The 56340-nt window shown below is 36.4% G+C and overlaps 1 protein-coding gene across 1 annotated transcript; it reads right to left on the minus strand.

Annotated features, from left to right (window-relative positions):
* Positions 1–924: 924 nt before the first annotated feature.
* On the minus strand, positions 925–56013 carry LOC147069983 (uncharacterized). Its single transcript, XM_085949340.1, has 19 exons — positions 55936–56013; positions 51330–51424; positions 50823–50898; positions 36726–36928; positions 34585–34800; positions 31956–32132; positions 30769–30902; positions 29044–29223; positions 27250–27409; positions 26127–26325; positions 24605–24807; positions 22470–22518; positions 19346–19545; positions 16406–16621; positions 15372–15530; positions 9043–9176; positions 5915–6094; positions 3840–3999; positions 925–1380 (listed from the first exon to the last, which is right to left on the minus strand). The coding sequence occupies exons 2-19, from the start codon at positions 51391–51393 to the stop codon at positions 1172–1174; spliced, it is 2919 nt and encodes a 972-aa protein (XP_085805466.1). The 5' UTR covers positions 51394–51424; positions 55936–56013; the 3' UTR covers positions 925–1171.
* Positions 56014–56340: the final 327 nt, after the last annotated feature.

Below are 56340 nucleotides of genomic sequence, written 5' to 3' on the forward strand. Positions count from 1 at the left end.
GCAACAAATTTCACTTACAAAAAAGTATACTCATCATGACCTATGGCAAATAAATGAATGAATGTAGTAATTACATCACACGATTTATTGTGCTATAGTCGCAATTCAACAATAATGTAAATTACAAAACAAATGTAAACATTGTAAAAATAGGGGTTACGACACGTCATAAACTTTTTTTTTAACACAAGTCAATGGTTATTGGATTGGATTCCTAATGTAATGTGGTTTTAGCAGATTTACACGAAGTACCTACTACTTTATTATACGATAAGTATGATAAGTATCGTAAAATTTAACGAGGTTGTCGCGCAACATGCTGCCAGTGTGGACCCGGCGTTATGTTACCAGGGACAAAATATTTTTCAATAGTTTCGGCTAACACGTTTCGCCTGATGAGATTTTTAACCAACTTTTAGAAGAACATTTTTTTATTAAAAAATCAAGTTAAAATTACAACACAAAACTTACCAGAATGTGGCAAAAAAACACAAAACTAATAATATAAATAATTGTGTTTAGAAACGTATTTATATCTTAAATAATACAAAATATTTTAAAAGGCAACTAATAGGAATAATATAGCGGAATTGCACGATTCAAATTATCAAACTTTTTTGTATTAATTTAACCACCCGAAAATAAATGGCGAGGTAATAATTTTTGTCACTCCGAATAAAATAATATAATAAATTAGTAGGTAAGTAAATTAACAATGCGTATTGAGATTTGAAATGTTTCATCCTTTAGAAATTATTAAACAAAATATACTTTATTTTTTAAGAGTTTTCAAATAATGTCAGCAAGGCACCTTTTTTTGGGTAAGAAAGTAATTTACGCTTGCAGCTGGTTGTTTCTTATTATTTATACAATGCATTTAAGCATGGACATATCGACACAAAATAAGAATATTGAAAGAAATTTAGGGATGTCATAAATTTTATTTTTCACCCTTGTGCGCCCGGCACAACGTAACTTCGTTAATATTTAATTTTGACAAAAACTTTTAAAGAAACATTCATGCATAAATATGTCAATGTAATGAAACGGAACGCAATTTTAAATAAATCCATGAGCTGGAACGGTGTTTTTCAGAATTTCACGAACCGCAGTGGCGCTGCGGTGCATTCTGGTCCATTCCGAGCGCTGAATTAGTAAAGTTAGATAGATCTCAAATGGGTGCATTTAGTACAGTCTCAATGAAATATTTATGTTGCAATGGTCTCGTGAACACCGAGAATGACTTAATTTCACAACGATTATTATCGTTCATTGGAAACAAACTGGCGACGCCTCTCAGATACCACACCTTGGTGCCGTTTTCTTCGTGACTCATAGCAAGGCCACTCCCGCGGTCACCGTTGCATAAAGTATCGCTTCCTGAAACACACAATGTTAAGACAAAATGGCTACTTTGCATTAAAATTGTCTCATCCTCAGTGACGTCCCGTGGGGGTAGGCAGGCTGAGCGTCGCTTGGGGGCGGCAGTTACCCGAAGGGCGGCAAATCGAGGAGAATCATTATTTATATATAGAAATAGCTACCTAAACTTAGTAATACTTAAAAGAAATATATTTCCATCAAAAAATTCAGCTTACTGTTTGTAAACAAAATGTATTAAATATTACTATAAATGTTTTAAAATGACTTTATTTTTTTGTCGGGGTCGCGATGTCTTGTTTACTTCCGTTGTCCTTGGACGTCACGTCCTTAGTGAACAGGAATGACACGTGTAGATTTGCAAATATTTGAATTGTAGGTAGATACATACTTACATTAATTTAAAATTTATCCAACCATGTTTGCTAGTTACTCATTTTGGAAGTTGTCTGGCGTATTTTTAAATCTACCTATCGGAAATCGTCGATTCGCAATATTGTCTATTGAAGCAGAAATGGCATTCAAATTAGATTAATTAGTGGTATTGTTAGTAATGTAACCATACAACACATTTCTTAGATATTTGAGTCACGAAAGGATGATAAAAAGTACTGTAAGTATAAACAAAATGTGGCGGTATTTTAGCACTGCCTAGGGGCGGCACTTTGTCTAGGGGCGTCACTGCTCATCCTCATCGTAACCTGCATGACTTAGGATGGTGACCACTCCGTAGTAGGTAGGTACTGCAGAAATCTAAGTCAGTTTTCTATAGCTTTCCCTATACTTTGCTAGTCTTGTTGTGGATTATATCAGATTATCAGTGAATTCCTTCACTTTGTCAGCACTCCATAGGTGTTCGATCACTGTCTCGTTTATTAATACTAAAACTATTATTTTTTTGAACGAATAACTAATGAAGTCCAAAGTATTGTAAAACACAATGCAAACACACGTATTATGACAATCTCTCGCTAATGTGAAACTTGTACAGTTTCGAGGCATTAGTTTTGTATTTCATCCAGGAGCATTCCAATAATTGTAAAAACTCTTTTGTTTCGACAAAATAAGCATATGGGTTTTAACTAAATTTCCATTGGTTTGACACTATATAATTATTGACATTTCACAAAGCAATTAGGGCCGTTCATTGGTTACTATTAATTGGTATTAGACGATATGCGGCCAATTGGTATAGAGTGATTTAGTGCACAGCCGTAGTGGTTTGGCGGGTACGGCGGCGTCTTGCGAAACTCAAACGTATAACCGTGTGTGAAATGTTCGTAGACAGTGTCTTTTTTGGGGCATAATAAATACGGTTATACGTTTGAGTTTCGCAAGACGCCGCCGCGCCGCGCCCGCCAAATCACTACGGCCGAGCACTTATAGCAAGTGAGATTTTATATGGCTAAAATGCAAAAAGCCCAAACTGAGAGTGGACTCTGTATGGTTGTTTGTGTGGTCGTACTCATTTGGTGTACTTCTGTGTACTCTTTTATTTTGATTTAATTTATTTTTTTAATTAATCTGCACATTTTGTTATTATTGTTACAGCTTTCTTTGCTCGCCCCATGTCATATGGTGAACGCCATGAAATGAATTTCAAAATAAATTACAATTGTTATCCGTGAATATTATTTTAATTTGTTGTCTACATCCAGCCAACATTCCAGTAAATGAATAAATTAATTATTATTAAGTATATTAAAAATACATTAAGTAGTATAGCTTACTATAACAATATGTATGTATCAAAGTGGCACAAATGCATACCATGTTGACTATTCTTTTCCAATAGCTAAATATCATAAAATATGCATTACTCACGACTAGAGTTGGGTATTTCCCGAGAAAATCTCAATATCGAGATTCGGGATTAGCAGAAAAGAATTCTCGAGATATCGGGAAATTTAAAAAAACCTGTAAACATCCGAAAATCAGTGTAAAAACAAAAAAATTCCAACAAAATATGTTTTTTTTTTATTTATGTAAGAAGACAAACAAAATAAAAGTAGGAAACAAAAATAATTCAAAACATTGATTATTATAATAGAATTTCAAAAAACACAGACTATCAATCGCGTACGCTTTTGAGACACAAAATTCTCTGATTTTGTGTTAAATGTCCCGATCAGTGTCTGAAAGTTTTGTGTTTTCTGTCCACTTTTTTCATGTAGAAAATCGTTTTTTTTTCAATTAAAATTTGATAATAAAGAAATCCCGAATCCCGAGAAAAGATTCTCGAGATCCGGGGTTTCCGAAATGTAAAAAATTTCAATTCTCGAGATTCGAAATGGAAAATCTCGAAAAATTCTCGAGAATTCCCGAAACCCAACTCTACTCTCGATAAACACAATTCGTTTGGACATTCGCGAAAATAAATTTACTCAAGACCATTAATTAGTTTTTTTCTTGTCATCTTACTTCTGAGAAAGCGAATACTGTGACTTAACCATACTAACCATCTAATGCACCCGCACAAACTTTGTCGGTCGATAGGTATTTTACCAAATATCTTTCAGCAATTTTTCTACATCTTGATAGTTCTATGATTGGCAGCGTCAACGCTTTCAGTTGGGTTGAAATTGGGCCAGCTGGGGTTTCGTACCCAAATCCTGCCACCTGCCGAAGAAAATCGATACCTATTAATATCACTCAATTGGACAATCTTGTAGATTTCTTTTTTACGTCTTGACAATTAATATTTCCCTCTTGACAATTTTGACCCTCGACATTTCTAGTACAGATGAGCGTTTCCATTTTTTTATTGAGTTTATACATATTTTACAGAACCCGTTTTCCACGTTAATTTTCTTTTAGACCGGAGATATTTATATTTTTTATCGTTTATGGAATCCTTAGCATGCACTTCGAGTACCACACCTTAAAGACACCAATCTTAAGTCTTTCTTTTTTGGGCCAAGTCTCAATATCACAAAGATACAAAGTTTATATCGTGGTAATTAATAATAATGTTATTTTAATACATTTATACTTAAAAATGTCACGATATATAATATACATATAGACACGATTATACAGTCAGTATTAGAATTCCATAATTATTAGGAAATTATCTAGATGGAAATATCATTTAGATAGCATTACTCTGCTTAGTAATTTTTGAAGGTAGTATAATATAACATATGTATTTACATAATTTTGAAAAAACACTTTCTGAGAAAATATATTATAATCAATAGAAAAAATCCTTCCTTGAAAAAAGTAGGCCACCCCGGCAGGGAATCGAACCCTGCATCTCCTGGGTTTACGCCCCGTCCGTTGTATTTACCTCTATGCTACAAGGCGACGTACTAATTGCGACAAATTTTAACTATTGGCCTTTTTAATACCTACTCATCAGCGTTCTTCTAAATCAAGCTACTTTGGCAATCGGTTTTTGTTTTTATTAAATCAAAGTAGATACCTATTACTTCAATTACTAACCGACGTCGTGGATTTCTCCAATATTTTTTTATGATGTAACTTATTTGAACTTGCTAATAATTTATAATTAACTATTTCTTTTATTCAACGAATAATTCACAAGATTTAAGAATGTACCATTTTGATTATTGAACACACATAATTTTGAAAAACACTTTCTGAGAAAATATATTATAACCAATAGAAAAATCCTTAGTAAGCCACGCTTTAGAAGAACGCTGATGAGTGGGTATTAAAAAGGCCAATAGTTAAAATTTGTCACAATTAGTATGTCGCCTTGTAGCATAGAGGTAAATGCAACGGACGGGGCGTAAACTCAAGGAGACGCAGGGTTCGATTCCCTGTCGGGGTGGCTTACTTTTTTCAAAAAAGGATTTTTTCTATTGGTTATAATAATATACATGTTCTCAGAAAGTGTTTATCAAAATTATGTTTGTTCAATAATCAGAATGGTACATTCTTAAATCTTGTGAATTGAGGCGTCTAATTCCAAAAAGCGATAATTCCACATTTGGTCAAAATCGAGAAAAAAATACGCACGTATTCTTTGTATAATTTTACACCAATATATATTGATCTATAAATTCCAAAACGCGACATAACCCTACGAAAAAAAAGTCTCGATTTATTACAAAAAGCGCCAAGTCCGTGTTTCATATTATTTAAAGCTTGGTTGATTTCGCACGTGTTTAAGTCAACCAATAAGGGAACGTTCAATATTTAAAAGGGCGTCTCCATGCTGTAGCATCTGGTAAACTTATGACAGTGCCACGGAAATATGTGCCTTATGCGGAATAAATTAAAAAGTGAGATACAAGTAGCGCTACGTCCAATTTTATTTTGCCTATATTTATTACATTTAAGAGTTTATTGGCTGAAACAAATTGCCATTTGGTTTTAATTTCGACATAGAATACAACGGAAAAAATAATCTCACGTTAAAACAAATAATTGAAGCTTGAAACATAAAAACGTTGTTTCCCGAAAATATTGAATTGTGGACTTGTCGCTTTTTGTAATTAAGCTCCTCAATTATTCGTTGAATAAAAGAAAGAGTAGTATAATATGTTTTTAAATATAAGCTACACACCCTTGCAGTAGTTCTATCGATGGAGTGCATTCTATCAATTTCTGAATCTTGAAGATCCAAACATATTGGCGACACGTATTCAGAGAATGCGATTGGCGTTTTTAAAACCAGAATCGCCAAGTTGGCCGAAAACTCTCCATCCAGCCCAGCAAAAGCGACTGGAACCTCAATTTTTTTAACCTGGAAGCATAAATTCAATCAAATTTTAATAAATTATCTTCTTAACTTTAACTCGCCCAATCAACACTTGACTGTGTCGAATTAGTTAGCCCTGCTGATATTATGTTTCTCATTAATAATATGTTTCATTGGGAAAATACTTATGCGACGAACTGTTATGTCCTTCTGATGAGTACTTTAAGGAAACAGGTGATTTGGGCTGGCAGGTATCCAGTACGGGTTGGTGGTATTTTAACCTTCCTTAAGTTTCTTACTGGAAATGGAACACTCTGTGAACTCCTTGATGTAATACTCACAGACCGTAAGTCTTTTGTGAAGATAATCTTGTCAGGTTAGTTACCTTAGTGGACAAAATTAGCTTTTGCAATATGATGGCGTAAATACGGGAAACAGATAAGATTTTCGTAGAGTAAATATTATTGTCTATTTCAACGTAACTATAGAGTACAGATTATAATAACAAATTGAGATGCTTACAGTATGAAAGATTTAAAATAATGGACAATAGGAACAGGACGTTCCGTGTTTTTATATAATTAATCTTAATGGGTTTCTTGAACCGGTTCAAGGTCCAATGGGTGCCTACGTGTGCGTTAGCGGTGTGCACATGGGTTTATAACAACAACAACAATGTTGATAATGGTTTATTCAAACTACCTTGAGTACAAAGTGTAGGGTAGGTATAAATGTTATATTGTTCATATAAAATAATATGTATGTATCTTGATTAAGTGCATTGATCTCCGGTTTCGGGATCCAAAGGTAACAGTTGTTTACAAGTTCTTATATCCGGTTAAAATGTTATCTTGAATTAAATTATTGACTTTAGATGAAATAGCTAGCATGTGAGTCTTTGAATGCAAGCATTCATGTTATATTAATAAAAAGCTTAAGATTTGTAAAGTTCAATAGGTAAGTGGTATTGCAAAGTTGATAGGTATAATATGTAGTACCTTTAAGGCATGCACAACAGAACAATATTTTAGTTCAACGAAACTGTGTACATTGGCAATCCAGTCTTGTACATCCATTCCCTTATAGTTTAACTTCACCTCAGTTATTACTTTTAGTAAAATTTATCAGTTTTGAGTAAATTTAACCTGGATTTAAGATTGAAGCCTAATATATACGATGTTCACATAGTAAAATTCCGCACGGCGATGAATTAGGTCGTTTGATAATATATTATAATGCCTACTGAAAGAGACCGACACTACTCATTTTGTGACACTACTGATTTTTAAATTCAAATTTATTTATTTTGACATTCATTTAAATTTAAAGACATTCATCACACGACACGAGGGGAAAGAGAAACATACAAAAATATGTTATTAATACTATCGACCGATGGTATTTGATGGAATTTGAATTTAACAGTATTAACAATTTTTACCGATACAAAAAGATTAATCAAAAAAGTAAATAAAATCAACATATAATTAACTAAGTAGACCCTATTTTACAACGTTTTTCTTAGGTCGTATTCTTATTTGTCCGGTGGTTGTTCGTCCGGTACAAATCTTGCAATCGATTTTAACTAACTTCCCGACTAGCTAGACATTTGAAACTTTTAGAATATACCAGAACACGATGCCAATGCATTTTTTAAATACTTTTAGCCATCTTTAAATATAATTGAATTCATTTTCAGTTAATTCTGTTTTGTATGAAAAGTTATTTCGGAAGAAATCCTTATGTAATCCAATCCACTATTATTGGTTGCTAGGGGTCTGGGGTCTTAGACACTAAATTATTAATATATACGTGCGTTACTATGGAAATCAATATGAAATGTCAAAATGACATTATTTCAGTATTATTTTCAACAGAAAATTTAAAAACGTTGTAAGTATATAAAAAGTTCTTTTTATGTTGTAATTATTTTTCATTTATAAAGCACTGTTTATCTAAACAACTTGTATCCACATCCAAAGCTATTTGGTTGGATACGATACATAGGTACTTTCTTATATACTTATTATTATTATGGAAGTACATAATATTGGTTTTTCAACAAACGGGAACTGGACCGATTTTTAAAAAATCTGGTCACAACAGTGGCGCACCCAGGGGGGGGGGGGGCAAGGGGCCTTGGCCCCCCCAAAAACATTGAAATTGAAAGCCAATAGATTAGACAAATAAAAACACGGCAAAAAAATGATTTGAAATTCTCCAGCACCCTTTTTAAAACAATTTCTTAAATTTTAATTTCTAACACAAAAATTTCGAAACACTAATGTCAGGTTTTTTTAGAAACCCAATCCCTAATGGAACTATCAAAAAATTCTTGGTGTCCACCCGAATTCCGGAGTGGTGTAGGTCATGGCTGGGGAGGGCTGGCAGGGCTCTAGCCTGGGGGCCCGGCGTGTCGGGTTGACGAGATAAGTGAGATAAACACACATCATAAATTAGCTTTAATAGTAAAAAAGTCGCCTGCGGCGCTATTATACTTCATAGCTATGAACATTTTCAATTACGACTTGTGCAATATATTTTTTGATTATTATGTGTCGATACTCGACAGCTCCATTATTAAAGTAGATGTATTGAAAATCGCCAATAATTCACTGTATAAGTACCCTTAATTTGAACTAAAACACAATTTGAAAAACGTTAATATAGTGTTTCACACTGCCTTTAATCCTGGCGGTAGGTAGGGGGCCCGCCAAATATCCTAGCGTGAGGGCCCGTTTCAGGATGTGGGGACCATGGTGTAAGTACACCGAGTCCAATAGACAAAAGACCGATAAACGATAAATTAGGCTGTGAAGAAGAAAAGAGCCTATGGGACTAATTTACATTCTCCTCCTTGGGCCCCCCCCCAATATTAAATCCTGGGTGCGCCACTGGGTCACAACACAACATAATGATAAATATCAGCCTATTTACAAAATAGAGATTCGACTGACACTAATGTAGCTACCTACTTTATCGTGACATTTTACCTCAATTTGTTGAATGTGTGTATCCTGCACCTCTTCTGTATGGTTAAGTTTACTGAACATTTTCCCCACTGCCACTAGCAGCTCGCTGGGTTCAGTTTTTGGTCTACCACCAATAGTGTAACAGCAGTCTGCAGCTATAAATTTTCATCATAATTAATGTAAGTTAATACCACCCATGGGCGGCTCTACCTTAAGGGTTTGTAGGGACCATCACCATATTCTTATATTGTAAAAAAAATACAACCGATATTCTTAATATTAGAGATAAGATATCTAATTCATTACACGATGAAATAACCTATTTAATTTATTTTCCCGTTTTTTATTGTAAATGTAAAATATTGTATTAACATAATGATTACGAGGTAATAAATAATTAATAATTAAATTACATACCATTGCGTGGTGTCACCTATGTATAAATGAATAAAACTACGGCTTCTGTTTTTCGCTGACCGGTATGACATAGTTGCGCTAGAAAAGGCGATACGGGATGCAAAGATTGATGCCCGTGGCAGCGGCACGATAATAATTATTTACTAAGCCTGTGCAGCTGCTGGCGTATGCCGATGATATCGACATCATTGCCATATAAGAATTGGCGCTGAAAAAGGCATTCACAGCACTAGAAGCCTCTGCCAAAAAATCGGCTTACAAATAAACGAGGCAAAAACTAACTACATGCCTGTCTATGTCACACCACGAGAAATCGCACCAAAGTTAGATATTGGTGCATACAAGTTTGATACGGTTGACAGTTTCATATACCTTGGATCTCTTGTAACTCGACATAATGATATTACAAAAGAAATCAACAAGAGAATCATGTCTGCGAATAAATGCTACTTTGGCCTGTTAAGACATTTTAAGTCCCGCATACTATCTCGCCGAACTAAAAGCACTCTTTACAAGACACTTGTAAAGCCAGTGCTCACCTACGCATCGGAAACCTGGACATTTACTCTGCGAAATGAACGAGCCCTGAACATCTTTGAAAGAAAAATTCTCCGCCGTATATATGGACCGATCAGGGACGGCACCAATTGGAGGAGAAGATATAATGCTGAGCTCTACGGGCTGTACGAAGATTGCAGCGCAGTTCAATTAATTAAGATTGGGAGACCGCGATGGCTAGGTCAGTGGCGCACCCAGGATTTAATATTGGGGTGGGGGCAAGGAGGGGAATATAAATTAGTCCCATAGGCTCTTTTCTTCTTCACAGCCTAATTTTTCGTTTATCGGTCTTTTGTCTATTGCACTCGGTGTACCTACACCATGGTCCCCACATCTTGCAACGGGCTCTCAGGCTAGGATATTTGGCGGCCCCCTACCTACCGCTAAGATTAAAGGCAGTATGAAACACTAAATTAACGTTTTCCAAATTGTGTTTTAGTTCAAATTAAGGGTACTTATACAGTGAATTATTGGCGATTTTTATTACATCTACTTTAATAATAGAGCTGTCAAGTATCGACATATAATCAAAAAATATATTGCACAATTATATAAGTAATTGAAAATGTTCATGGCCTTGAAGTATAATAGCGCCGCAGGCGACTTTTTTTACTATTGAAGCTAAATTATGATGTCTGTTTATCTCACTTATCTGGTCAACTCGACACACCGGGCCCCCCATAACCCGGGCCCCCCGGCTAGAGCTCTGTCAGCCCTCCCAAGCTATGACCTACACCACTCCGGAATTCGGGTGGACACGGAGAATTTTTTGACAGTTCCATTAGGGATTCGGTTTCTAAAAAAACCCGACATTTTCGAAATTTTTGTGTTAGAAATTAAAATCTAAGAAATTTTTCTATAAAGGTGCTGGTGAATTACAGTCTGATAATTTTTATTTTGGGGGGTGCCAGGGCCCCCTGCCCCCCCCCCCCCTCCTGGGTGCGCCACTGGGCTAGGTCATGTGCACCGTATGAATGACAATGAACTGGCAAATAGAGTGATGTCCAGCAATCCAATAGGTCGTAGAAGAAGAGACAGGCCAAATATTCGCTGGCTGGATGGACCTGCCAGTGACTGCCGTATTCTGGGGGTACCGAATTGGAAAGCGGCTACACTGGATAGGGTCCCATTTGAAAAGAAAAAAAATAGCGGGTGGTGCAATGTGTTCAAAATTATCGATTCTTAGGATCCTCCTTGGCTTAAATTATTTTATTTAGTAGTATTTTTGTATAGAATCACCCAAATTGGTTTCTTTACTATATCTATGCATATGACATTAGTTTTAGTATTATGGTTAATCCAAAAACAGTGCAGGTTGCATATATAGGTAGGTGAATAAATGAAATAACGATAACCACTAACCATACTAAGTACACATTTATTAAAATAAAGAAACAACACGTCAAGTGTTCAAACTGCTTTAGGTATCATGATCACAGTTTTTACAAACACTACTTACACACTTGCACAATGATATACATGTCAAAGCCGATTTCTAATAACTACATGATAATGTACGGCAGTTAGAATAACAGTTGCATGGCTTAACTAAATAATTTGGGAGAGGCTTCAGCACAAGTTTATTTATGGACAAGCTCATCTGATCCACTATTGAGCCTATTGATTTCCTTCAACTTGGCTATGAGTTACGAGAAAATAATTTGTATCCAAGACAAATGACGAATGAACCTCTGCCAAATTATTTAGTTAAACCATGCAAATGTAATTCTAACTGCCGTACATCATCATGTTATAATAAATCGGCTTTGACATGTATATCATTGTGCAAATGTGTAAGTAGTGTTTGTAAAAACTGTGATCATGATACCTAAAGCAGTTTGAACACTTGACGTGTTGTTTCTTTATTTTAATAAATGTGTACTTAGTATGGTTAGTGGTTATCGTTATTTCATTTATTCACCTACCTATATATGCAACCTGCACTGTTTCTGGATTAACCATAATACTAAAACTAATGTCATATGCATAGATATAGTAAAGAAACCAATCTGGGTGATTCTATACAAACATGCTACTAAATAAAATAATTTAAGCCAAGGAGGATCCTAAGAATCGATAATTTTGAACACATTGCACTACCGCTATTTATTTTTTTTCAAATGGGACGAACCGTTCTACGACCATGCCGATGGCATGGTACAATTATTGCATTATCAATCAATCCCTGATTCGGTCTTCGTTGTATTAAAGAACTCAGAACAATTTTTGGTGGGTTGTAAGAAAAAAAATTAAAACCTCAATAAAAAAAAAATTACCACTAATATCGCCTGGCAACATCGACATTATACAATATCTTTGTGACCCCTAGAACCTATTCTAATTGTCAGAATGCGTTCCGCATATTATGTATACGAAAAGTCTATGGGATCCTGCACTATAATATGTTTTATAACTTTTTTACTGGTTTTGCCTATATAACTTAATCTACACCAATGAATAGCATTGACTGCTGTTGTAGGCTCTATACTTGTATATAATAATTTAGATCTTAATTTTCATTTTCTTTATTATTAAAAGTTTTTCTATAAGAGACCCATCATATCTATTGTTGGTAGCACTTCACATAATTGTATTTAAATTATACGATATGATCGAATTTCCAATTTAGTTACATATGTACGTATCTATGTTCTTCTGTATTTCCCTTGTAGTGAAGTGTTTTTTTTTATTATTGTTAAGAATGACTTTGATAGTATTGATACTACACGGCCGTCTATTTACGATACAAAATCTCACGGTGGACTGTGATACGTCCAACTGCATAATTACGTATAAATTTCAGAGCACGCGTGTTTGATGCACCGTCCAAACCGTCCACATCTGCGAACAGTTTCGCTTTCCATATCTGCAGAATAGGCTCTCGGAGGCATGTAGATGGCTTTAGACCTACTACACTACATCACTTGAATGTAGGGATTCCAATCCCGGGATCCCGAGCTACTTTCGATACCTATGAATCCAGGGATTGATAAACATAATCCCGAGACTTTCGGGATTAATTTTTTATTAATTTTTATGGAAAAAAAAATAAAAAAGAAAATATAAAAGAAAAAACACTTTTAATAACTACATTAGAAATAAACTGAGTTTGAATGAAGTTTGATTTATATCTATGTGTAAGTTGCCGATTCATTTTATTTTTTCACATAAATTAATAAAAATGAGAAAGATTGGAAAAAACAATTCTTTGCAATTAATTTTTTAATAAACGTGTTAATTTGCATTTGAAAAGCAATTAGCAAAAACACAATTTTGAGCGGCCCGTAAGCATTGGGTTAACAAAGTAATTCCACCATGATCTCATACGTTTTACGGCAATTTCATATTTGGCTGACTTATTAGATTTATGAAGCGGAAAGGCCATGATTTGCTTTACTATTTTAAATCTCGCTAACTCATTCATTAAGTCTTTACTATCAGAAACATATCAAATCTCATATTAAATTCACATTAATATTTATATTACAATATTATTTACTCCATTAAACTTATGTATTTCCAAGATTGTACGTATACAATATTAACAATAAATGTCTTAAATAGTTTAAATTATACTAGATTTATTTTTGACCGATTTTATCAATGTTACTTGTAAATATAAAAAAACTTATATTAACAATGGAAGAAAATGCCAATCCCAGGACCAATCCCGGGATACCGGGATTGTCAATTTGTAATCCCAAAATCCCGGGATCAGAATTTTGGCTCGGGATTGGATTCCCTACTTGAATGCACAACCTTTTTTTAATTTTCTTTCTTATTAATAACCATGCCCTTGCTTTTTCGTACAAGGTGGTTGGGTGGGTTAGTTGCATTGATGTGGGGCTAATTAGGTTCCTCCATTTATATCTTTAATTTTCTTTATGGCCAGGATTAAATATTTTGTGTAGTGTTCTTGTGTTGTTCTATTGCTTAGTACTTCGTGAGGCTTTTGGAGGTCAATTTCAAAATTATGCTGTCTACACCGAGCCCTAAGAGTCCATCGCTCCCTTTATAGTATATAGTATAGGGCAGTCGTTGATGACATGCCACAAAGTTTGAGATGTGTTGCCGACACATGGACAACAGTCATCATCCATCAATTTAAATCTTTTTAGATAAGCTCGCACCGCTCCGTGGCCTGTTAGTATCTGTGTGAGTTCGTGTGATATTTTTATGTTCCTGGCAAGAGTGACGGCAGAGTTTATGTTTGGAATAAATTTCTGTGTTATTGATCCTGTGGCGGATGTTTTGTATCTGTGGTTTTATAGCTCTATTGTGTCTTCGTTTAGTTTTTCTTTTGCGTAACTTAGAGGGAAGTATGTGTAGGTTGAAGGTCTTTTATCTGTTGTGGCTTGTTTAGCGTATTAACAGCTTCCTCGTTTCCGGCTATCCCTGTGTGACTTCTTATCCAGAAGAATCTAGGGTTTGTTCCTATCATTCGAAGCTGTGTTGATAGTGTTAAAATGTCCCTGACCAGTGGGTGTGTGGATGATGGGTTTTGGAGAGCTACCAGACTGGATTGGCTATCTGAGAATATGTTAACATAGTTGAATCTGTGGAACTTTAATCTTTTCAGTGTCCACTCGAGAGATTCTCTGATAACCAAGATTTCTGCTCGGAAAACAGTGCAGTAGCTTTCGAGCCGAATGCATAATCAGCTACTTATAGAATATGTAATATTTTAAATATTCTATTTCTAATTGATAATAGTTAATATACCGATCCTATTTAAAATTTTTGTTACACCACTGAAAAAGCGATGAGAAATGGTAAAGAAAATATTTGATCTGTTAAAATTTGCATAGATATTGTTTTTCAATGTGTACTTGAACCCAGACAATAATTGATGTAATAGTTTCAGTAAGTGGCTAACATCAGTTTCTCGTAATATCAAAAATCTTTTAATACAACCTCCACCATGTGGAGGTCCTTATGATCTTCTTCATATCAACGATGGTATCAGTGGTCGAAATGGACCGGAGCGCACCGGAGCGCCGTTCCGGTTCATACAATCCCCAAAATTATCACTCCGTCTCATGGAAAAAAATATTTGACCGTCTGAGCTAGATAGGCCATATAAAAATCTAACATACTTATTTTTATAAAATACACATAAAATTGGATTACTATGTTAATATTTTCGTAAAAGTATCGAGCGCTCCTGTTCGTAGAATTTTTTATTTCGAGCGCTGCATGGTATACGAATTGGAACAACACTAGATAGAATACATAGGTACCTTTTTATATTATATTGCTTCAAAAATTGGAATATTTCCTCCAAGACTTCTCTTATTATAGTAGACATTAAAATAATATTATGTTGCTATTTCCTAAAAAAAATATTATATCGATGTAATAGATTTATTACTCACTGCTTATAATGTGGCGTCTACTGATGATATTTCCACCGCAGATGTATCTTATTCTCTCTTTTGTCCGCAGATATATTGCTACATGCCAGGGGAATTCCCCTTTCTTTGCATATTTATCCTTTGTCCAAATTGGAGAATGGACAATTGGCCTCCCGCAAACTGCAAACAAGTAAACAGGACAAAACGTTTACACTTAGAATTTTTTCCGTGTTCCATATTAGGTACATTAAATGTTTTTCTTATGTGTGGTAAAAAGCATTCCCAAACATGGATTTATCATGTTCTATTGAATACAGTGGCATATATTATTATCGTGGTCAAATACAGGTCGATAAATTTATTCAAGTATAAAAAGATAATAAATACATGTTTAAATTCACTTATTTCAACATTCGTTAATAATCTCCCATGGTACACCACCACACCACACCAGCCATCTCAGTTTCGGCTCCACTCCCTCACCTCCAAATGACATTTTCTTACTTTTAAATTACTATTATGTATTACATAACAAATTATTTTGTCTTAAGGGGTAGTTGCAGGATCGAAATTTTCACATATGAAAGTTAGCGATTGATTGTAAATTTAATTTATGCACAAAAATATTTTTTTTTAAACCACGTCACAGTACATAGCATTTTATGTAAAAATTACCCTTGGAACTTTTTTGAATATTTAAGGCCAACCTGCATCCACTTGATAGAATTTGTGATTACTGGCTAGAGTATGAAACTTTTCCAACGGTGTATCTTAGTCAGACAGCAAATGTTTTATTAGAGTATACAGAGCATAATACACATTTATGGAAAAAGGACAACCGATAGTACATATACCTAATTTGAAAAGCACCTTATAGGGAACGGTTATATCGTCGATCTAACACATTAATATGGTCCTATACTACATATCGCCTTGCATATTACAAAAAGTCTGGACCTAATTAATATATATTTAAATTTGTTTTATTGTCCTCTCTTAAAATTCTTTTAGCATACAACGATTTTAATTTACCAAACTTAATACGATTATCATACTTGCAATGCAATTGGGAATGGTTTGATCCCAAGATCCATCTTTGCAGATCAAAGTCGGCAATCGTTCTTCGGCGTAGTGTCCCGATTCACACTGCGCCGTGGCCAATGATCCCGAAGGAACAGGCACATCGCAGCTGATCGCAATATCATTTTGTTTTGAGAATGTGTTTGAACAATTGAACTTGACAGTTAGACTCTGAAGAGAGTCGCACATTTCTGAAACAAAGACGAATATATTCAACCGACAGGTCACCAAATTGTGAACCCCCTTCAACATCACGATTATTTTATCAGCTTTACTTTATCGACAAGTGCTTATGCTGAGAATAATATAGAGATTATTTTCCTCTCCATCCAACCATCAAATTGATACCTCCACGTTTATACGTGAATGGAGGACCCCTTAAGGGTAAAGTACGAGCGAAGTTATGGATGCCACATTCATGTTTCTTGTAGTCTGCCAAGCCTAAGTCCTTCTATCGCCACTCTATGAATAGGATAATTTGTATTAATTACCTATAAATGTTAAAATTACCAGATGAGGGAGATAAAGGTTGGTCCTGCGAGATCGGTATGATCGAGACTCGAAGGAAATAATTTTAGTTTTAAATTGTATTTGTATTAAGATACCTAATGTTGTTTTTTTCGGGCACAATCCCTCCGAGATCGCTGTAACTTTCGATTACCTGGCAAAAAGGTAACTTGGACGACCCTTTAGGAAAAACCCAGGTAAAGGCCTAAGCGTTCTGCCGCAGGCGAGAACAACAGAGAGGGATGAGCGTCCTGGGGTAGATCGAAGGGGACAGCGATAAGGTGGAAACGAGAACATAACGAATCTGGCGGGCAGTTGGCCGGAGTCTCCGAAACAAGATGGACTGTGTGTCTCGTTGAACCTTAGATTTTAATTGACAGCCTACGGCGCCCATCTTTAATAAATTTAGGGCTGTTCAAAATTTATAAATCGTGTTAAACTTCATAATTGTGTTAATGTGTATTGATATTGTGTGGTGTATGTTTTTTTTTTGTTGTGATCCTAACTGTTAAATATAAAACTCTGTGCTACGAACCACGTGTGTTTCATTGGGAAGATCCAACATAATCAATTGTCAATCCTGCATCTTTACCTAACCTAACCTAACCTTACACTGAACGTGCTCTACCGAAACACCGAAACCCAGCTTCATTTGACCGCCCTAAACCATTTCAACCGCTGAGAAAGTCGAAGGGTGGAAGTTGGTCGTGTGACTCACACGAACCGACCGACAGCAGCGCAATCAGGGCTTCATTGACGCCCGGTTGACCGGAGAGTTGAGCGCGGAGGTCGGATCGGGCTGTGCGGTCCCGACTCTCCTCCCTACCCAGACTTCCGGGGTGTCAGAATGATATAGTATGTATCGCTAGATTTCAAAATCAGCCAAGTCCATAACAGATGAAAAGGAGAAAAACAGCTTTTTGTTTTCTCAAATACACAGTCACAAAGGTGAAAGTTTATATTATTTCGAGTATAGAATATTTAAAATTAATAAATTCCACATTTTGATAATGCAGCAATGTTAGAAAGCAGTAGTTCTTCACCAATTCACAAAAAGGCAAAAACACCTAAAGGTGGACTTGGCTGATTTTGAAATGTAGGTACACAATTATTATTAATAACAACTTCTGCAACTACTCGTATTAAAGCCCCTCTCTCCTCCGTAGAAAAAATTCTATTGAACAAAACCCAAAATTGGAGAAGGACGCAAAAAGCCGTTCTCCATGATTATTAATTTCTTAAATATAGATAATATATAATATTAATTGATTCATATTTTCTCTCCTCCAATTTTGTAACTAAGACGATACTTCAGTGAAACGGCAAATAATTTTCACCTATAGGCGCGATGAAATCTTGGACTCGCTGGCATTCGGAGAGCGAACGTCGAGGTGTGAATACATCAATTTGTTTCGTAATGGCGACGGGGGTATTAATTCTTAAATCGTGTAAAGATGACAAAAAACGTTACCCATTTACTTGAAAAAGAAAACATGTCAATGAATATATTATTATTGTTACTAATAGAACATCGTTAAATTTCCCACCACCATCCGTCATATATGCACAGCCGTGGATATGCACGGCCGCTTTCCATGATGCTTTAAACGTGTCTGAAAGAAGTGATTTTAAGTGCTCATTCCGTCCCGAGACGTAGCCGAACGGGACTGATGCTGCAACCATGCACCGCAGTGCTTAAAGAAGAAAGTTAAGAAAGATTTCTTTTGTTTTTTGGACTGGCTCTGCTGTCCGCTGACGTTAAGCGCTTTGTGTACCCGCATACTGAGTGTCACGAATTGAAATAAACAGAACATTAAATGGAAGCGTGTTGGATTTATATGACAAATTATATTTCGTTTGGCATGCGTCATTTGCACCTGCGACCCACAATCCGCGCATCGCCTGGCCATGATCTTTTTAGATTAGACCATGCCTCAACTGAGGTATAGCATGCTTATTTGTTTCTAAAATAAATTGTTGTTTCAATTTTAAATGTATTCCGTTCGAGACCATCCTTCCATCAATCTACAACGATGCCTTCTGGAATAGACAATGCACAACAGCAATCTACACACTTGTCACTGCAGAGCTATCATGGTAAGAAGCATGACAAGTGGCGTCGAATCTCATTAAAAAAAAAAAAACGATAATTCTAAATTCTTGACTGCAGTTTATTTATTTAAGTACTTACTACGTTGATTCTTTGCAATAAACGGTTTATTAATATTTTCATGATTTTAAAACTTTGTTCCCAAAGATTTTGCTAGATTTCCTGAACGGAGAGGAGGAGGAGAGGAGCCCTTCTTCAATCCGCCCATTAAAAATACATTTCATGCAAATGTGCTACCGTACAGCTACTATAAAAGAGAATCAAGACTGGTAAAAGGTTGGGTTATTCATTCACTCACTCAAACAATTCCCTAGGTCCGAGCTCCATTTGTTGGTGTTACCGTCGCATATGTTGATGTCAGCAATAGTGCTATACCCGGACGAACATTCTAAAGATATTCGTGAAGATGGCTGCACAACATCCCCCGGTCTCATGTCGTCAAACCCAATCACAGTAAATCTACCGTTTAGCGGATGATTCGGTACCACACAGCCATCACTGAAATATTTTAATGATTATAATAATAGTAGGTTCATATTATAATATATAGGTACGTTGCAGTGGCGAAGGCTCCATAGTAGGCGATTATTTAAAGCCTACCTACTAAGAAAAATAGATCTTCAAGCAAATAATTTAAATTTAAAAAAAAAATACACTGAAAAATCCAAGATAATTTCAGTCATCTATCGTCAAAATTCAGAAGTACATAGCTTTATTTTATAAATTAGTAAGGTTTATAACCATAACTACTGCCGCATGTATTCAACTATGTTATGAAATATTCGGTGGGAATTTAAGATGTGGTTTGTATGCGTTTTTAGTCACGTGACGCCACTGACGCCAGTCTCTGTCTGGCTTTTTATTCCGAAATCATAGGCTGTTTAGTTAGCGCTTACATCCGCACATTTATTCAAAATAATTAATGAGAAGATGATTTAAAAAATAATTTCTATGGGATTCAATCACATATAGATATTGATTGTTCTTAAAAATATGAAATAATTTATCTCGCGATTTTTATTTATCAGTTATTTATACCTAAGTTTGTCTTCTAAATATATAAGTATTTTAAAATGTCTAGTTTTACGGGTTAAATTATAAATTGTTATGGAACATATTATACACAACAACGGATATTTTCAAAGATGATATATTTTGAGCGTATGTTACGTTTATAGGAAAATACATAATTCAATCTAATTGCTTATTTATAAACTAAGTATATCAAACTAATTGAGATTTTGAAATTTCATTGATTTAGTGTACATATTCATCAGTAGTATAATATTGGGTTATCTTCTTATTTCCCGTAAATATATCTGACAAGCTTGGTTACTCCACAGCCTACCTCTTTCCAAAAATCACCCTTCGCCACTGGCACGTTGTGTATCGTAGTAGTTTTTTGGGTTTCCACCGTGTGTCCTTCTTCCTTCTTTACTCGACGTTTCGGGCTCGTTGCAGAGGCCATTATCAAGAAATGATATGTTTTATGATGAAAATGTAGTGTAGGTATATGAATGTAAACATTGCTCTAAGAATGTCAAAAGGAATGATGGATACAGGACACAAATTTGGATTTGAAACCAAGATATTGGGTCGGAATAAAGGATATTTCGCACGATTGGTAAGGGAGGCCATTGAAATCCATAGAAACCCTGAAAATATTAATAGGGCTGATGGATTACTGTTAATGTTAATAAACTGTACTGTACTGTTAATACTGTACTGTTAATAAGCGTCATGGCATCCGGCACTATCAGCAAAATCCAATATTCGAGCCGGTATCTCTGGTCGTAACGATTGACAGATTACTCTGAGCAACGTTTGCTCTTAGCTAATCGGATTCCCTTTGACATTCTTAGAGCAATGTTTACATTCATATACCTACACAACATTTTCATCATAAAACATATCATCTCTTGATAATGTCCTCTGCAACGAGCCTGAAACGTCGAGATACAAAACAACCGTAAAAGCCTTATACATTATATAGTACGTACTTCACCACTTACTAAACGTCGCCTATGAACCTTATAATCTCCCACTCCTTTCGATTGTTTTACTTTACGCTACCACACACTGATTATGTATACTTACTGAATTCATTCCCTTTCTAATTGTTCATATATTGACAGGCTCAATACCTCCGATCAGACACTCACGAATTACAGTACATCAATGAACTTTTTATATTTCTATGAATTTAAATGTTCATTTGACTTAACTTAGTGATAACTTTTTTATGTGTATCAACTATTTTATCAAAAGGTGATGACATTTTAAGTCCTGCATACTATCTCGCCGAACTAAAAGCACTCTTTACAAGACACTTGTAAAGCCAGTGCTCACCTACGCATCGGAAACCTGGACGTTAACTCTGCGAAATGAACGAGCCCGGAACATCTTTGAAAGAAAAATTCTATATATGGACCGATCAGGGACGGCACCAATTGGAGGAGAAGATATAATGCTGAGCTCTACGGGCTGTACGAAGATTGCAGCGCAGTTCAATCAATTAAGATTGGTAGACTGCGATGGCTAGGTCATGTGTACCGTATGAATGACAATGAACCGGCAAAGAGTGTGATGTCCAGCAATCCAATAGTGCGTAGAAGAAGAGGCAGGCCAAAGATTCGCTGGTTGGATGGAGCTGCCAGTGACTGCCGTATTCTAGGGGTACCGAATTGGAAAGCGGTCACACTGGATAAATACAGGTGGAGGGAGTTGTTGAAGGAGGCCAGGACCCACACCGAGTTGTCGGTCCCCTGATGATGATGATGATGAAGAAAACTTTTTCTATTGAGATGAATCCTAAACATACGAAAGTGATGCGAAAAGGGACATCTAGTCTACTAATTTTCATACATAATGTGAAGAGATAGAGGACCAGTTTGTTAATGTTTCATGCAAAAACGGCACTTGTGGCAATCTGGACGTTACGATTTTGATAGCAAACTCGCAGAAGGCTCTAACTTAAAGAAGAAGAAAGTTTGCAGAAAAACATTTTTGCTTTTATTATTAATACTATCGACCGAAGGTACCTACTTGATGGAATTTGAATTTAAATTCTAATGGATTTAATATTTGTACTATTCCATTTGAGTCGTTTTTTGCGACCCGGCTTTCGCATTTCGGCATCTTCGGGCACTATGTACACTCACCAAAAGGCAAATACACACTCAAAATAAAATTTACAAACATACATCCATTAGAATCTTTGTCTTCATTTTATTGTAATATATTAATATTATTCTATGGAATTTTTACTACATATATTGTTTTTATTATTATCAGTTTATATAATATTAGGTACATCATTCCCATTCAAAACCTAAACTAAAAATAAATTGTTGTTTTGCTGCTTATAATACTTATTATATATTGTTGCTTATATTTTTACATAAATATAAACATAGACTCACGTTCTGGCTGGTTGTGTATTAGGAACAGTAGCTCTCGTCTCAGTAATCACTGAAAGAAAACGGAATGTTAAATAGTCTTCAACCGTAACGAGTCAAACCTCTCAGTGACATTATGTATTTCTCAAATATTCACCCGTAAGTCTTAAATACATTGTGTACATTAGTGGCTTATTAGGACAAATATTGTCCAATTATAGCACCAATCTAGGGATACCATCTTGGTTTGGCTCGCTAGCTGCCTTTAGCAGTTTTTTGATTCTTTTAAATTTTATTTTTATTTTTATGTTGGGACTCAAATCTTAAAGGCTATATATACGTCAGTTGAAGCATGATCTAAAAAGATCATGACTAGGCGATGCGCGGATTGCGGATCGCGGGTGCAAATGACGGAAGCCGAACGAAATATAATTTGTCAAAAAGTTCATCATACGTCCTTTTTATGTTATGTTTATTATTATATTCGTAATAATAATAATAATATATTCATTGACATGTTTTGTTTTTAAAGTACATGCGGAACGTTTTTTAGTGTCATCTTTACACGATTTAAGAATATTTTCATCCGACTCCTTCACAAAAGAAATTGACGTCCGAACAGGTCGACTATCCCTCTCCGAATGGAAACGCGCCGCAAAAATTCGTTCCACATAGTGTTGAAAATTATTTGCCGTTTCATTTATGTACGCTCTTAAGGCGATATTTCAGTGAAATGGCAAATAATTTTCAACTATTGGCGCGACGAAATTTTGGACTCGCTGGCAGTCTGAGAGCGATTGTCGAGGTGTGAATACGTCAATTTGTTTCGTGATAGCGAAGGGGTATTAATTCTTAAATCGTGTAAAGATGACTAAAAACGTTACCCATTTACTTTAAAAAGAAAAAATGTCAATGAATATATTATTATTGTTGCTAATAGAACAATAAACAGAACATTAAATAGACGCATGTCTGATTTATATGACTAATTGATCGTAGGTATGCAGAATGTAGCCAGTCCACGATAATGTCGAGCTGAGATAATGGCACTTTAACTTTATATCATATCTCATTTTTTTTTGTGTACTGGCTACTTTCTGCATAACTATGTCCAATTATATTTCGGTCGGGATGCGTCATTTGCACCCGCGACCCGCAATCCGCGCATCGCCTAGCCAGGGAATGGGACGATTTGGCACCGCGAACTGGCCTCCGGCGATTGGCCTCCGGTAATTGGCCGCCGGTACAATCGGACGCCGGCCCAATTGGATTTTTATATTTCCACAAAAAATGGGTTTTTGTGTCTCTTGCAAAAATTGCGCAATTATTGATGTTTGTATTTTTTTATTTTTCGGGATTTCGGCCATTCGGGATTTCGGCCTCTGGGATTTCGTCCGGCACCCAGTACCTAAGTAGTTTATCAATCAAACTACTGAAACATTTATACTTAGCAGATAACTTACTTAATATTTTGTTTGTAATTTCATACTATCTTAAAATACGCATTTATGCTTAATAATTTTATACATGTTTAAGCTTTATTATAATATTAAGTCGATAAAACGCTGAAATATAATGTTATTTTTATTCTAACATCAAACATTGTTTTTAATATTTGTTGTAAATATAAATAAGTACCCATGTATAGACAATAAATTAATTGATTATGCACATCTTTAAGTTTTAGCGAGGGAAGAATTATTTTCTTTTAATAAACATCATAAGGCATTATAATTATTCTCAATCTTCTATATTAAAAATGTGTCAAGCACGAAATGTATAAGGTACAACTACTGAGAAGATAGAAGCATATTAAACTGACTTGCTTATTTACTCCAACAAATCGTAACGTATGTCTATTCCTTTGCGCATTTAATTCAACTGTGCGGCGTTCAATCCTCCCGGAGGCCAATTGGGTCGGCGTCGAATTGGGTCGGCGTCCAATTGGGCCGGCGTCCGATTGTACCGGCGGCCAATTACCGGAGGCCAGTTCGCGGTGCCAAATCGTCCTAGACCCGCCTAGCCACGATCTTTTTAGACCATGCCTCAACTGAGGTATAGCCTTAACGCCATCAACTGGCAAAGTAAGATGAGTGGGTTACGCATTATTTCATGTAGTGTATGAAATTATAATATATATATATATATAAACCAATTACCATCGCATTTTGCAAATTCTTTAATCCAGTCGTCAATAAACTCATCGCATATATTATTCTCTGTATCCGTATGAGTAAAGCCTATGTCACACCTTAAACTAATCAGTGACTTGTGAGCGACGCTTTCTCCTGGAACTGCGTTCCGCAGTCCGATGATCATAAATTTTCCATTCGGAGGATTATTTGGCATCGTACAACCTAACCTAAAAATATAGCAATTGTTTAAAAATGTCTATCAAGATTAGTTAGTCACCTATCTTGCATTCATTTTAACACACGCTTGTTGAAATGTGCGAATTCGAGGCTAGGTTTTCCATAGGACTGAAAGTGTTAATAATTTAAAAAAATCCACAAAACTTTCTGGTTAGTGGATTAGTTTTTATAATCTTATTATATATTCCAAGAGGACGTCTAAAAGCAAAAAATTCAAAAATATGCTAACGTCTCTCAAGCCCAATAATAATTATAATAATTAAGTTAGTAGTTACTTTACAAGACGCTATGGCTTCTCATGAACACTAAACTTAGCAAGGTATCTTTTTCTAACCAGACATTAATAATACAGCTGCAAAATAAGTAAAACCATAAAGCGCGAGCCAAATTAAGGTGCATGTCGCCCACTATCACACTGTTATTTTGCAGGATATTTTGAACGTGCACTATCTCCGTAAATTCACTGAAAAATGACACTGATGAAGATGTATTACTAATTTGAATTATTATTAATTATCCATGCTAATTTCAATTAATGTTAACAGTTTCTACGTGTGCGCACGTTAAAATACTTGCGGCATGACATCCATAGATAATATTTTGAACAAAACCCAACCTACAGACCATAGATAATAGACAACACTTTTATCGAAAAAACATATTGCCAACCGCTAAAAACCAAAAAAATCGTGATTTTGACATCACATTCGAAAAGTGTAGGCATGTGGTATATGATAAAAACGTTCAAAACGTCATGCAGGAATCGATGCAGTGCAGTTCAACTTGAGGTGACCTCATTGTTGTTTTAGTGATTACGGCAGATTTTGCCAACTGACAATGTACGTTTAAAGGTTCAAAATGTGCTACCGGATAGGAGCATCAGTCTGATAACATTTTAACACCAATAACAACGACATTACACACTTTCGTCCCGTAGCGGCAGCCCGTGACAGTAGGCGACATGCACCATGACATGCACCTCAATTTGGGTCGCTCTTAAGAAGCAAATTAGCAACCGCGCTACATTTTTAAGCATGTCACTGAGGAATCTACTGAATGGCGTATTCCACCTCCACCATACAAAGCAGTCGCTGAGAGAGGTAGATTTCTTTATTACTAATGAATTCATAAAATGAGCAAAGTTTTCATTTTACGTCACAATTCTGCCAGTCGAATATTACTTACTTATTAGGTAAATATAAACATTGGACTGATGATAAGACAATAACTCTCCGTGATTTTATTTCAGCTCATGTCATTCAATGAACAAATTAAAAACATTAAATGTTTACTTGTAAAACATTCATACTTGTATATTACATCGTCGATAAACTCTTTGTGCAGAAACGGCCTCGTAAATGTTGAATATGTGTTCGTACTGCATTTATCACTATTTTCACTTGCAGGAGCAGTGCTCACAATGCCTCTCAAATACCACGTCGGGGTATTTCTTTCGAAACTGCGAACGACCAGACCACCTCCACTATCTCCTTTGCATACTCCGATTCCTGGTAAAAAGATAATTATTATTGCACAAAATATTTAACGGAGGTTCAAGATAATTAAATTTATTTGAGCTCACAAAGCAACTTTAAGGGGGAGAGGCATGCCAACAGAGTATAAAATAATTATAAAAAATATTAAAACGATGAATTAGCTAAAAATCTAAACGACGAAAAATTGAAAACTTAATAAACTAAATTTTAAAAATAAATATGACCATAAAATATAATGTAATAATAAGATGTGACCCTGCAACGAATTCAAATTTTATTACATTTTTTTTACATTTTTAAGTTTATCTTTAAAATTAAAAAAAAATTTAATCTTTTTTATGTTTTCAGATACATATTAATTAATACAGTTGAAATTGTAAATTATCAAAAAAAAATCTCAAATTGCAAGCTTCGATTTTTTCCGCTAGGTACTCTGCTGGCGTGCCTCTTCCCCTTTAACCAGACGAAATAAATTTGCAATAATTTTCGGATTTTTCTAAAATAAACAATAATTTCAGAAATAATATAAATAGCTCAGTGTTTATTAAAATAATATCATTATTATTATTTTGATAGCGTTTCAGCTTAATTCAAGCTTTCTCCACACTATCCTTGTCCTCCAATTTTCTCCAGTTGCAAAAGAGGCATCCTCCTCCCAGCGCACCTGTGGCTTCCTTCATCTTGGATCCCTAACGAGAGTAACGAGGACAATTTTGGTACCCGTGTCTCCGATATACGTCAGACATGGGCTACCCAGTTCAGCCAGTGGAGAGTCAAGTATTCTGGTACACGCCGTACGGGTCTCTTCTTCATACTTCACCAACCACGGATACTTCCATCGCCGAATCTTCTTCGTAAATGTGTCGATCACTTCAGCTGCTTTTACAATTAGGGAAGACAAAATGTACATCTTAAATAAATTATTTAAAAAAATACCAGTAGTGTATCCTGCACAAAGTTTATCCCAAACAATGTATTTTGAGAATTCCTGAGGGGACTCGGACTTACATCTATTTTTGGAAATGATGGGCATTATAGCAGTTTTCAGGACGTCAGCTACATTTCCATTGACCTGTGTAAGTCCAAACCCTGTAACCTGGAAAGTCACACAATATCCTATTTTTAACATAATCTTATATCTAGTTCAGCGATTTCCAAACTGGGAGGCGCGAAAAGCTTAACACAATTATTGTAGCCACAGGTTTGCAGTTTGCAAATGAATAGTTTATAAAACGGCCGCTAGTTATAAACTACATAAAAAAACAATCTTATAAAATGTTGTTTGCAAACCTCTCTGAAGATATGGAGACTAATTTTATAATAGTAAAAAAGTCACCTGCGGCGCTACTTTATTTCAGGGCTATTAAATGGTTTAAATATGTGATTGTGCGTTGCAATTTGGTGTGTTATCTATATGATTATTGATATACTTACTTAAATGATACCTTACTCCCGTGTATAATTTAGGAAATACTGATTTAGACCACCACACTGCCCTTAACCTCAGCGATAGGTAGGCGGGCCCGCCAAAGATTCTGGCCTGGGGGCCCGCTTCAGGATATGGGGCCCATGATAGAATCCATTTGTCAATGAACGATGATGAATTTGGATTGAAAAGGAAAAATTGGTAGAATTATCATGCGATAATTCATTGAAACAAAAACCTTAGTTCAATTTCGGTTGAATCTAAGTAAAGAATAATATAATACTTTGTCAAGAAAAGCAATGCAAGTTGTAAGTAAAGTACTGCTAACATTCGTAACATCATATTTATGCGAAACAGGATTGTCTGCATTAGCTGCAATGAAATCCAAATATCGATCCCGTTTAGTAGGAAAAGAGCACTTTGTACTAACTAGCACATTCATCGCATGAAAAACAAATTAATTAAATTATAACAACCTTGTTTATTTTTATATTTTTTTTTCATTTTTGTATTTGTACATTTTTAACTATTTAAAAAGATGTCTATTATTATTATTGAAATAAAGGGGGGGAGGCGTAGTAAGTAAACCACTGATCTAGTTCAACATCTGTATCGATTATTGACTTGAATACAGTAATTTGTATGAGAATTATTTCAATACTCCCATAAAATCGCTGGTCAAAAAATTAAGATTATCATTTATGACATAACAAATACCCAATATGATCATATTATTATTATATTGGTGACGCAATACCCAATGGGGAGGAAGCGTGGCATATTATTTAATATGTATTCGCCACTCTAGTAGAACTGCAAGTTCTACAGCCCTTCTCCAATTCTTGCGTTATACTAGCTTCGAATTAATCCTGTCTGACTAATCAATTCGAATTAGAGCCGAGCCACACCGTGCGACTCTGTTCTCGAGACCAGACCGATGCATGCAGTTATATGGACTATGCCACACCTGGTCGCCCAGTAGTCGCGCAAGCAATAAAGTCGGGCGATCAGTAAAATCTTAGAGAATAGAGTATGACAGTCGTGGCAGACGATCGGGCCAGACGCAATCTGCCAATGTAATTTGAGCTTAACTCACCCGATGTCAGATCTCAAAGAAAAAATACACCCAACCACCATATATGTATGTACTACGATAGGTTCTTCAGCTGTCTAAAAAAACTGAGAATACATCGTGACGAGATAGTGGAAAGAACTGACAACAGACGACGAGGATTGAAATAATTTCTTAGAGGTGAAGTTAAAATGCTTGGATGATCTTGGACCCGCATGGGGATAATACACACCGCTGCTTCGACTCCAGGAGACGACTGCTCTTCGTCAAACTCCTTGTCAACTAAATTGAGACACACAGGCATTATAAGATTGGAAAATGTGAGGGGACTCTTCAAAATTAATATCGCCAAATCATGGCTATAACTAGAGAGCTCCCCTGCATAATCGACAGGAATCTCAATTCGTTTTATCTGAAACAATAAAATATAATAAGGTATAATTACTATTTGTTCGACCATGTCCGATCCTAATAGGATCATAATATGGTCTTTCACAAAGTGGAGGTTTGTATTAACAGATTTTGTTTTTAAGAGAAATGGATGTTAGCCATTTGCTCAACTTATTAGGTCCATACTCTGACGTATACACAAATTGAAAAACAATATGTGTACTTGCCAGACCCAGGATTCGAACCTGGGACCCACGACTCTATAGGCCGACCGTTAAGCCTCGCGGCCATTGTGGGCTAAAATAATATAATTAACATTCTATAATGCGAGACAAGTTTGAACGCCCACGGTGGCCGCGCTACTACTACGCGGTGACTATCATGCCGTGGGTCCCAGGTTCGAATCCTGGGTCTGGCAAGTACACATATTGTTTTTCAATTTGTGTGTGAGTCAGGGTATGGACTTAATAGGTTGAGCAAGTGGCTGACATCCATTTCTCGTAAAAACAAAATCTGTTAATACAAACCTCTACTCTGTGGAGGCCCATATGATCCTATTAGGATCGGACATGGTTGAAAAAAAAAGGTTTGAAGCATGTTCTGAAGCAGAGGTTGCAATCGAGATTTCTCGTCTCAAGAATTCTCCAAAGTTAATGAGAAAGTATTAATACTATCAACCGAAGGTACTTGATGGAATTTGAATTTAAATTCTAATGGATTTAAGTTTAGTTTAAGTTTTACTCATATGGAATCTTATTTGTCCGGTAGTTGTTTGTCCGGCACAAATCTTGCAATCGATTTTTAACTAACTTCCCGACTAGCTAGACATTTGAAACTTTTAGAATATATCAGAACACGATGCCAATGCATTTGTTTAATACTTTTAGCCATTTTTAAGTAGAATTGAATTCATTTTCAGTTAATTCTGTTTTGTATGTAAAGTTATATCGATACCATTATTGGTTTCTAGGGGTCCTAGCAACTAAATTATTAAATAATATATACGTGCGTTACTATGGAAATCAATATGAAATGACATGTCATTATTCAGTATTTCTATCGAGTACAAATTTTTTTGATCGTTTCAGCTAGTCAAGTCAAGTTTATATGATTCAACAGAAAATTTAAAAACGTTGTATATAAAAAAAAATTTATCTTGTAATTATTTTTTATTATGATCGATAATAATTATTACAGGTAAATCGATAATTTATTGTGAAAAACCTCAGAAATACAGAGTTTAGAAAAAACTCTAAAATAAAACTTGCACGGAGTGGAATTGAATTCACATAATATCTCTCTATCCGGATAAGCGCTCTTACCTTACCCATCATGCTATCATTTCGTTTAAGACTCGTGCGATTTATTTATAATAACTATGTCTAATTGTGTGTATATTCAGTATTACTATTTAAACACAATACTAAAAACATCGTTGATTATCTATATATATGTAATAACAGAAAATACTCTCTCTTTAATGGTAACCCATCTCAAGTTTGCATTTCAAAAAGGATAAACATATTGTGTAGTTACAATTATATGTAAAATTTTAAAATATTGTTACCCCTGTTTTTTGTATGAAGGGATCCATGGCCTCCTCTAAATGAACAAAATCACTGTACACTTTTCCAACAGCTGCCGTAAATAAATCTGCATCAAATACTATTTTAGTATATGGGTTGTAAAAACAGTGAGCAGCTGAAATAGACCAAGAAAAAGAATTAAATTACCAACATATACATAACAATTATTTACATTATAACTGGAATGGATATGATCTGAAATGGAACATCAATCAATCGTTGGAGGTTCCAGCCTCAGACCATTAAATTCACATTTTTTTTAAGTTATGAGTATTATTCACAAGTCATTGATAATCATATTTAGTTTCAGTCGTCAATGGTAACAATTTCTGATTCATATAATGAATGCAGCTTTCCTTTTGCAGGGCTGTCATCCAATCCCGAGCCAAAATTCTGATCCCGGGATTTTGGGATTACAATTTGACAATCCCGGGATTAGCATTTTTTTCCATTGTTAATATAAAATTTTTATATTTACAAATAACATTGATAAAATCGGTCAAAAATAAATCTAGTATAATTTATACTATTTAAGACATTTATTATTAATATTGTATATCTACGTTCAATCTTGGAAATACATAAGTTTAATGGAGTAAATAATATTGTAATAAAAATAATAATGTGAATTTAATATGAGATTGCTGTTTCTGATAGTAAAGACTTAATGAATGGGTTAGCGAGATTTAAAATAGTAAAGCAAGTTTAGTCATGGTGTACTTATCGCCTTTCCGCTTCATAAATCTAATTAGTCAGCCAAATATGAAACTGCCGTAAAACATATGAGATCATGGTGAAATTACTTGTTAATAGTGCGAAACATTGTTTTTCCAATTTTTCTCATTTTTATTAATTTATGTGAAAAAATAAAATGAATCAGCAACTTACACAATACATGGGTATAAATCAAGCTTCATTCAAACTCAGTTTATTTATAATTTTGTTATTAAAAGTATTTTTTCTGTTATATTTTCCATTAAAATTGATAAAAAAAATCAATCCCGAAAGTTTCGGGATTATGTTTATCAATCCTGGGATTCATAGGTATCGAAAATAGCTCGGGATCCCAGGATTGGAATCTCTAATAACGACATAATAAGTTCTGCAACCCACAATTAGAATCATCTTAGAGAGGCTGTGATCTAACATTGACACTGATTCAACATACCACTTATGACGAGAGACCTGCTAATGATGCTTCCTCCACACCAGTATGCTGGGACGGGGTTCGCTACTGTTTGTCTATAGATAGAATATACTGCAACATGCCATGGGAATTCTCCTTTACCCGCATTTGTCCCATTTATGACATTAACTGTTCCTTGAGGCGTTGTTTTCCCGCAGTCTGTAAAATAAAACGTTATTTAACATACATAATTTTGAAAACACTTCTGAGAAAATATACTATAACCAATAGAAAAAATCTTTTTGAAAAAAGTAAGATACCCGCAGGAATTGAACCTACATCTCTCGGGTATCGCGCCCACGCACATAGACCACTATGCCAAAGAAGTGTTTTCAAAATTATGTATGTTCTATAATTAGAATGTTACATTCTTAAATCTTGTGAATTATTCGTTGAATAAAAAAATGGTTGATTAAAATTTTTATTTATTAAGGCTTCACTTCAGCTGAGGCACGGTCTAAAACGATCGTGACTAGGCGACGCGCAGACTGTGCAAACATATTTTGTAATAAAAATTCAATATACGTCCATTTAATGTTATGTTTATTGTTATTTAAGTAATAATAATAATATATTCATTGACATGTTTTGTTTTTCGAGTAAATACGTGACATTTTTAGTCATCTTTACACGATTTAAGAATTAATTCCTCCGACGCCATCACAAAATAAATTGACGTGCTAACAGGTCGACTATCGCTCTTCGACTGGGAACGCGGCCGAAATTACGTCCGCATGTTGCTGAAAATCAGTGACGTCCCGTGGGGGTAGACAGATTGACCGTCGCTTGGGGGCGGCAGTTACTCAAAGGGCGGCAGATCTAGGAGAATCATTAGGTATATATAGAAAGGTACCTTAACTTAGTAATAACCCGAAATATCATCTCATTATTAAATCAGCTCACTGGTTGGAAACAAAATATACCTATCTGTTAATTAGGTAAGTACCTACTATACAATTTTCAACAAGACTTTATTTTTTCAGGTTCGTGATGTCTAGTTTACTTCCGTTGTCCTTGGACGTCACGTTCTTCACAGTCACTCGCGAGTTATGGAAGTTGTCAGGTGTATTTTTAAATGTACCTATCTGAAACCGTAGACTCCCAATATTGTCTATTGAAGCAGAGATGGCACTTAAGTTAGATTTAGTAGTATAGATACCTATATCTTGTTATTAATGTATCCATACAACACAATTCTTAGATATTGGAGTCATGAAAGGATGATAAAAAGTACTGTATAAAAAAATGTGGCGGCATTTTCGCACTGCCTAGGAGCGGCATTTTGTCTAAGGACGTCACTGCTGAAAATTATTTGCCGTTTCACTGAAGTACGCTCTTAAGGGGGCACATGCTCAGCGTAGGTCAAAATGGAGCTTTTATTCTATTTTCAAAGCATGATCCTGGACATTCCTTAAACGTTGTAGACAATCTATGTATATAATTTTGAAGCCTTGTTATGCTTTATATTTATTTTAAACATTTGATGACTGCATAAAGTATTTTTATTACAAAAATAGTATTCTTTTAAACTTCTCGCTCTAATGGTTTAGAATATAGTCATATTTCAGTACATTTGTTTAGGGACGTCACTGATTCTATGAAGTTAGCCTCGAATACAAACCCAACGTTTTGTACTTATGATTTACCGGGACTTCTCTGATTTCTGGATTTAGCAGTTAAATTTTTGTATACAGTATTTTGCATCATCCGTGCACGTGTCGTTTCTGATCACCATGGACATCGAAGGGCAACGGAAGTAAACTAGACATCGCGAACTCGACAACAAAATTACAATCCTGTTAAACCTTTTATGTTAATTAATACATTTTGTTTCCAACCAGTGAGTTGAATTTTTTAATGGGAAATATTAGGTATTACTAATTTTAGGTAGCTATTTCCATATATTATACCAAATGATTCTCTTAGATTTGTCGCCCTTCGAGTAACTGCCGCCCCCAAGCAACACTCAATCTGCCTACCCCCACGGGACGTCACTGCATAGAATGGTTTGATCATTATCTAGTTGTTCTGCCAAAATGTTAGCAGGACCGTGGACTATTAGTTCAACTGTTATTGAACATAGCATGGAATAAAATCCATTGAAAAAAAACATGAAAAAAATGTCGCATCAATTTTTTATAGGTTTATATCCCAGGCCATTTCGTAAGAAATTTATTTATTTCAAAAAAAATCTCAGGCTATCTTCTTCTTATTGTGCCATCCCCTAGCGAATGTCGGCCACCATCAAGGCGATCTTATCTTTGTCGTCTGCTACCCGGAACAGTTCAGTGGAGCTGCACTCGTACCAATCACGGAGGTTCTTAAGCCACGAAATGCGGCGCCGTCCTCTACTACGCTTCCCATTGATCTTTCCTTGAATGACAAGTTGGGGAATGCTGTATTTCTGTCCTCTCATAATGTGGCCGACGTACTGTAGTTTCCTGGTTTTGATACTACGTAGAACTTACTCAGGCTATGACATTTATGTATTAAATATATTTTTCCTAATATTATTTAATAAATGTTCCGCCTCTTGAAATCCGTCGGTCGAGTGCCGTGCACCCCCAACATCCACGATTGATGCGACCCTGCTTATATAAATAGTTATTACCTGCCTTGCAGCTCGGCATAGTGTATCGCCAACGGCCGTCGATGCAGAATATGTTCCTGTTGCTGGTGATCGAGTGGTGACCACTTCTACACTTCGGAGTAGCAGTTGTTCCAGAAGGCAGCACTGCATCGCAACTCCCTCTGTTCGTCTGTCCATTTTTAGAGGGAATCGTACAAGTAAATTCAACCGTTAATGATTTTGGGGGCTTACATATTTCTGAAAGTAAAAGTTAACATTGAAAAATAATAAAATATATCATTTTTATGTATCTTTACAGCCGTATAAATGAATACCATTTTCATAATATTCGTTATTCTTTCAATTTTTGAAGAGAAAATAACACTCCGGCAGGTTTTCTACTAGATCAGAGATGGCGAACCTATGGCACGCGAATGTTTTATTTTGAAGAGATAAAAAAACTACATATTTACAAATAAATGTATAAGTAAGTACCAATGTATCTAATATTAAAAACATAATTACTATATGGCCATGCGGATTTTCTTCGGTTCTTAATATTATTTTTACCCATAATATGTATTTACCAATCGATGCGTGAACGGAAACGGCAAAATGTATGCAAAAATGACAGATCGTATTGTATAAAAAATAGGAAGCAAATAGTCTTCAAGAATAAGCATTACGTTTAATGTATAATAGCTACTTGTTATTTTGCGTCAAACATAATCGATAAAAATGGAAAACCGTTCACTGATAGAGGATATAATATGAAAGAAGCATGATTAAAATCGTACCACGATATCTTTAAAAAATTTGAAAACAAGGAAAAAAATATTCAAAGCATAATTAATTAAAGTTATTATATTTGAATGTCTGCCGATAATTAATTTCATAAAGTTTGTTGATTGTAACTATATTTTTCTTTTTAATTCACCGATCCTAAGGACTGACTGTGCAATCGTATATTTACGTTAAACCTAATGATTATTCTATAAAATAATTTGCTGCAATTTTTTATACCATGCGATTTGTCATTATGTATGCATGAATATCGTCGTTTCCATTTCTGCATCGATTGGTAACTAAACATAATATGAAAAACCGAAGAAAATACGCATGACTATGTCGTCATTATTTTTTAATATTATATATAAGTATCTAAGTGTTAAGTACTTATATATTTATTTGTAAAACTTTTTTTATAAAAAAACATTTTTTAAATGTATGAAATGGTAATATTTCTTTTCTCTTCAAAATGAAACATTCGCGTGTCATGCAAAATCATCTCGCGTGCCATAGGTTCGCCATCCCTGAGTTAGAATGTCATATTGTCATCATGTCATCATTAAGTGGTAGCAACATTTCAACAGTTGATCAATTCATAAGTTGAATTGAATGAATTTTAAGTCATGTCTACTTTTCGTCGATTCAACTGTAATTCGAGCCGACAATGCAACGGAACGCGGAAACAACACTTATTTGAATTATTTTAAAGTTCGTAATTGGCTGCCGTGTGTCACGTGATGCCTTTCTTTGCCTACTGAATTAAGTATGACGTCTTCATCAAAAATAGTTACAAGATAAAAAGAATTTTTTATATACACGTTTTTAAATTTTCTGTTGAATCATGTAAACTTGCTTGACTAGCTTAAACGATCAAAAAAAGTTGTACCTACTTGATGGAAATAATACTGAAATGTTATTTTGACATTAATATTGATTTCCATAGTAACGCACGTATATATTAATAATTTAGTTGCTAGGACCCCAGACCCCTAGCAACCAATAATGGTGTCGAAATAACTTTTCATACAAAACAGAATTAACTGAAAATTAATTAAATTCTACTTAAAGATGGCTAAAAGTATTAAAAAAATGCATTGGCATCGTGTTCTGATATATTCTAAAAGTTACAAATGTCTAGCTAGTCGGGAAGTTAGTTAAGAATCGATTGCAAGATTTGTACCGGATAAACAACCACCGGACAAATAAGAATACGAGCTAAGAAAAACGTTGTAAAAAAAATGGACTAGTCAATGGGAAGAATTCTTTTTCAACATTTAACAAAAAGTTGAATACCAAATATCGACACGTGGAAACGCGGGATTAGCTTTATCAATATGTAAGTACCTACCTACCGTTTTCGAATATTTTAAATATCTATTCACACAGTAACTTACTCTGACATGTTGCCAACTCTTCGAACCAATTCATTTTAATATCATCACAAAAATTTAATCCATTATTAGAGGTGACATAGCCCGCCGGGCAGTTTAGTTGGAGGACAGAGTTATAAGGCGCCAGCTGTCCACCGTTGACCGCAAGTGACCCACGTAAGATGTAAGTACCATTGGACATGCTCCGAGGCATAACACACCCACCCCTGGAAAATATTAAAATTGTTTACTATAATAATATGTACCGAAATTGCATTTATATAGTCAAGATTACGATATATCTTTCAACACATTTTTTTATAACACACAATACAATATATTATTTTTATTATGTATGTGCATACTATGTTGTTTTATAAAAATCTGCTCAATTTCATAAAAGAATATGATGAGCTCTTGCTAGAGAAAAATTGTTGAGCTATAATTTTGAAAGACCTCCTACACAGAGCTAATAGAAATAATCTTTGAAAAAAGTTGGAGGTAGATTATAATTCATATAATTGTTCAATGTCCGGGTTTGATTTTTTAAATTTATTCAAATCAAATCAAATTTATTTATTTATTTTATATATAATGAATATAACAAATTACAAATTCAAAGCGTTCACGACATGACATAAGATAAGTGTTAAAAATTATTAAAATAAAAATACAGAGAGATGTGACTTAATAATACAATAAGTAACAAAATAAGAAAATAAAGCAACAAAAATAAAAATAGATGGAAGCACACAGGGTGAACTATCGATAGACTCTATCTTAAAAACTTATAAAACAACGTCCACCTAAATTCACCCTCACGTAAGTGGAATATATCAATATCCGAAGCGATTTCATCAAACATGGTTATTGCCCTCCCAATTGGCATCACTAATGGCAGGTTAGTTCTGCACCTTGGAAGAACAAACAACGGATGCCCCCGATTCCTAAGGTAATTATCAGAGACACCTAAATGGCAGGTTAGTTCTGCACCTTGGAAGAACAAACAACGGATGCCCCCGATTCCTAAGGTAATTATCAGAGACACCTAAGCCAACACCACCAAGAATGGAAGAGTTCACATTTACGCCACGTATAAGTCTGAAAAAATGTAGCTAAATAAAGATCCTTTCTAAATTTTAAGTATTTTACATTATGTTTACAGTATGTAAGCATACCTAAGAGAAAGTCAGTCGGATAGAGCCACGGATAATATCCATACAGCCGAAAGTAAAGGAGTCTCAACAATTTCTTTTGGACTCTGTCCACCATAAGGCCGTACTTCAACTGATGCGGGGCCCAAACGATAGACCCACTCTCAAGTCTCTATCAATCGGTAATCAAATCTGTAATCAAATGTAACAATCTAATCTTCTAATCTAATACTATTATTATCCTACGACTTTTTCGGTTTTGGCGAGCGATTGTGTGCCTTATTTGTCCGATAGGTTTAAAAAAATATCCATCCCCTGTCCGTTCTTTTTTCAAAAACCGAAGCTCGAAATTTCCATTCGGATACGGCGATTTTTGATTGTTTCCCAATAGGTTTCATATTCGACACGGGACTTTATTTACCACGCACTCGATTGGGGAAAAAATACATGTTTGCCACAATGGATTACGATGTAAATATCATCTATATAAATAGATTTTAAAATTAAAATGCATTTTTGACAAACTATTCGTAATTGAATCGACTGATACACATACTTTATTTAATTTAATCATGTTCCCGAGAGATTTTAAATGCGAATTAATTCATAACATCGTCTCAAAAATTATATCCCCATCACCTAAAAATAAATGTAACGTCATCATAAAATGTATACTTGCGACTGCGTTTAGGAAAAAGGGCGTAACCCTCGATTTTTCGAAAAGTGCTTTTATTAGATATTAACAATGTATACAACTAAATACACGTTCTATAAAAAGAAAGTAAGCCGCAAATGCCGAATTATTATCTAAATTAAGATTTTAATTGAGATTAATTAATTTTTAATTTATGGAAAAAAGCATTTATCCTCAATTTTAATGATTTTTCTGTAATAACTTCTTTAATTATTATTAGATCAAAAATATATTACACCAAAACCATTATGCACCCAATGTCTGTGCCTATTTTAAAAAAAATATTAAATTAAAATCTCTCAAAAACCGTTTTTTGCCTCTCCTGTAAAATTTGTTCTTTGAGGGCTACGTCTTTTTTTCCTAAACACGGTCGATACATAGATAGCGTTCATTTTTTTTTTTTTTGGTATGGCTATTATACCACCTATTTTTTTTGAACCAATGAAAATTATCTAAATGTAATTAGCTAATATAACCCAAAAATATTTAAAAGCCATTCAACAATTAATTTGTGGTTTAATATACATATTTAAATCATTATCATCATCAGTCTGGATCAATTTACTCTTCCCGGTCCTATGTATTGTTATATTTATCAGAATTAGTGATATTATTTTTTTATTTATTTCACCAACCTGGATCAATCCACTGCTGGATGAAGATTATCCCAACCTTATTCTACTCCTCTTGGTCATATACATTGCTATATTTATTAAAATTGATGACATTATATCGTCGTTATCATCATCAACCTGGATCAATACACTGCTAGATGAAGGTTATCCTAACATGAATCTAATCCTCTTGGTCATATGAATTTCTATATTTTACCAAAATTTACGATATTATATGCCTACTCATTTATATCGTCATTATCGTCATCAACCTGGATTAATCCACTGTTGGATGAAGGTTATCCCAACCTGATTCTACTATTTTGTATTTCAATCCACTGCTGGATGAAGGCCTCTCTAAGCTGATACCACACCTTTGGATTTTATAAAATCCTATTCTTAGCAGAATTGGTCTATTTCTCTCAGATAATATATGGCAATGCATTGCGTTGCTTCATTATTCATCAACAACTTTGTTTCGATCCCGCACCAGAAACTATATTGTGTAAGGTTAAATTTAAATCCAAAATTTGGTTTTGCAAGCATTTATTTTTTATAGACAATGAAACAAAATGATGTTTAAATTTATTTTTTACACTGCTGACCTCCTTCTATTACCTAAATGGGACCCGCGGGAGATTAATATTCACGTTATATTGGATCACTATTTATGATAATCACAATATAATAATATATTGCTTTATATTCGAATGATTGATATGTATTATTTGTCATATTTAAATGCACGTGATTTAACGAAACATTTAGGTTTATACATACACATATATTTTATCAAAATGTCAGTGATAGCAATCACCGATTGCCAGCTAGGCCTAGCAGCCTGAAGTAGTCAGACGACATTCTGAAGGCCAGACTCCAGAATAGACTAGACCATGGTTTCCCAAACTATGGGTCGCGACCCACCAGTGGGTCGCGAGCTAATATTGAGTGGGCCCTCGCCACTGTATACATAAATTTAAAAAAAAATAGGAAGTGATAAATTTGATATTTCATTCATCTATTTATAATTCCTAAAAATTGAAATAAACTTAAGTAACGGAAAATATTGTGATAAAATAATAATAATTTTGAATTGCCAATGCACTATTTGAAGAAATGGGTAGCTGCCATACATCTCTTCTTCTGCATACAGAAGTTCGCTGGTTATCCAGGGGAAAAGTACTGACACGATTAGTGGAATTGCGTAATAAAGTTACAATTTACTTGGAAGGAAAAACTGAATATTATATTAAACATCCACAGGACGAAGAATTCATTCTCAAGCTCACTTATTTGGCGGATATTTTTTTGAAATTAAACGAACTTAATTTGTATTTGCCAGGATTAAACGGATCAGACATTTTTGCAGTTCACGATAAAATTCGAGCGTTCATGAAAAAGCTTATGTTGTGGAAAAGTTGTATTGAGAATGGCAAGCATGATTGTTTTGAAACACTTGAAATTTTTATTATTGAAAACCAAGTGCAGCCTAAGATGAACGTACTGTCTGAAATTTCCAGTCATTTATCACTGTTAATAAATAACTTTGACGACTATTTTGGGGAAGCGATGAAAAAGTTTGATTCGTTGCGTTGGATTTGTTACCCATTTCAAGACAACTTACCAACTAGTATGTCTCAAAAGCAAGTGAAAAACTCATTGATTTATCAGAAGATACGTCACTGAGAAATAGTTTCAATCGTAAACAGTTAACGAAATTCTGGTTCTCAGTTGCTGATAATTATCCTTGCCTGTTCGATGAAGCTATGAAAGACCTCCTCCTCTTTACTACCTCATATCTATGTGAGGTCGGATTTTCGGCTATGGTTAACATTAAAACTAAATGCCGAAATAAATTGGATATATCAAACTCACTGCAATTAAAAGTAACTAAAGTTGAAGTTGATGCTAAAACTGTAATGAAGAAAAATAAGAAAAAAATACATCCTTCCCATTGAAATAACTTTGTAAAAAAACCTTGCAGGTGTAGGTATTTAAGTAATATTTTTTTTTATTTAAGTTGTGTTTCTTATTTCAACAGTCTTTCATTCATATTCATTGGTAACACTTATAAAAAATATTTTTTTTATTTCAATTAGAACAAATAAGACAGCATTAAGTAGTTCCACGACTCGCCACTAGGGAATCTGAGCATTACCAATATTTATGCCCTCTTTTCTGTAAGACAGCTAAGAGGTGGGTCCCAAGATTGGAAATTTTTGTTAGATGGGTCGGAGCCCAGTCAACTTTGGGAACCACTGGACTAGACGTATGATCCCAAATTTATATTGGTAGTGACGACTGGCAAATCGTAAAACTGACAAATCACCGAAATGTCAAACTGTCTGAGGTGAATGAAAATCCATCCCGAAGGGAAAACTATTGTACGTACTTCATGTATGCATACTTCACAATTTTATTAAAATCCAATACCATATCATTAGGACGTCAAGCTGTCTGCAAGATTTAGCGAGACAGACTGGCGACAGCCAGCTGGCTCTGCTAGTCATTCTTAAATCTTGTGTAAATTCATTAGGGAATTTAACATGTGTAATGTAGTTAACTGTAAATTCTCGGTGGGTAAATTCTCGTATCATACTTAGTGACAAGAAATGATTTAATTAACAAACGACACGTACCTACCTATATGTTTTTAAAAGTTTACTATTATTTTATTTTGTGGTGTCAACACTATCAATTCTTTGTAAAAATGCATTGCATTAATCAAAGTAAATCACAATAATATGTACTACTAGTTCCACTTATTTTAATATTAGTCAGAACCGGTTTCGTCCGCTTCAAAGAGACATTGTGAACAGTTGAATCGAACGAAACCGGTCCTGACTAATATTAAAATAACTGGAAGTAGTACTAGGTGTTCGATTTTATAATTTGCCGTAATATGCTCTCTTATAACTTATCAATGTACTCGTACGCATGAATAACTTTTTAGAAATTTTCCACATTTTATATGCAATTTTTTTTTTATATTATCCGGTAGATACGCTAAGAGAATTTATGGAACGCACGCGTTTTTCTCGTAAACATCACTTTTGGAGATTGTTTGACACTTTCACCTTGACCTACCGATATCTCACATTGTGGCAGAGCGTATGCAGATATTTTGTTTGTTGAACATGATTCGGAACACCGCAGACATATTATTAAGGCGATACTTCAGTGAAACGGCAAATAGTTTTCAACTATAGGCGCGACGAAATTTTGGACTCGCTGGCACTCGGAGACCGAACGTCGAGGTGTGAATACGTCAATTTGTTTCGTGATGGCGACGGGGGTATTAATTCTTAAATCGTGTAAAGATGACAAAAAACGTTACCTATTTACTTTAAAAAGAAAACATGTCAATGAATATATTATTATTGTTACTAATAGAACATACGTTAAAGTGCCCACCACCACCCGTCGTATATGCACAGCCGTGGATATGCACGGCCGCTTTCTATGACGCTTTAAACGTGTCTGAAAGAAGTGATTTTAAGTGCTCATTCCATCCCGAGACGGAGCCGCACGGGACTGATGCTGCAACCATGCACCGTAGTGCTTAAAGTAGAAAGTTAAGAAAAAAAAATTTGGACTGGCTCTGCTGTCCGCTGACGTTAAGCGCTTAGTGTACCCGCATACTGAGTGTCACGAATTGAAAAATATGAGTCTACAGAAGAGTCGGAACTATCCCGCTCCCCATACGACGCTGCAAATTTCTCGAATGCCGCAAAGTTGGCCTCGGTTGCTATCAGATCACCATGCCCAATTGGACCCGTGTGAGGACGGACCCTGGCAAATAGCTCCGCTCGTTCGAGTTCCATAAGCGGGCAATCTCAGAGGATGTGTTCAACATCTTGGTGGTTATGCCCGCAGGTACAACCCGGCCCATCTGGGTCAGAGTCTGGCGGCGAAGTTGCCATGGCCGGTGAGGAACTGGCTAATCCAGTGCGAAGGTTGGAGTCTTCTAGTTTGGTGCCTGCAGAATACGTCTGGAAAAAAAACGGTAAGTGTGCCGCGCCTTGGGGGAGGCGGTCCACCTCGCCTGCCATGCCGCAAATGCGGTCTTGTACACAATGTCACTTACAGTCTTCCTCTAAGGAACGTCCTCGGATCTTTGCGGTGGTGTCAGTTGGACACCAGCGAGTGTTGTGCTGATCACCCTCAAGAGGAGGGTGATCGATCCTCTGACTTGGACGTGCAGATCGAGGGGTAGCACACCCGCGAGTACGGCAAGCGCGTCAGTAGAAGTTGTGCGGTAGGCTTTGGTAAGCGAGATCAGCGCAAGTCGCTGCCCGCTTAGTAGTGCGCGTCTCACGAAAGTTAAGGAGTTTACTCGGGAATGCCAAATGCTGGAGGCGTAACCGGCAATTCCCATGAAAATTGCGCCGTATGCAACCTTAAGGGCTCTAGGCTTAAGTCCCCAATTGCTGCCCGCCATTCGGGCCATTCTCTGATAGGTCGAATTGGCCTTAGAGACGGCCATCTTGGCGTGGTGAACAAAAGACAGCTTGTCATCAAGAATTACTCCCAGATACGTAACCTTTTCGGAGAAACGCACTGAGGTCTGGCCAAAACGAACCGCGGGTGGCCGTCGAGTTATGTTAACCCGAGAACTACCCCTGAGGAGGACAGCTTCCGTCTTGCTCGGGGCAAAGGTCAGCTTGTTCAGCAACCCCCAATTAAGGATTCTGCCCAAGGCGTCCGTGGCTGCACGCTCAAGTGCCGGTCGGCTCGTCGCCCCAACAAACAGGAGCAAGTCGTAGGCGTACGCAACGAGCGTGCAGCCCGGAGGCAGTGGCAGGGACAGAACGTCGTCAAACAGTATGTTCCACAAAAGGGGTCCCAGGACGGAGCCCTGGGTATACCCCATGGTGGTTCTCCTGTGAATCAGGCTGAGGCCGGAGTCTTAAGTTATCTCCCTATTGCTGAAGTAACTTTGAACCAAGGCAAAGAGGTCCCCGGGGATCTGTCTCAGCCGAAGCTTTGCCAGAACCAAGGGCCACCACGCAGTATCAAACGCGCCCGCGATGTCGAGAAAAATCCCGGCAACGAGGTCCTTGCCAGAGCTCTCCACAGAATCGATCACACACAGTTTTGGACAGTTTTCCGACAGGTGGAACTCAATCCTGCTGTTTATCAATCTTTCCAATATCTTCCCGAAAACGGGAAGGAGCGTAATCGGTCTATACGCTTTCGAGTCACAAGGAGGGTGACTGCCGGCTTTGGGGATTGCCGTGAGGTGGCCCTTCTTCCAGCAGTGAGGGAATATGCCACTACTCATGCATTCTTTGTAGAGTTGCGTGATCTCATGTGAGGCAAGAGACCACGCCCTTCTCGCTAGCGCGTTATCTATGCAGTCAAGCCCCGGGGCTTTGCCGGCCGGGAGGCTGGCAAACAGGATCCCTAGTTCGGAAATGGTAGTGGCTGCAGATCGCGGAGTGTTTAAGGGGAGCAGAGCATAGACGCGAAGCTGCTGAAATCGGTCGTTATCAATGTCGAGCATGCGGGATAAGAGCATCCAACAGGACTGTGGCGGACTCTTCAGAGCTATTGGTGAACGATCCATCGGGGCGCCGTACCGCCGACATGAATTTTCCGGACCGTGAGCTCAGCTTCATCACGCGGAAGGGGGGGGCCTACGGATTATTGCCACCCATTTCAGTGACGAACTCCCTCCAGTGCATATGCTTAGCCTTACTGATTGCCTTTTTGAACTTGTGTCTAGTGGTCCTGTATGTGACCGCAAGCGGATGGTCTGCCTCCAGCGATCTTCACGCTGCTTGTAAGGCCCTTCTAGCCCTCCTCATCGCGTCTCTCAGTCTTGTCAGTCTCGGCTTCCACCAGGGTGCGAGGTCTTAGAAGTGTCTAACTTAGAAGCACTCTTTTAAGCGGACAGCGCAGCGCGCTGCTTTCCATAACCAAGGCCTACCGAACAACTTCTACGGCCGCGCTCCCGGTCCTGGCCGGCATTCTCCCACTAAATCTACAGATACAGGTCAGCGGCGCGTCAACGATGCTCTTCAAAGGCGAGGAAGCCGTTGTTGGTGACTTTCACCTAGCCCCGCCTCCTCGGCTTGTTGCTGAAAAAGTAACCTCGTTGAAGCGGACAATACGTCTCATGACGCTTGACGCGGCGTGGAAGACCTAGCAGCGACGGTGGGATGAATCAACCAAGGGCCGGCACACATATACGTTTTTTCCAAATATTAAATGGCGATTGGAGATAACCAAATATCTGACTTCTGACCATCACACCAGTCAATTTGTGACTGGACACGGTGGGTTCGCTGGCAAGCTCTTTGAGCTTGGACTTGTAAGCTGGCCGACATGTCCATGCGGAGGGGAGATTCAGGATGCCAACCACATCCTCTGGGAATGTCTTAGAATGTGCTCCGAACGGGAGGAGATGCTCAGGTCTGTCCAACCAGCTGTTGGGTCCATCGGGCCGTCTAACTTGGTTGCTACTAAGGCCAATTATCTTGCATTTTAAAAATTTGCGGCGTCTTACTGCGGGAGTGAAGATCTCTTCACATAATTTTTGCTGTCCGTATGATTTGCTTCATTATTTTGTTTTATATACACTACAATCATTTTTATTTTCATAATTTCCCTGTGCTCTTCTCTCCCCGGCACTTTGCATTAGAAAGTAACTTTAAACTTAGTCAGATCTCACTCCGAGCTTAGCAACCTTAGTCCTGGGTAGGTCCTAGGGCATTCCCGGCCTAAAACTTAACTAGATGCTTCACATCGCCAATGTAGGGCCCCGTGATATGCCCGATTAAGACCGGGTGTGGTGCGTGGCGGGTTTTGGTTTGGAGGGATTAACTTCAATGGTCTTAGAGTGCCCTCCGCTTTTTCAATCATGAGATTCGTGAGGTCCCCAGCCGCAGCGTACATGTCCTTTGGCGGAGGGCGCGAGGCCATCCTATCCAGACCCTCAGCAAACTCGCGGTCAAAACGTACCCAGCCGGTTCCCTTGGTCCTGAAACGCCTCGGCAGTGACTCGCTCACAAGTGGAGCGAGAGACGCGTGGCCCCTCTCGGTCCTGTAGGCGAACGTGATCAGACGGTGGTCGCTTACTGACGCGTCCATATGGACAGTCCAGTTCACGACGCGTCCGGCAGAACCAGTGGATATCAAAGTGACATCAATGTGAGATTCCCATTGTTGGTGGAGAATGTGGCTGGACCATTAGAGTTATTCAGCACCGTCAGGTCGTGAGTTGCCACGAGTTCCTCGAGGGGCGCCGGATTGTCCCGGCCAGACCGCGGCCCCCGGGGGGCCCACAGCCATGATTGAACGTTGACGTCCGCTCCCACTATAATCTGTTTGCCACGGCATGCAACCAAAATTTTACCGAGCTGCTCGACGCATTTCAGGATGTTTACGCTGAATTTAAAGTAGAAAGAGACCACCACAATGGAGTTCCCCGATCGGTCGGAGACCTTCGCTACGGCAAAGAGTTCGCTAGACAGGTGGGCAAGGTGTAGCACCATTAGGGTAGGATTCGCAACGAAGATGTAGGCCATAGACTCCAGGCCGTGGTGCATCACCCGACCCCCACTGAAACCCAGGTTGGGGCCGTAGGAGTAAGGCTCCTGCACCAGGACCAAATCGATGTCCATTTCCCGAACCGTCTTGATCAGCTCCGCCGTTGTAGCCCTCCCTTTGCCCGCATTTAACTGACCATTGAAGTTAAATTCCCTCCACCAAACCCGCCCCGCACCACACTCGGTCTTAATCGAGAGTATCACGGGACCCGTCAATTGGTGATGTGAAGCATCTAAAAATTGGCCTGGGAGTGTCCTGGGAGAAGGTGCCCAAGACTTAGGTTGCTACGCTCAGAGTGAGCTCTGACTGAGTTTACTGAGTTTACTCTAATTCAAAGTGCCAGGGAGAGAAAAAGCACATAGAAATTACTTAAAAGAAAATGAAGCTACTTATTTATTATATCAAAGAACGAAGCTAATCATACAGGCAGCAAAATTTATGTGAAGAGATCTTCACGCCCGTAGTAAGACGCCGCAAATTTTTTGAATGCAAGATAGTTGGCCTTAGTAGCAACCAGGTCGGACGGGCCGATGGGTCCAACAACTGGTTGGACCGACCTGAGCATCTCCTCCCGTTCGGAGCACATACTCAGACACTCCCACAGGATGTGATTGGCATCCTGTATTTCCCCTCCGCATGGACATGTCGGACGGCTTGCAAGTCCAAGCTCAAAGAGCCTGCCAGCGAAACCACCATGGCCAGTCACAAATTGACTGGTGTAATGGTCTGGAGTCAAATACTTGGTTATCTCCATTCGCCACTGTATGTCTGGAAAAAACGCGTATGTGAGCCGGCCCTTAGTAGATTCGTCCCACTTTCGCTGCCAGGTCTTAATGGCCGCGTCAAGCGACATGAGTCTAATTTTGCGCTTCAATAGTGCTAATCCCTCGCCGGCTTGTCGAGGGGGGGGGACGAGATGAAAATCACCAACGTCAGCCTCCTCACCTTTGAGGAGCAGCATTGAAGCGCCGCTGACCTGAATGTGCAGGTCAAGTGGGAGAATACCGGCCAGGACCGGGAGCGCGTCAGTTGAGGTTGTACGGTAGGCCTTGGTAATGGACAGGAGCACGCTGCGCTGTCCTCTTAAAAGAGAGGCTCTAAGTTTGACACTCTTGGGAATGCGCGGGCACCAAGCGCTGGCGCCGTAAGCCGCGATTCCCATAAAAATGGCGCCGTAGGCGATCTTGAGCGCCCTTACTCTTAAGCCCCATCCTTCACCAGCCATGCGGCCGACCCTCTGGAAGGCCACCCCAGCCTTGTGGACTTGGGTTTCGGCATGGTGTTGGAAATTTAGCATGGTGTCCATCTTGACGCCTAGATAGGTGACGATCTTCGACACTTTCACTCTCGTGTCACTGAATCGGACTGTGGGTGGTCTCGAGCAGTTCAGTCGTCTCGGTCCTTTGAGGACAATGGCTTCTGTCTTGGAAGGTGCGAATGATAGTCTATTTAGTTTACCCCAAGCCTCAATTGATGCTAAGGCTTCGCCAACAGTGCTCTCAATCTTCGCCCTGCTGTCGGCCTCGACCAACAGCAGCGCATCGTCTGCGTAGGCAATGACAGTACAGTCGGTTGGAAGCGGAATTCTAAGGAGATCGTCGAAGAGTACGTTCCAGAGAAGGGGCCCGAGGACTGAGCCCTGGGGACATCCCATGCTGGTGTTTCTCTCTATTGTTGTTGATCCAACTCGAAACTCGATCGATCTATTCGTGAAGTAACTTTGAATCGACAATTCTTTGCCATGTGGCCGTATAAGTGACACCTTGTGCACTGGACGACGCCACAAAAGTCTTTGGTTAGGAAGGATTCCCATCCCATATATATATGCGCCCGTCATTGATGAGCGCTTCCCTCACCTTTGCCGGGACCGATAGAACATTAAATGGACGCATGTTGGATTTATATGACAAATTATATTTCGTTCGGCATGCGTCATTTGCACCCGCGACCCGCAATCCGCGCATCGCCTAGCCACGATCTTTTTAGACCGTGCCTCAACTTAGGTATAGCCTTAAGTAGTATTACTATTGGAAATACTATTTTGAAAAGTTTCATGCGGTGAAGGTATATTTTTAAATTTTGATTTTAAATATCGATAAGTGTGATTGGTAGTAATTCAAACAGTTGTACGCAAGTTTATATTTTTTTTGCATGCGCTCCATTTTTCTATACTTATATCAAATCACCCTAATGTAGAGTATTCTTTAGAAAACAACATTTGCTATAGTATAAGAAGATACGAACTCAGCCGAGAAATTGTCTCCGAACTCGCAACACACTCTTAAGAAAATCATTCTGCCAGGAAGTTGCGCCTATTGGATCGTCAATTCTAAACAAGTAAAAAAGAAACCACATTATTATAAATTAAAATAATATATTTTTCATGACTTTGTGTCATATATCCTAAGCAATTGATATAATCTGAAATTTAATCTATTTTAACTCAAAATCTTCTTCAAATTCTTCACTTTCTACCTATTAGAGCACCTCTTATGCTCAGATTTGAAGACCTCTTCTCATATCGTATGACTTATATTATAATAAATTGCAACGTCGTAATTATCGTAGCATGGCGTAGCGTGGCTTAGCGTGGCGTAGCGTGGCGTAGCGTGGCGTAGCGTGGCGTAGCGTGGCGTAGCGTGGCGTAGCGTGGCGTAGCGTGGCGTAGCGTGGCGTAGCGTAACGTAGCGTGGTGTAGCGTGGCGTAGCGTGGCGTAGCGTGGCGTAGCGTGGCGTATCGTGGCGTATCGTGGCGTAGCAGGTTTTGGTATAAATTCGATTCCCAAACTGATGCTTTCTAAGCAGACGAAATTAGTCTATGAAATTGTATGGATTAAGGGGGATCCTACATGCCAACAGAGAACCTAGCGGAAAAATACGAAGCTTGCAATTTGAGATATTATTTTGATAATTTACAATCTCAACTGTATTAATTAATAAATATGTACCTATCTGAAAACATTAAAAAGAATTTTTGAAGTTATACTTCTTTTGGCACGTTTGGGAAAACAGATCAGAGTGTATTTTTGGCGTGTGACAAAGTTGCGCGCGCCGATGTAACGCATTTGGCGTGGGACGGAAGTTGCGCGCGCCGATGCAACACAATTTATTGCTATGATTATTTAGTCAAATCAGCTATTAAACGAATTAGTAAATATTACTTACTTATGTATTTATATTTATTTATATATAAATGGTTAATACATAATTGAACAGCCATGTGCTTATAGAATATAGAACAATAGATCATACGGCGATTGCCCAAACCTGTGATAATTTATTATTCGCATAAGTAGGTTACGTAAATAAAACTATGAATTAGTCAAAAATCTAAAACGTAATAAATTGAAAACTTAATAAACTAAATTGTAATAATATATATAACCATAAAAATAATGTAATAATAATATTTTTACAATAGTTTATCTTTGACTTAAAAATATCTTTTTAATGTTTTCAGATACGTATTTATTAATTAATACAGATGAAATTGTAAATTATCAAAAAAAATCTCAAATTGTAAGCTTCGTAATTTTCCACTATGTTCTCTGTTCGCATATAGGATCCCCTTTAACTGCTATTGAAATATTTATATTTTTTTTTTTTTTAGAATTATTAATAACCATGTCCTTGCTTTTTCGTACAAGGTGGTTGTTAGTAATTTTTGAACAATCACAAATACCCAGGCTTTGAGAAAAACATATAAATGTTTTTGTCATGACCGGAATCGAACCCAGGAACTCTCGGGTGGAAGGCGAGCGCCTTACCAACTTCACCACGAGAGCCGCCTATTTATATTAATTCAATTATACATTACATTACATTACAATTATATTCAAATTTTACTTTATATTAATTAGATCATAAATTAAAAACCGTGGACATCACTGGTTGAGATATGGACACTTGATATTATACAATTTAAGTATATAGTATAATTTCACAGTACATACCTAACCGTGGACACCACTGGTTCAGATATGCACACCTGATATTATACAACTTAAGTATATAGAATATTTTCACAGTGCATACATATACAGGTAATAATAATATATACATATATTGGTATAGCAGAGACGTACTAATAAATTTCAAATCTTACACGTATTTTGTAGCTTGTATTCGACCTTCGGCTAAGTCTTCAGATTTACTTGTTGGGTATGCCTGCATTATCAATCCTGCGAAAGTGTATTAAAAATAGTAAATTAAGTACATTTATTATTTACACAAATGTCACATTATATAATTTCTAGAAAAAAAACAAATAATTCAGTACTGAATATTCACACAAATTATTGCTTTACGGTCAAGCTTTTAAACTCATTAAAAACCATAATTGATAATAATATGTACACAAAGTTGAAATACATCTTTAAATTTTCAGTATTTATTTTTTCTATAATATAAAACTAATAATTATAATAAGTATATAATATGTTACGCCGAATGTGCGAAATTGACTATTACATGAAATGGGCAAAATTTTGCCTAAATCATGAAAAATGCAAGCCCGTTACCTTATTCATGAATTAGGCAAAATATCTGCCAAGTGCATTAATTCGGCAGTAATTTTTCTGCCTAATTCAAAAAAAGAAAAAAATATATTTACCGACAAAAATAGCAGTCGACATCAGCTGTTGCAGTGCCGTAGCTCTACGCGGTGACGTCATCATTGCAAATTTCAACAAACGTTTGATTTCTCAACTGAAACAAACAGTTTTGATGATCTGTGATGACGCCAAGAAGTATTTCAGAAAATGATATTTTTGAGTAGGCACCACAAATATATTAGGTATTTATTTAATAATAATAAAAGAGTATCACGGCATTACAACTGTCGGCCAATTCGCCATAATATAATACAATACATAATTATAAACAATATGAAATTATAAATAGTAACGAAATGAATAAAAAAAACATACGACTTAAAGGGGGGCTGAAGAGCTGATATTCAATTATAATTTAGTATAAAAAGGACCTCGGCGTCGTAAGCACGTTAATTTAAATCGATCTTTTCGCAAAAATCACTAATCATCGGAGATTTTGTTTCAAGACACATTATTATTATTATTGATATTGTCGGCCGCCAAACATTATTATTTTATAAACACGTGCACCTTGTACGCCGATCAGAAAACAGGGCTGTCAAAATAATATATGAATTAATATTTTTAAAATGTTTTTAATCAAACCTGTGCAAGTACATACTGATAACTTGGGTGAATTTCGTAGTAAACATACTATTGATATATATATATATATATATATATATATATATATATATATATACGGGTATATTATTATTATAACCCAATTCAAATTCAACATAGGTTGATACTCAAATACTATTATAGTATGTTTATGATTTTGAGAAAATAATACGATGGTATATAATCCATATCAATTATTTGAACACATTACATTCGCATGTATATATATAGTGTAAAGATCAGATAACTGTTTACTTTGCAAGATAAAATCAAAATGTGTATATACTTATCTAAATGGTGAATGACATTCATGAGTGAGCACGGCTGAAAGCTTGGAAATGTGTTTTTTTCTATTTCAAAATCTTTTAATTGTGTATTATTTTATTACAGATTCAAGGCCAACTTCATATAACTAATAAAAAATACTGTTTGTTTCTACGAATAAAAAAAGACAGGAAGAAAGATGTGTACAAATCACGGCAATCAGAAAGGCCGCCAAATATGGCCGACAATGCGTGATACACAAACATAAAATATACAAAATTACAAACACATTCGAAGTTTGCCGCACACATACAGACCACGTGATATTTGTTTACGCAAAATCGTCGCTTTTCAAAATGGCGAATTTGATTGCCAGATTTTACTGCGATGAATCAGTATGTTCCTTCTTGTCTTTTTTTATTCGTAGGTTTGTTTACTATGTACACCGAGAAATTTCCATTTATAAAATCGGAAACGATTTTTACAGAAGAGTTTTGGAATATAATGCAACCAAAACTGGAAAAAATTCTATCATGGGTGTTGACTTCCTGAATTAGTTAACCCCAGGTCCATGCCACTATGTGAACCACAGTGAATATTAAGCCATTTCCACACTGGCAACAAGTTGCTGGCAACCTCATTAAATTTTACGATACTTACCATAATTGCTTATATAATTACGATAATTATCGTAAAATCTAACAAGGTTGCCAGCAACTTGTTGCCAGTGTAGACCCGGCATTAGATGCACAAAACTTAAATAATATATGTTATAAATAAAAATTTAAAATTATAAATATGTATGATTTATGTCTTCGACAGCTCTGATGAAATAAATATGAAATAGGTATGAGTCGATCAAGTCGTGGAGCAAGTTTATTGACACAAAAAACTTTGACGCGACCTTTTTATATTAACTAGTAAACCAGATATTATGGACCACATGTAAAAAAATCATATTACACAACAAAAAAATCACATTACATACAAGGCCAATTCTGTAGAACATCCCCTTAAGGCTATACTTCAGTTGAGGCATGGTCTAAAAAGATCGTGGCTAGGCGATGAGCGGATTGTGCAAATGACGCGTGCCGATTGAAATATAATTTATCATGAAAATACAACATGCGTCCATTTAATGTTATGTTTATTCTTTTATTACTAATAATAATAGTATATTCATTGGCATGTTTTCTTTTGTAAGTACATACGTAAAGTTTTTTAGTCATTTTTACACGATTTAAGAATATTTTCATCCGACGCCATGACAAAACGAATCGATGTGCGGATACCTCGACCGTCCGTCTCCGATTGGCAACTAGTGTCTTTTTTTTAGAAATTTCGTTGCACCTACTGTTGAAAATGATTTGCCGTTTCACTGAAGTACACTCTTAATTACTAATAACAACCTACTTAGTACATATAAAACATGAAAGAAGAAGTGAAAAAAGTTTTCATGTAAATTATAAAGTAAAATAATAAAAACAATAATTATAACTTTGACATGATAACTAATCGCTCGCCAAAACGGAAAAGGCTGTAGGACAATTAATAATAATATGAGTAGATATAAAGAAAAGCAGCAAAATAGTTTGTCGAAGAAAAGCATTCTAGACACTAGAGGTGGGAAAACTGGTCGATTTTGAAGACCAAGTATACTTACTACCAGTATAAAAAAATACTTAGTATCAAAACTTGTTCCAAAATACTTACTAGTATTTGGAATACTATATAGCAGTGCTCCGCAACCTTTTCTCACCCACGGCACACTAAAGGTCTTCCTAGAATTACGCGGCACACCACACGTAAAACAATTTATACACCAAAACATGGACCCCACATACTCTAAAATAGCGTTTTTTAAATGGTCTTAGAGGTAAAATGAATGGTACTGATTGTATGTTTAGCGATTTTTTGTATTTATTAATATATCCACTTGAATTATGGTTAGTTATCGGGTTACGAATAATTATTTGTCGAGTATTGACATAATAATATTAAATAATTGTATCCTACAATCGTATGTTTGAAAATATCAATATCAGCGCAGTAATATAGCGTCGCAGGCGACTTTTTTACTGTTAGAGCAAATTTGTAATTTCTCTTTATCTCACTTATCTGGTTGACCTGCCACGCCGCCCCCCCTAAGCCTGGGTCCCCAGGCTAGAGCGGTGTCAGCTTGTGGGGGACATGCAGCAAAATTTCATTTTTTTATTTGATAAAAAATTAAATATACAAACAACATAATATACGATGAAGAACTAAATGTACATCTTTCCATGTATTTGTATTATCAATATAATAACTAATTAATGTGATAACTGAGCTTGTTTCAATGAACGTAAAAGTTTTAAATATTTTGACTTGATATTTGAAAGAGCAACACGAAGTTCTCGGTCAAAACCCTTCAAGCAAGACTGCTTATTATTTTTCATTATAACTTTGAGTTGAAACACTTTCTTCACCTAGATATGTCGTATAAAATGGGAGCTGAACTGCGATAGCCTTGCCGGAAATCCGAGGATATTCTTTATTAAGCGAATTCCAGAAAATAGCCAATGGAACATCGACGAAGTTCATTTTTAGCGACCCTTCTCGTTTCTAAATTCAACCAAGTCCTCTCGAATTTATAGGGAAAGCGATTTCATAGAATTTTCGGCATTGGTTGCAAAAGGGTTTCGAATTCAGTCGTATTGATTGTATGAAAGTAATGATGAAATTTCTTTTGCAGCAAAGTTAAATGTTTTTGAGACGGATGCAATATTAATTGTTGGTTTTCAATGGTGGTCTGGTAGGTCCTTTGGTACATTTGTAAAAATCCTTGTCTTAACTCCTTCTAATTTATCAGAACACGTCAATATATTTTCATTCCTACCTTGCATTGTTTTATTAAGTATATGCAGGTGCTGACTGCTGAGATATATTACCAGCCACGTACGCAAATTTGGCTATTTGTATAGAAGTATTGTATAATATACAAAAGTATTTGTATTTTTTTTTTTGAAGCAATGCTCCGCGGCACACCAGGCATCGTCTCACGGCACACCGGTTGCGGAGCACTGCTATAATAAAGAGCGTTTGGCGTGCGTAGTCTCATACTAAACTGGAACTAAAACTTAACTCCATATTTTATATACTCTGTATTTGATCAGCTTCAATAGAATCACTAAAAATACACTGAGCTGGTCTTTTCGAAATTTCCCATTTATTATAAAATGTAAACACATTTAAAATTTATGAGATGTTTTTTATGTTATGTTATAATATTCTGTTAACAAAAAATGAATAACAATGATTTTTTTTTATTGTAAAGTGCGTCACTCACTACATTTCCAAGGTAACAATATGCTGCTACAGAAAATTTATGACCTATTATTCATACATAAGATGATGTCATTCGCATGCATAGACTAATAAATTAAAATATAATTGTATTCGAGTGCACATTTAATGTCAATAGCATTGAAAGTTTACCAACTAGCCAGCGACTCGCGATGATATTGGAACAATTGTATTGGGCCACACGTACTGAGTATGGGTAGTTTCATCCGATACTTGAGTACACAAACTGGTGACAGTATTTCCAACTCATCTCTACTAGACACTGAATGCGAACTACGGATCTTACCATGTACATAGGCACAAAATAATCTGCACTGTCACTGTATAAAATAATTTCAAAATATTTCAAATCGGATCCAATGTATTATTCTGATATTAGAAAAGTTATGTACTTACAAAATAAATAATGACTGTGCTTGTATATAAACTGCAATATCTAATAATATAATTACTGTTCTCACACTGCCACCACACAAAGTTTTTGACTCGGCGTTAATATAATAATATTCCAACTTATCAGTTTCACTCGTTGACCTTATATTGTGTAAATACTTTATAAAGCGGTTGGCAATAATTGGCCTTGATGTAATAATATAATAGGTTTATGAAATAATCAGCATCGACTAGATATTTATATGGTGCCAGTGACGTCCCGTGGGGGTAGGCAGATTGAGCGTTGCTTGGGAGCGGCACTTACTCGAAGGGCGGCAAATCAAGGAGAATCGTTAGGTGTATATCGTCACTGTTCTGGCAGAAGACACTACTAATTCGAAAAAATGACATATTGAGTTAGTTATACCA

This window comes from Rhyacophila brunnea, unplaced genomic scaffold (genome assembly GCF_057557595.1).
Source record: "Rhyacophila brunnea isolate RB1 unplaced genomic scaffold, BYU_Rbru_1.0 scaffold_22, whole genome shotgun sequence".
NCBI lineage: Eukaryota > Metazoa > Arthropoda > Insecta > Trichoptera > Rhyacophilidae > Rhyacophila > Rhyacophila brunnea.

Bases quoted from the DNA above. Each gene is read 5' to 3' on its own strand.
- LOC147069983 (XM_085949340.1), bottom strand. From the start codon at position 51,393: ATGATGACGTCACCGCGTAGAGCTACGGCACTGCAACAGCTGATGTCG. The intron at 9,177-15,371 runs GTGAGTAATAAA...GAAAATTTATAG, and splicing joins TAGACGCCACATTATAAGCA to CTGCAGACTGCTGTTACACT. The intron at 1,381-3,839 runs GTTAGTATGGTT...TGTGTGTTTCAG, and splicing joins TTGTGCGGGTGCATTAGATG to GAAGCGATACTTTATGCAAC.